We start from the raw sequence: 57,588 nt of genomic DNA on the forward strand, positions 1-57,588 counted from the left end.
TGGCATGTTTTGTAAATTGTTGAATGCTGAAATTACCATGGAATCTTAATACATATGGTCATGGCAAAGTCTTTGTCTTGTAAGGCAGAAGTTGACACTGTGATTTTCTACTTGGTGCTAAAAAGAATTCTACCTGAAAATGATAAGATTTTAGCAGCAGAGATGTAATTCACAGCAGAATAGACATGATGGTTTCCACAGGCTAATCTGCTACATGAGAACGTTCAAGGAAATAATACATTTTAATGTAAGGACGCGGGAGCCTGAGGATCGGAGCTGCTGCAGCACACTCCTGATGCAGAACCACTGAAACTCCTGAATTTGTGTCATGCAGTTAGTTGCAGTCAGCTGGACAGGGCCTTTCTGAGATTTTATACTGTCAGTTGGTGAACTGGTCTATTGTCATTTTTCTTTGTGGTCCTTATGAACTACTCAAGTGCTTATTCATGTACCAACTTCTCAGTCACTGAGTATTTTTCATTCCTTCATTTCAATCTTGTTAGCTCTAATGAGTCAAAGCAGGAAGGAATGGTGACGTTTTTTGCACTATCAATGTTCTTGTTTCTTCATTTGTAAGCCTTAATACAAGCTGTGTTTGAGACAGCTCTTCATCACATAAGCGTAAACAAATTGGTCAGGGCACAGCCACAGGTTCAGCCACACAGCTGAAGCTAAGACACAAGCCTTTGGTTACTGCCAGTCCTGCTCTACTACTCTAGGTTTTCTTAAAGCTTTTTACAATACAAGTAAGCTAGTAACCAAAAGAGAAATAAACCTACCTAAAGTAACTCTCGGAGGAAAATGCATTGCACTAGTGAATTATGAGAATTAGCTATAGATGAAAACCATCACAGTAGAAAAGGCACCATGTAGCACACAGTATTGTTTTTTTTTTCAACGCATAGTTTAGAAACTCAGAAGTGGCTGTGAACATGCCTGAGAAGGACTCTTCTGGAGTACCTGTGGATGAGATACCCAGTAGAGAGGGAGTGCATTGCCATCAACAACTAATCAGTCTCTGGGCAAATATAATTTAACTTAAAAAAATACACCCTTATTATTAGAACTACAACACAGTCCGAAGTTTCTTAATTGCCGGACCAGGCTCTGCTTATTGTGCACCATTGGAGCCATCAAATCCTGCAAACTCTCTTGACCTCTTCTGTAGACTAAGACAAGTTATTCTTCAGGTGTAGTTAGTACATATCTTATGAAGGGCAAAGCAAATGGCTCAGGAGGCAACTTTCCTGTTTCAGACATCTTCCTCCATGTCAACTGAAGAGACAAGGAGACAAACAATGTGAACAGTAAGAAAATGGTTGTGGATCCCAGGGGTTCCATTACACATGAAACAGGGATGTGGGATCAAAGGTGGGCTTGATGCTGCATCCTGGAAGTCTCACTTTGTGAATGCTATGGTCAAAAAAAAAAAAAAAAGTGAAAGGCAATCAATAGCTCTTGCTTCCTCTGGATTAAACATAACTGGTTAGATAAAATCAGATAAAATCACTATCTTCTGGCAAACTTGGATGAACTGCTTTTTTTTAAAATTTTTTGTGACTTCTGTCAAGGTTCCTCTTTATTCTACTGTAATATCAGAAAGCAGGTATAAACGTCAATCATTAACAAATCTCTCATTAACAAAACTTATTATACTTTCATAGAATGTTTGCTCTCTACTTACCGCTTTTTTTTCTTGTATGTTTGCCCTCAGGTACAACACTGCACATATAATATATTTAGTTACAGGCCAATATTGGATAACTTTTGTCCAGTTGGATAACATTTAACATCTCCATTGAACACAGAGTTCAAGGTTAAAAAGTATACTCTAATATAAAGGAGCTATTTGTTAGCTCTTGAACATGTAGTTTCCACTAATGATTTAAGACTCCATCCTGAATTTTTTTTGACATCTACACAAAGTATTATTCTGACAGTTGAATCCAACTTCTGAAGAACCTGTTAGAGCAGCTGGGCAGAAATGCCTTGAGGGTACTGGGGAACAAATCCTCCTCTGGATCTGACCTCTTCTATTTCAACTTAAAGAGCTATATTTGCTGTATTTGCTCGGCTAAGTTTTATCTCCTGGTTTGCAGTTACAGTTCAACTTGACAAGAACTGCTTCAGCTTCAAAGCAGTTGCACAGATCACTTTAATGAAATACTTTGTCCCTTGACTCTCATCTGTCAGCCCTCTTTCCTCTGTGATCTTCCATGTTCTTCCTTCAAGCATCTACTACTTTCTTGATACTTTTTGCGCCAGGAAATGCCACAGAAGAGAAGAGAGAAAGTTTTATTATCTCCCTGGGCCTCCTCTGGGATGTCTCATGGACTTTCCAGGCAAAATGCTTGAGTAGCAACCTTTTGGACTACACATTTTGCTAGCAATATGCTGTTCACAGGAATTTCATCATGTTCTCTTCTGTGCGGCTGCTTTTCAAAGACCTGCCAAACCTGCCATGATTTGGATTCCACCAGTCACGCAGGAGCCCTCAGACAGAGAGGAGAATGGTTACTTAAAGACAAAACTGAGAACACAGTTGCCAGCACCTGGAATAACTGGAATGCCACCATCACATAATCATTCAGGTACTCATTCTCTAAAATTTTCTCCCAGTAAAGAGTCACTTGTGAGGCATCTCCAGTCTCTGCCTCCTGCAGGTGCAATACTCAGGAGTTTGTGGAGCAGTTTATTATGTCTTAACTCTTTTACCTGAAAACACTAAGCGCAATGCATGGCTAGATGGGTTCCCATCTTCAGAGTTCCTGGAGTTTTTTGCCTTTGTAATTTTAGAACAGCACAGCCTTTTCTTCAAGTAGAAAAGCAATAGTTTCTACACAATACTGGTCCTTACTTTTCCTTAACAGCTTAATCTTACGGAAGTTTTGTCTGCTGAAACATTACCCTCTTGTGGTGATCTTGTGAATCTGTCAAAAAAGACGGGAAGCAGAGAAACGCTGTATTATTTTTCTTTGAAATTTTAATTGATCATATAGATCCCCAGACTCTCCAATGGCATGTCAGTTTGTACGTAGTAAGAGGATCTCACATCAACCACCAAATGCATCTATGAGTAAAACAAGACGTGGCTAAGTCAGGAGTTCTAAAAAAACACATGCAAATACGACTGTCTCTGAAGTGTTTTTAAACCTATTCTTCAGCCTCACTATCAAGACAAACTAGATGCTGGGCCTTTAACTATAAAGAGGTGGCATGAGGAAGGCTAGGAATCTCCATGCAGTCTGAGCACTCTCCAGGGTGAGGTAAGTGTAGAGGTAATGAGATTTTACTTGCATGTGACCATATTTATCTGACCACTGTCACTCTGTCCCCTTGACTGCCTTGACCCTGAAAAGTGAGGAATACCTGCTAATACCAGCTGCATGGATGCTCTCTTAGAGGGGACTAATCCAGTTTTAGTTGTGACACTGACAGCATCCTCAGCTTTCAGACATATCTTCGGAGACGTGAGATGTGCTGCTTAGGGCTTACAGCTGGTACACGTGTACTCCAGAGTGGAGTTCTGCAGTCACAATCTGTTTCATCATAAATTTCCAGTTCTCTGCCAAGCAGAGGATAAACCTTAGCCTTTTTGCACCTGAGAACGTGCTTCTGCTTGGCTAGCAAGTCTACCTCCGTGCGCTCTAGGTGCAGCATCTTCTGCCCAAACAGGGCAGAATATATATCCAAATTCTGTATTAGGAAAAATTCCAACTTGGTTGCCATAATATTGCATGCTGCATGGTCTTAGGCAACCTGCTCCAGGTGACCATACTTGAGCAGGGGGTTAGAGCAGTTGGCTTCGAGATCCCTTCCAACCTCAACCATTCTGTGATTCTGTGACTGTGCATACAAGGGGAAGAGAGTCTGACACGGGGTGAGCTTTATACATCAAACAAAGATTAAGGGTGATACACCTGTCTTCTGTTTTGTTTTTCTTTTTTAAGCAAGACTAATAGCTCTGAAATATATTCTCAATTACATGCCTCCTCATGGCATCAAGATAAACAGCTGCCTCGCTGGGTCTAAGGCAGCCACAGTAGGAAGCATCAAAGGACATAAATAGAAAGCAGAGAGCAGTGCAGTTCTTCATGGTCTTTTCAGGTTACACAGCAAGGCTGCTATAGTGATCCCGGTGACAGAGGATTCTTACAACATTATGAGTTTCAGCATTTCAAATGCAATGCAGACAGTATGTATTAAGGACAATGGGATGGTGACTGCAACGCATCTACACTACAGCAGGGCTGACCTGTATTCAGTTTCGTACCCAACTTGGAACTGTGGAGACTGTCTCCACAGGGTCCAAGAACATGGTACACATCTGACAGGGAGCTAACTTGCACATAATTGCCAGCATGCTGCCATTACAGTATGGAGCCTGCCTGTGTCATGTTCCATTCTGTATCCAGTACTTGATTGGCAGGTTATCTGACGAAAGAAGAATTTATTTGACTTGCTGCCAAGCAATAGGACAAGTCACTGGCATTTAATGCTACATATTTGACTCATCACGTAGACAAGATGACAACACACAACTCAGCAGATAGCCAGCTTTACACTGTAACACTGGGATGCACATCTGCCACCCTTTCACATTGCCCCTGCATCTTGCCATAGCACAGGGCCAGCTGCTATTCTGCAGTGGAGGATAATCCCTGTATATTAGCACTCACTATGTACCTCTAGCACCACTTCCCAAGAAAGATCTGGGAATCAAAGAAACCACTCGGCTGGAAGATCTATGGTCTTGTTTCAATCCCAGATGAGCCTACCCTGCTAAGTCTTCCAATGGCTATTCAGCTCTAGATTCTGATGTTCATGTGTCCAGAACCACTTCCAACCTGATATGAACTATTGCATTTTCTGTTCTTAGAGATGGACGGGGTCAGGCAAGTGGACTTGCAGGGGATAGAGGATATGTTCCCACCCACACGTGGATGGAACATGTTGTAATGAAAATTCCAATTTGTTGCAGGACCAGAGGATCTGAGTAGCACCCTCAAGACAGATTTTATATCAGCATTGAAAGACCTGTGATTCTCCTCCATAATAGCAAAGAAAAGGGATGGTACTATCAACACTGGTGAGTCTGGCTGAATCATGCTTCTCTCTTGTACAATCAAAGGTGCATGAAACACTGGAGAAACAGGACTTGTAGACTCTTTGCCACACTGTCTTATTGCTGTTGATATATTACACTTCCGAGCATCAAAGATCACAAAGAAAACCACTGTAATTCAAATACCAGTTTCTAGGCATGAAGGTTTTAGATGTGTGTCACTACATCTTCCTGTCTACCAGAACCTTGAATGCACCATGAATCCTAAGATGATGATCTGTCAGATTTTAAAACAGGGTGCTGTTCTGCATGGTATGATTTTCTCAAACACAGAAATAGCGCTTCTGTTGGTACCTCTTTCTGTTGGGCTGGAGGATGCTGCTTTGGTAACAATATTAATGTTTAATTTGCTTACGCAGGTAGAAAACTCACCAGTGAACTAACTATGAACAAAAGCAGCATAGACACAGATGTATGGATATCTCTGGGATACTTAATCCTGTTAATATACAGATATTCATTCAAGAAAACATTTCTCAAAGTCTACATCAGGGTCATCCAGAGTAGTACTTTCCCTATTAAAACCCAGAATTTTTCAAGTGATGCTGAAGGCTCTCTAAGGACTTGCTTTACTGTTTTTAAATAGCACCAGGGAGAACTGTCAATCAACTATTTGCACAGTGTCTATACAATGACTGGCAGAATCATGATCTTTACCATACTGGCACTCGACTAATCATTCTTCCCAACAGCCAGTAGGAAGTTTGAACTTAATCGGTACTTGTACCGACCTCCACTGCAACCAAATCAAAAGCCACCTTCAACTAGTCTGAGTCATTAGGTACAAAAAAAAAAACCACTCAAATTTGGGTGTTTCTGTTCAGTAAAAAGGTTCCTGTTAAATTAGCAATGTGGAGCACTGTTCATCTGGTAGGGGAGTTTGCTGGGCAGGCCTCTTCAAAAATGAGTAGGATCAAAAACGTAGAAACTTCTTTTGAAAAGTAGAGAAAGGATGGACTAAGTTAACTAAGCATGTGTTAAAGCAACATTTATAATTTCAGAGGTCAGGATAGTCAAAGGATATAAGCGAAGGAATACTTGACACAAGAGTTTAAAGTACGTTTTCTTCTACGATCTCCAGTAACTGTAAAGAGTTTGTCTTTATTAATAGACCCTTTGAAAAATAAAAATACAACTTACATAATCTTTCCAACAGGAATTTGACATTCTGGAGAGACAAATGTAGCAAGTTGTTTTATTGTAAATTCATAATAACTAGTCTATTTTAAACATATAAAAATGCATACTAAACTTAAGTGCTTTCAGTATCATGCTCACAAATCCAAGGGCAGGAAATCTTCTCAGTACAGAGCTCAATGAAATAAAGAAGTAGGTTTATGTCCTCCTGCAACTAAGTGAAAACATCTTTATACGTTATGTAGGGCTTTTCCTAGGTAGAATGTTTCGTGTTGAACATAGGACCAACACAGGGATAGCCAATATCAAGATATGGGTTAGGGATAAGCTTCAACTTTCCACTGCAGAACTAAGGCAACAGAAACATTAGAGAAGGGGAAAATATCATTCAGCCTTAGGCCTGAATACAGCTAACTGTATTCAATAGATTAAAAAAAAAAATTACCAGTCTTATGTTAGCTGTTACCAAATCCTTGTCAACATACAAAACTGATGTTGTGCAACGCAAACAGAGATCAGTCTGACCCACAGCCCAACTCCAACTTAAAGACTGCTGCAACTTCATCGTTTCTCCAGTTTTTTGTACTTGGCTTCTGCAGAAGGAAAAAATAACAGTATGATAGGACTGGACAGGTAAAAGATTTGAATCTTATACTCTGCTATCCATCTTAAAATCCAAGTTAATTTAGATGAATCACTGGGGGCCATTTTCCCCTAAAGCATTTGGGCAAATCTAATTGAACAATGGGATTTTTAAGAATTTCAGGCAGACAATTCACATTAATGTAAGCTGAGGGGACTTGGGTGCCTGGTGGAACTTTATAAATCCTCTATTCACAGGATGAGATATCTGTCTTTAATATCTGTATTGGTCCACATTGCAAAACAGAAATCAAGACTCTTTAACAAGCTGTAGTTCAATAATACCTATATGAGCACATCTCCGTATAATTTCAAATATTTATCTTTTATCAACATTTGCTACTTCACATACACTTCTCATGTTCATTATTTTGAAAGTGGATCAATACTATGCTGCATGGGCAACTCTGTCACTCAGTCTCATTAAACAAAGCAGTTTACTTTGTTTTCTTAAATCTCCTTACAGGGGACTATGCTGCTAGGTAGCAATAGAAGAAGATAATAGTTACCAAGTTTTTTGGAATATGCATCCAATTTATAAGCTGCCTGTTCCAGAGCTGCAACCTGCTCCTCAATTAGGTTGATTTGTTCCAGATATGGCTGAAGAGCAGCATCTTTAAAGGTCAGAAAAACAACAGTTGTCAGTTCTTACTAATTCAATTCCAAGAAACAGTTCACACTTGAAACAATAACTCATTATGTTCCTCAGATAGAATACTTTAAAAGTTCCTTCCATCTCCCACTCCAAGATCAGGTGGTGATACTGATAGACATATTCCAGCAAAATATGAAATGTTTAAGAGTACTGTAAGACTCAACACAAGCAACAATACAATGAATACCAAAAGTAGTGTTATTTAATCCTTATCATTTCAAAATTTGGGGGTAAAACAGTACATAAGTTCTCTCAGTTTAGTCTATGCAGCCTATAGCTGTAACGAAATACAGAAGATTGGCATTCTCTAACACCATACAGCTCTCAGCGAGCTTTCTCTCCTTCAGAGCCCACTGGAATGTAAACTACCAACATCTTAGATACTTCAGATCCCAAACAAGTGCGCAGTTAATTATTCTCCTCCCTTATTTGGTTTACTTACATTTTTGATTTAAATCCTTCAGATTTCTACTGATGTTTATAGCAATATCTTTCATTTCTAGGTACTTCAAGCTAGTCAACTTGTTCATGTTTTCCAAGAGTTTGTAGTCTTCACTGGTGGCTTAAAAACAACAGAGTTTATTTTAATTAAATGCTGGTGCAGTCTGAACCGGGCACAGACTTTTCTAGAAGACAAAATTTCAAAACAACAGCCAAATATAATGAGACTAGCTTAGAGGGCACAACAGGTATTAGCATAATACTGTATATTTTATACAAAGAGATGACATTTTGTGAACTGTAAAAATAAGTTGGACTGATGAATACATACTTTCAATTCTTCTCAGACAAAAAAAACCAACCAAACAAAAGCAATCCAAGAGAAACTCCAGAAAGGAGACTTGTCACTTTTGAAGACAAGCTCCAATTCAGCTGAACATAAAAAGGAAGGATGCTGCAAATATTAGAATGGTAGATTGAGCTTTGGGCAATCACAGTACTTGCTCAGCCTCACAGACACCCTTGCCTATCTCAGCAAAGTCACTCTGATCCAAAATCTCAAGACAGAATCCAGCGATATTCAGAAGACAAATTTCAAGGTTTCTGGTTCCCTATTCATATAACAGGGATAAAAGATCTTCTACCACGCACAGTAATTTGGAAGGATAATCATATTAGAAATAGCAGCAGTCTTATGAAGTATCTCAGCTAGACGGGTATACGCTTAAGTGTTAACTGTTAAGTCTTTCTTGCTTTAAGCAGGAACTTGGATAGATGATCTGCAGGGGTACCTTCCAACCTATATTATTTTGTCATCGCCTGATACAGAACCAAAGCAGTTGGACAAGACTCTGATCTTTAAAAATAAGCAAACGAAGCACCCAAAGCAAACTGAATAGTTACCAAATGCTACTATTTGTCCTTGACTATTTTAACTGATAAGCAACTTAAAAAACTTTCAAAAGTTCCCACAGTGCAATGATCTAAAGCAGTATCAATCTCCAGAAACAGAAATTTCAGTTTACTTTCCACAGTTTATTCTAAAGCATGAATGCTGGAAAATGTATGTACGACCTGTGCTCTCACTCAGATTTGAAACAGCTACAAATGTTCCACTCCCAGTTCTGCTTCTCTCCCGGTCCTTCTTCACCTACACTTCCCCCACACTATGTACAAGCTTCTGCAGAACAGAAAAATAACTTGTTCTGGTTGCTGTTACACTGAATTTTCGGAAAAATATCTCTACTAATCTGGGACTTCATTAAATCACTAATTCACTAATGTCAGTGTTGTTAGCAGTCTAGCAACATGTAAGTCTTGAACTGCCAGTTTTGCCAGATCTTATAAAACAGATATAGTTTATACAAACAACACAGAGTTCTTTAAGAGAAAATGAAAAGAAACAGAAGTTTCAAGTTGCAAGTCAGTACTGCAATGCCTTACCTGTCAGTTCACCTGTTAAGTAAGTGGCCATTTTGCTGAACATATCTTGACAGAGCTCATTGATGTCTGCTTCTGCTGGTTCCTTAGCTTCCTCTGCTGTTTCAACAGCAGGATCCTCTGATCAGGGTACAGACATTACAGGGTCAGGGGAAAGTCAGCAGGTACAGACACACTATAAAAGTTGAACAGACCCAGTGTTTGGGGCTAAATTTTTTTTTTTTTTAATGTTGACTACACCTACTTTCTGTACAAACTGTCTCCTTTACACTAAAGGACAACAAACCGTGGCTGTTTCCAAAAAGGGGTATGGAGATTATTTTAAAATACTTTAGGAGGTGTGTAAGGGGCAGGCAGCCGGCCTGACTGCACTTACACAGCTCAGCCCCCTCCCAAAGGGCGCTGAGGAGGGCTTTTTGAGACGTGGCCTCTAAGGACTTTGCACACAGTGCTGCTGATCTTTATTTCTAGTCGCTGATTTAAAATTCGAGAGCTGCCCCAGGCCAGCTTCACAGAGGATTAAACCAGATTTCCAGCCACAGAAAACGATAACCGCTGTTTTTCTCACAGAAACACGCTCCTCCACAACGGGCCCCACTTCTCGCAGAAGCGGCGCAGCGCCTCTCCCGCAGCCCCGCAGCTGGCTCTCGCTATCGCGGCTGCTTCTGCTTTGCCTTTCTGCCTGAAAGCAAAGGCTCCCGGTTTCCGCCGGCCCGGAAGCGGCCCGGAGGGGGGACTGCAATCTCGCGTCCAGCCAGCACACAGACGTCCCCGCCCGCAGCCAGCCGCCAGCCCAACCTGCCTGCCCCTCCCTAGGCCGGGAGGAGATCGCGGCCTGACAGCCTGCCAGCGGCCACGGAGCAAACTCGGCCCCAGACCCCGGCCCCTTACGCTTGGGGGGCTGCGCGCCGGCCTCGGGCAGCCCCTCCGCTGCGGTCGCCATGGCGACAAGCCCCCTCCCGCGGCGCCCGCTTCCGCCGTCGCCCTCGCGCAAGGCCGCGGTCCCGCCCCCTCGCCGTCACGGCGCATGCGCGAGGCGAGAGAGCCGAATTACGCCAGCGGCTTCGAACAGCGCCGGGTCTCGACCACTGGGGGGCGCCGTCGCGGTGTCGCGTACTGCTGGGCCGCAGCGGCAGCGGGAGGAAGCAGCGCTGCAGCGTACAACGGGGCACGATTTAACTTACAGCTGACAAAAAGTAAGTGATGCCGCTCAGAAAGCGCTCCAACAAGTCCATGTCTCTCCTGTATTGAGGAGTCCACATCTGGACGCAGTACTCAGGCTGGGTCTCACCAAAGCAGAGCACGGGGCAGGATCGCCTCCCTCGCCCTGCTGGCCCCGCTGCTTTTGTCATTAATGAAGATGTTAAAGAGTGCCAGCCCCTGAGGGACACCACTTGTTACCGGTCTCCATCTGGACACTGAGCCACTGACCGCCACTCCAGGTTCAGTCTCACAATCATTTCCTCATCCATTGAGCCGTCCACCCACCAAATCCCTATCTTTCCAAACAAGAGAGAAGGATGTTATGGAGGACTGTGTTTACACTCTGGCCTTGCTCTTGGTGCTTGCAGATGAAGGTCTCCATGCAACTCATAAGCTGATCTCCTTGCTGAAGCTGCTGACAGCCAACAGGCTGTGCTGACTGTGGTAAGCTCCACCGCAGCTACCACAGCTGAGCTATGTCTTTCTCAGTGCAGCCTTAAGTCCTACTATACAGAGATGGTGCTGCTATAGAGGAAGTCTGATAAAAAGATTTGCTACACATACACTTTTTTTTTTGTTTTAAAAAAAACCCAACAACTTCATAAGAAGTAAAAGGTTATTTTTTACATTACAAGAGTATTATACTTCTCATTCTTAGGTGCTATGGCTTATACCACTGCTGTTTAGATCTCATCAACGTTCCAACCCTGCTGTGGGCAGGGCTGCCACCTCCCAGATCAAGCTGCCCAGAACTCCATCCAACCTGGCCTTAAATGCCTCCAGGGATAGGGTAACCACAGATTCCCTGGGCAGCCTGTGCAGTGCCTCACCACCATCTAAGTAAAACATTTCTTCCTCATACTCCACTGACATACATTCCATGGAGTAACTATGAGAAGCATAACCGCTCTTGCCTGGCACTAAGACCTCATTCTCCTTACAGACTTCAAACTTGAATGCATCTCCAACACACTGTGATTGGTCTCTGGCTCTCCTCAGGCGTGACGGGCACTCACAAGGGGCAACATATCAAAGCATGAATGCCTTATTACCTTATACCATTTGTAATGGAGAAACTTGCACTTTCAAAGGAAAATGTTTCCTTGTGCCTATTTCCTTTAGGAATCAGCCACAGCAGCTCTACAATATATAATAAGTACCTAAGGAATTGAGAAATATATGCTCTTACCAGGAAAAAAAAATCACTTACAGAATCTTACAGTAATACATTTCTTCTTAACAAACAAAATCATACAATCATATGGAGATCATGCTCCAGAAACAATGGGGCAGGATTCCCATCTTAAGTCCAGTAAAGTCAGTTGAAATCTTTGGCAACATCCAGTAGGCTTCAATAAGCTTTGTAGTTTCAAGACCTGAGAAGCTGTAAAGCAAGGCAATGTGGGAATTTATGTGAACTTTCTCATAAACCGGAGTTTGAGATACGCGATGAGAAGGAAGATAACAGTCATGCATAGAAGAGCCACTACGTTTTCCCACATTGCCATGTTAGTAGGTGCAATTCCTTGGCTGATCAGGTAATCTTCACCAGAGCACCTACAGAAAAGCATGGGGTAGAATTTGGTATTACTATGTTGTGCAAGATACCATAAGTCTTCAAGCAGTTACTTTTATTTTCCTGTTGTACAAAGATTCTTCTACCCATAACTAGAAAACAGACATGACAGAAACAGACTAACTTAACTTATCATGGAAAAAAAGCTTAAGGGACAAATCTGTTTCCCTGGTTCTCATAATTCTTCAGCTGATCCCATAACGTGCTGTTACTTACAGATAGCTAGCAGTTTCATTAAGTTGAGTAAGCCTCAGAAACCACATCAAACTGTGATATGTACAAAAGTATTTAGTTTCACATAGCAACCACTGGAGGCCCATAGTAGGGGCATGAGGTCCAAAAGCTGTAGAAACAGTCTTCTAGTACTCTTCCTTCCAGTAACATCAATTTACCAGTTCTCTAACACATGTCATGAAATACTGGCATTGCTACAACTCAACATACCAGTAGACAAGAGTATTTCCAATAACAGAAGTGTCTCTCCGCTGTATCTGCTGCTAGGTTAGTATTTACAAACAAGCTCTGAAGGACAGGCATGTTTCTGATCACTAGCCTGTTTCCTGCTGCTACTGTGGTTGTATACACATTGCATTTCCACTCATAAGTGACTCTGGTAGTTGCTTAAGAAAACTGATAACCCAGGACCAAGTTATCAAAAACAAAATTTAATTTAGCTAATCTGCCTATTTTTAGGAAAAGTTTCATCCCTACTTTACTCTGGGGTACATGGCTACATAATCCTAAAACACATTATTTTTTGACAAATTCTTGAAGAGACTGGCTTGTGAATAGTTATCCTTGTGAGTAATATAAAGTTTTGAAATGATCTGGCTAGTCCTTAAGCAAGCCATTACAATTCAGACTCAAGGACCTTCATGAGGTAGACTCACCTTACTCCTGAAGTAACTGGTGGACAAGTGCTTGCATTTCCCACAGACACTGTAACATTAGGTTTGTCACCACAGAAGTAGAGATCTCTAAACTCATTCACTTGAAGAGCCTAGGGGAAAAGTGTCAGATATTTAAAAAGGGATAGTGATTTGGTGTGCTAAAGCTGAAACAACTCAAAGGAAACTGATAAATAGAAGACATGTATCACCAGTCTTGGAATCATATGTACTTTGAAGGTTTGAACTGAGTGGCTCAAAAAAAAAAAAGTTCCCAGCCCTTATTTTGAAGTTCTTAACCTTTCTGAGGATCTGCTCCAAGTTTGACATGCAGGATGTTTTGGTGTCTGAATTGGTGGTTTCAGAGTTTCATTTCAGTGATTTAGCAATGGATTTCTGTCTTGCCAGTTACATGTCTCCATTTATCCACTTTTATCTGAGTCTATCTGCACTCCCAGAAAACATGGCTGCATGCAGACAACCCAGCACCAGCACACTGAAGCAGGCAGGACAGTCAGCCAAGGTATGAAGCAAACGGCTCCCTTGTGCTGGTGCCCTGGGCTAACTGAATCTTAAGGAGCACTTCCATATTCAGCAACTGATAAAATACCTCAGTGATGCCCAAACTTCCCTAAGATGCTGCACTGTGATTACTTTACCCACAGGAGACCAGTGCTACATTCTACTCACAGTAAGACCATATCGAGGGATGCTGAAGTACTTGAGCCAATTCAACCAGCCCATTACAGAAGGGAGGTTTACAAGGAGGCCTGAAAAGATCTGAAAGAAAACGAAAGAGACTAATGAGTCATAACTCAGTTTACTACAAACAACGCCATTCCTGCACAAATATTACAGCTGTCCAGTAAAGGTGCACTGTGATAAATGGACCTCTTACTGCTATTATACCTATGATTACAAGTTGGCAGAGATAAATCTCTGACTACAGCAACAAGAAAACTGCAGGCACAAAGCTGATGAGCTACTGGACTATGGATGGCTCAGTAGAGAAGACAGTCCTCTCAGTATGGCTCCTAAAGCCATTTGTGCTTTGAAAGCTGTTTCCTCATCTCCACCAGAGCAGCACACACCCTTACAACTTGTACTTACAAGCATCAGGACAAAACAGATAGTGATGAGTAGATTGGCCACAGCCACCACTTCCATCCCAGCACTGATAGCCAGAGACATGGCTGTAGCAGTGTAGGACACCATTAACAGGGCAAGCATGAAGAAGAAAAATCTGCCTGCTACAGCTTGGTATCCTGTCAAGAAGCAGAAAGAAAAATGTCCAGTAAACAGCAATATCACAAATCCCAGAGAGGTACCCCTGGACTCCCACACAAGACATGGAAAGCAAGAAGAAACGCTGAGTCTGGAGTTGGCAGCAGCTGTGAATGCTCTGAAGGTCCCAAAGAACATTACTGAAAGATATGGACAAGCAGGTCCCTGTCTTAAGATTGCTGGTGCCTCTGCCCCAGACTCCTCAGAAGTTATGATGCCAAACATTTAAATCAATTGAAGGTTTAGTCAGTTTCAATTTATAGATAGAGGAGTTAAACTCTGGCTAAGTCAGAAATCAAATATATTGAAAGATGGCAGGTTCAGTGAAAGCATCAATACATTACCAATCATCCAGTAAGTGATGCATGAGAATATGATGGCTGGAGCGGTTCTCATGGGCAGTAGATCTCCTAACATCAAGGCCAGGAAGTAGGCAGACACACGATAATATCCACTGGTGTACTGATGGCTGTGAGGACAGGAAGGAGGGGAGTTGCACAGGTTTAGAGCTTATCTGGAAGCAAGCTCAGTATGTGTGTCTGATTTAACCTGATTCAGTTTCTGTTCTTCCTACCACTGACTCCTCTATATGCAAAGTTGATTATTTTCTCTGTGCTATCACTTCCCACTCTAAAGCAAAGGCTGATCCAACTCACAGGCCATGTAGTGATACCGGGAGCACTGTGAGGGAAATAAATGGAAAGCTATGTGACTGCTAAACAACATATGGCAAAAAAGCTCCCAACACTTTAAGAAGAACAATCCTGAACACAAGAGCAGGGAAAGTACTAGATTAACTGGAGAAACAGTTCATTCACAGCTAACTCATACAACTGTTTCCAAGAAAGAATGGCAGCCAAGAATGGGAAACACCTTTAGGACATCAACTCATCTCCAGTTCACAGAGCCATTAAACATCACTATGATTGCTTTGCTGCATAATGGAGCTCATGAAAAGATTCATTAAGTGGTAAGGCTTCAAAATCCCCACTGACACAGCCGATAAGCAGAACAAGCAATATCAGTATGGGTGACATTCATTCCTGAGCAGCTGTTAGGAAAAATGCCAAGCATGAGCAAGCTAGGGGCGGATGTACACACATCTAAACTAGCACCTCACAGAAACACAACACTCATTTTCCAGGCATAGCTCTCAGATTTCCTCTTTACTGCACAGGATATGTCTCTTGCTCTTTCATCCCATGAGCTGTAGGCTATTCCAAACTACATTTTTGACATACGTGTATACATACACATTTATTTATACATGCTTATTTACATATACACACTTATATAAAAGTGTATTTAATATGTGTGTATATGTATATATATTATAGATGCAATTGATTTTTTAGGAGCTCTTATAAGCCAACCAGCAGCCCTCTTCTTATTATCATCCTTTGTGAAGATTTTCCAAGAACTGTCCCATCATCTTTGCAGAGTCTTACCACTCTGGAACCATTGCAAAACACTGTTTCAGCCCTGCCAGCAAAAGGACAGGCAGGGTTCACAGTCTGCAGGATTCTCATGCAGACTTCAAAAACAGCTGTTACCAAAAATGGAAAAGACACTTTTCAGTAAACTGTGACACAGCAAGCAAAAAAAAAAAAAGTAAAAGCAAGCAAGTAAAAGCATTTTACTTTCCCCTTCTTCCATCACCTCTTAGCATTTCAGCAACTTGTTTTTACAGACTCATTTAGCATTACAATTAAATTGGACTCCATTGGAGTGGAGAAATCAAATCTCAAGTTCTGTCAGGCAGAAATCTTTTTTGGTTAGGCAGTAAGATATCTCCCCCTCCCCTCACTGCAGGGCAGGAGAGGGCCTAAGAGCATCACTACTTACACAAATAGTTTTTTATCTCTGATGAACAGCTCAATTGCAGAGACACTGGAAAAACACTGGTTTGTGGTGACAAAGAACAAGGATCCAACCCTAGAAAGCAAAATAGTGGTCAAGAAGTGAGGAAACAGCCAAGACCAAGTCAGCACTTCTCTGTATCTACCCTCAGAATGGAGATATTTAATTGTGCAAGTGTAGATCTTATCTGCAAAGCCAGGTTTATTCCTTTGTCATTCCCTGCACATCTCCTTCATACATATATGCAAGCTCGATGGAACTGTGGTTCCTTCAGGACCTCTGGCAATACCATTCTGTAGTGCATTTGAGCCGGTGAACCCAACCCTCCTCTGTGGTCCAGACAGAACCCAAAGCCTTCCCCGTGGCCAAAACCTGTCTCTTAGAGACAAGGAAATAAGATGTGTTTCCCAACTTACCGATTCTGAATGCCACTTTCATCCAGTTTGACACCGAAGAAAATGGCCCCCACAACCAACGCTAGAACTACGGTCACTGCAATCTAGAAGTGAAAATAAGACGGGGGGGGGTATGGGGGGGAGGCAGAAGAGTCCTTTAGATGGATAAATATGGACAAATCAATAGATAGTCATTAATGTATACACAGGGTTTAAAGATTCACACCCATGAAAAAAACTGTTCTCTACAACACAGTCACTCTTAGAAACCTTACGCAAAGTTTTCCTAGTTTATTCTTTTCCCTTTTTTCCTTCCTCTGATATTCTCTGGCTAGTAAAGGCTATCAGCAGCACACTAAGAACAACCCAGCTTGAAATGTTCCTTTTGTGAGTCACTTGACATCACTCTGGTAGCTCCCCATGTGAGCCAGATAATGGAGCATTTTCCCCACTCCCTAATATTCAGTGTAGTAGTCCTTCTGCTGAACTAGAATGGAGATTCTCTTTCAAAGGCAACAACCTGAGTGGTAGCAGCACATGACTTTCTTGTTCCCCTGGCTGACTTTGAAAACAGAATTCTGTTCTACAAACTGCAGACTGTGGGACTGAGAGCAGAGGAAATTGGAGAATTCTGGTAATTGTTACCAACCTGTGCAATCGAGGCTTGTGGGTTCCTAATGAGGTTTTTCAGGGAACGCTTGGACACCCAATACAGCTGTGTGAAGAATCCATTTGCATAGGTAATCTCATGCCCCTTCTTGGATACTTTCTTCTTTCCCTGTCCAAGCTCCACTTTCCCCAGTGCTTCCTTTGTGCTCTGATACAGGCTGGAGTTGAGATACTTCTGGTGTAGTGTATCTACCACACTGACAGACACATTCTCTTCTACTCCTCCATTTTCATTGCTCACTTCTAAGTAAAAAAGACAAGGTATGTGATACCCCACGAACACTTACCTTCAGACATGACCCCATCAACAAAGGTCTACTCCAAAGGCTGGATGAAAATACATTTGGGAATGGCTACAGAATTTTAATCATTCAAGTCTTAGGTCTGAGCTTAAGAAGCTAGTTGGAATGAGAAGGTTTCCCTACAGTTTCAATTCAATCTAGCTCATCTGCTTGTTCTTTGTGGCACAGTTATGGCCAGTCTTAGAAAAAGCCATTAGAAATCTTCACTAAATTTTACAGAAATCAATGATTTACTTTGTTCCATTTCCCCATCCCTGAAAGGAACCATTACAAACACTTTATGCTCCCTTAAAATCCTTCAGTCACCGAAAACTGAAAGCACTCCCAGAAAATATTTCCCAACATTTCAGTCACTGTATTGCTAGAGAGTTTATTCTCATATCTAGTTCTAGTATTTCTTGCTGACACAAAAATCCATTACTCCTATGCCTATCTGCCCTCTTCTCCGCAGCAGTTCCTTACATGACTGAAACATATCTTCACTCAGCTGTCTCTTGGGAATAAGCAATTCTAGTTTTTCTGTCTTTCCTACATGTTTTACAGACTACTAATATTTATCATTGTTCTCCTATATTATTGAAGGAAGAAAAAAATCCCTTTAAAAATTGTTCTGAGATACTTAAAGAAGCCCAAAGCAAACTAAATGTTAGAGAAAAGAATAAAAAGACAGTAAAGTGTCCTTAGATTGGAGCAAACCCAGAAAATAAAACTTTGCCATCACTGTATGTAGTTTTCCTTCTACAAAAGCCAATGGTGAGTTTTTCCTTGACAGTTTACCTCTTCCTGTGTCTGCAGGTTTGTGATCTTCCTTGCTTGCTGCCACAGCAGTTGAATCACCATTTATGATATCAAGGAAGAAGTCAGCTGGGTTGTTAAATGGTTCACATTCATATCCTTGAAAAAAAAGGAAAAATAAATTTTAAAAACCCACACAACATTCTTGTACTGCACAGCTTCTGTGTGCATCTAGACTAGACTGGAAATTCACTCCACATTCCTTTTATTATTCCCCCCCCCCCCGCCCCATTCTAACCTAACACTGTTCAGATCATTTATGTACAACCACTAGTATCATAGTGATTAAATAGCACAAGAGCTTTATCCAACACTGGGATGAGAACCCAGCCACAGTTCAAACTCTATAGCTGGTTACCTTTCCTCATAGCACAGAAGACTTACCAATAGAACTAAAATACTCCAGGGCCTGTTTTGCAGGACCATGGTACAGCACTTTTCCCAAAGCTAGTAATGTCAGACTGTCAAACAGCTTGAATATGGAATAGCGGGGCTGATGGATGGAAAATATGATGGTTCGGCCTCTTCTAGAGAGCCTGAAATAGGAAAACAAATTCTCTCAAATACACCACACTTTGCATTTCAGAGAAGTCATACTAGCTGAAGCAAAAAGTAAGTATCCAAATCCAAGTAAAGCCCAATAAAGCTCTAGTTCCCTCTTCTCCCTCGCTGTGTCAGATGCTGCCTGCAAGTCTTTCAAGCATCATTTCAAGAGACTGTTGCTGTAGTTCAGATAGAGTATGTTCTTCTCTGTAGCTAGGAAAGGTTAAGCCCACAGTTATGTTTAAATTGTCCTTAAAATTTTTCTGTAGCAAATTTCAGCTTGACTAACAGAAGAGATCCTTCTGCACTCAATGGCATTGCCAGGCTTTACACAGCAGGCTAGGGAAGTCTGGACAGTTGCAACTTCTCTTAACTCTTCTGCTGAGGACTTACTCTCTACAAAAGTCAAAGCCAGTTTTCCTTCAGGTCTGTCAGATGCTCTTCCAAGTGCTTTAGCACTGATGCTCAAGAAGTAACCCTGCTGATTAAGGCCCTCTATCCACAAGCAGCAGAGTAAAACATTCCCTCAGGAAAATCAAACATGCCACAAACCTAGGAGTGTTAGGAATTCATTCTCATTATGTGAGATTACAATTAGAATGTTTGACCTGACAATCCACCCCTCCTTGTGGCAAAAGGAAGTTGTCCAAGCTACATCTGCTTTTTGGGCTTCAATCCAATGCCTGCTGTCAGAAGATTCCCATCAACTTCAGAAAGCTTTGGACAAGACCCAGATAAAGAGTCTACTACCACTTACAAGTCTAGTAGTCTAACTATTTAAAAAAATTTGTAACTACTCAGTCAAAACAGCATTTGTTTTTTATATAATAAACACAGAAATTCCAGCAGAGCCCTGAAGAACCAACTCTTACTTCTTCAAGAGGATGAGGACAGCATTGGCTGTACTGGCATCAAGGCCTGTTGTTGGCTCATCTAGAAAAAGCACTGGTGGCTCTGTGATGAGCTCCATCCCAATGTTGGTTCTCTTCCGTTCCCCTCCAGACACTCCACGGATCAGTTCAGTTCCTACCTACAAACAGAAGTAGTCAGGCATTTGCAACGATTTGCAAATGGTTCAGGGCACCTATGAAAACCAGCCCTTCAACAGAGCCTATAGCAGATGATGGGGCTGACTCAAAGAGCACTGTGAGGGACTGTGGAGCAGTAACCAGACAGCTTCAGTTTCAGAGGTGCTTTTAGAGGTGCTTACTTTGACATTAGGAAACAAGGATGACAGTGACAAGTATCATAACAAGGCAAGAGCAGAGGTAACTTTGGTATCCAGGGATGACTTTCATGGGTAGCTCACCTGCTGCCCAAGTGAGGCAAGTGAAGTAAGAGCAGAAATGGAGCTAGGAGGAATGAGGTCTGCTCAGAAGTTCTCCATCACAGCCCAGCTTCCCATCCCCCACAGCTGTCAGTGCTGTAAAAACAATTCCCTTGTCTTGTCCCACAAAGCCAGGAAGTCATCAAGTAGCTTTCCAAAGTGCTTGGATTAGGCAACTGTTTCCCCTCTGCTTATAAAACACATTGGACATGGTCCCAAATCTTCCTCTTTTAACAACAAATACGCATACCTCTGGACTCATTTCATGTGTGCAGTATGGTCTTGTCTGGATCCTGCTTAGCTGAGTGCAGCTGCACTACATACTCCATGCTGCACAGAGCCAAGCAACTTAGTTTCCAGAAATAATATGATTTCTAAGGTGGGCATTCTCATCGCTCACCTTAGCATCAGCCACTTTGCTTAATCCCAGCTCGCCGATTATCTGTGTGACTCGTTCTTCCTTCTCTTGAAAGCTGATGGAGCTTGGGAGCCGCAGGGCAGCAGAGAAGTGCAGGTTCTCCCTCACGGTCATTGTGCCCATGACAACATCATCCTGAAAGCAATACCAACAGATAGGCAAAAGCCTTGTTCTCAGCTACCTGACTGGGCACCAGCTGCCAACAAGTTCTTCCCAGCTTCCTACCCGGTCCTCAGAGAATCAAGACTATTGCTCCAAGATGCCCTGCATTTTTTCCATGTTTCAAATATCCATACCTCTTAAGCATAACATTCCACAGTTCAACAAAGCTTCAGCAGTCATGTGCATTTTGACTATGAAATACATCTATTCAGCTGACAAACACGTGCCTACACCAGCCTGGAACAACTATCAACAGAACCGATGCCAGTTCCATCGAGAGCTCCATGCCTCTCCATCACCTCTGCTTTGGCATTTGAGTCAATTCTTCATCCCACCGTATGGTGGTAGAAGGGATGCAGCACTGGACAGCTGCTGAGAAACATGCCTGTTAATCAGGTACCTTTCAAATCTGTGGAATTACATCCTCATTTGCAAGGCAGGAGTGGAGAGATCATCAACAGTTTTGTAACACATGATTTAGCAGGACTATATGCTCACCTGCATAAAATGGATGTATGCATTTATGCCTTCAGTTGTATTTTGACACTTTGGGTCATCTTTATCAAGGGAATCATTGTTATCTAGGGAATAGTACACATGGGTGGGAGGGGAGAGCAGACATTTAATGTCTTGCCTAGTTGCCTATCATTTCAAGGTTCGGTTTGTTTGCTTTTGACAATGGAGAGATAGACGCCTTGAACTGGAGCCATTAGCAAGAAACTTCCTGGCCATTCATGAAACACTGAGAATTCTGGGATCTTTGACCTGCAGGATCAAGACTCACCATCAGTCTTATGCATCCTCTCAAAAGCCCTCAGCTGGCAGCTTTCAGAAAGGTGGCCTATTTCCTATCTACCCACAGCCAGAAGTCTGAATGGTTTTCACATTTGGCAGTTCATACAGTTGCCAAGAATCCCATCCTCAGCTCCTCCAGGGCTTTGAGGGTCTATTATTAGTCCAGGCCCCCACCCACTTCCACAGATTCAGCTGGCTTTTCCTGCCCAAGTGGAACAAAGCTCTGCCCCAGCCAGCCAGAATCAGAGGAAGAACAGCAAGGATCTACTTACTTCCTAGAATTATTGTCTAAGAGCTTGAAGTCGCTTCTGCCAACTAGAACTCCTTCAGAGTTTTACAAGAGATTTCAGGTGTTGAGAGGTTCCTACCACCCAACCTCTTTTTTAAAAACTTGATTTTTTTTTTTAATATCTTTGCTGCAACTTCAGGGCAGAGTCCCAGGAAACAAGCACAGTGGCTTGAGCACCCATTTGGCTTTGGGAGGACCAACACCTCCATGCTTTACTTGGCTGCAGTAAACGGTTTGATCCTCTGCCTTCCAAAACACCAGAAAACACTAATATCTGTTACCAAATTAGAGTCTGTAGGGACCAATAAATATTACCTCAACTAATAACTCATGCTTTGCTCATCTTATGTGACAGATCCCTGCCTTTCTTCTTGAGAAGTTGTTCCTGTCCCACCACAGCCCTACTTGTTCACCAGAGAAGACAACATCTCTCACTCATGAAGCAGTGGTGAGCTCCCTCCAGTGAATCCCGCCTCTCTTCTCATGGAGGACATTTTTCAAAGCCTTTCCACCAAAGCCTACACTACGCTAACCCTCCCAAGGGCTCCCCGCCTCCACTGAAGGCAGTTACTCACCTGTACAACATATCCTGAGATGCATTTGAAGTTTGGAGGTTGTGGGATGCCATCTATGAGCACGTCTCCTGACAGCCCTGCTGGGTCCTTTCTGGCAGCCAGCACATCTAGCAGACTTCAGACAAACACCAGGCATTAGATTTTGCTATGACAACTGCTTTACCTCAACTGAGCAAGGACCACAAGTCAGCACTGCAGTTTCAGCTGCTGCAGTCTAAACACAGCACACACAAAGGCACATCCTCTGCTCTGGGAGCTTCTGCAGGATTCTCATGTGCCAGGTACACCACAGCAGTATTGAAGTACACAGACCCTCACAGCTGCCAACCCCCTGCAGACATTAGCTTGGGCTCCATATTAACAGCTAACCTCAGACACACACACACACACAGAAAAGCACCCTGCCAAGCAGCTGCAGTCTGCTCTCCAGCCAGTGAAGCACAGAAGAAATTACTTTGATCTCACAGAAATTAATCCAAATGGGTATAAACAAGACTGGAGTTAAGATTAATTTTATAAAGTTGTTTTGTTTTAACGTATGTCTAGATTCTCCCTACTGCAAATTAGAGGCCGACTGTATGCTAGCTCAGGGGACACCGCCCTGACAGAGTCTAGCTCTTGGAAACATTCAGGCAGCCTCCTAGAGGGGAAGATCAAGGATCACAACAAAGACACACCTGTGTGAACCCTAGCCATACTCCCCTGCCCCTGACCTTCTCAAAGGAAGAGTGACGCAGCACTTTTTTATTATGGTTATATAAGAGAGGAAAAAAGCATCAGTACTGTCTGGAAATAGCCTGCAAAGTATTCTCTGTGCTTTCATCCAAAGATTCCAAGCACATGTATTCCCACCACCAGGCCACATCCAGGCTAGGTGATGGATGATCTACAGCAGGTATCCTACAGACCAACGTTACACCCTACTCCTGGCAGCCATCAGAGGGGTCTGCATCTCTGAGGGAGTCCTGCTACAGCAGCTTCACAGGTGACAACTTCCCTCCTGCCCCTGAGGGAGCTTGCCCCCACCCACACCCCATGACAGGTCTGGAACAGAGCCTGGACCTGAGCTTAAGTCACTCCAGTTCCCCTCTGTATCTTAACTCAGGCCACCACCAAAGGTGACTGCAGTAACACAGACCACAGATTGGAGTCGTGTGACATGACTACAGGACAAGGACTCCAGCAAAGCTGACATCAGAGGGACAGGATGTGAGATCAAACTGCATCACCAGATTTCTCACAGGCACACAAAAGTCTGAGCCTGAGGATCCCTCAGGATCCTCTCCCAACCCTAACAGTCCCATATCCCCTTTGAACAGCTGACTGGCCATTTGAAGAGCAAAAGAAAGTACTCACGAAGATTTGCCACTCCCTGTTGGCCCCAGGATAGCATTCAAGCCTGGCTTCATAATGCCACTGGAAGAAGGAAAGAGTTATTTCCAAATGGAAGACTGTTTGCATGTGGCTCATAGTAGAAGTAAGGTGCGAACAAAATGCTGTTGAAAGGAAAACTTCGAGATTATCAAAATCTTCTTAAATATGGAATCAGAAAGTATTTTTCCTTTCTTGTCCCAAACAGCCAGTCAAAACAGAATTAGAGCTGTTCATAAAAAGTTATCTACAAAATACAGAATAGGTGTCTTCCTGCTGAGTTGGGGCTGGAAAAGAAGAAACAATTGCTCTCTGTTACTCACTTCCACCCACCACAGCCCAGACCATAGTTAAGGAAACCCTCAGATCCTCCAGCAAAAGTGTTCGCACAAGTTTGGTCCTAATTTTCTTACGTCAATGACTGACACCGCTCCGGTTAGATCCCAGCTTTTATGCCTAAAGCATGTTAGCAAGTGCTCACATGAACTGAAGACTGGCAGGAGGGCAGTCATTTCTCTACTAACGCAGCTAGATCTGCAAGGTGACACTGAAATCATCAACTCACAGGAGCAGACTAATTCCCACTCCCCAGTATTTTGGTTAAGCAAGAACTTACTAAACATTATGAAGGATCTTCTTTTCCACAGTCTTCCGTTTACATAGGAATCCACTGGACTGCTTAACGGAGTACTGGATGTTATGGAAACTCACAACGGAGCCCCGAGGGGATCGGAGGGAATCTCGTGTTGGAAGAGATCGTTGGAAACTGTCTGCTCCTTCCTCTTCTCCAACAGAAATGACACTGTGATCAAGTGTGTCTGCCATCATGTCCTTGTTACACAGGTCAAATTCCACTGCATGAGGGTTTTTGAGGTGGCTGTTGTTTCGAGCAGTTCCCATCTACTGAAACAAAGAACACAAAAACACGCAGGGAAGAAGACAAGTGAGCAAAGAGATCTACAGAAGGTGTCCTGGAAAAGTTCATTCACACCATTCCAATCCTTACATGGGCCAAGTTTCCAAAGGGATGGACAGCCGTGCTGGAAGACATCCAGCAGTCCCCCAAGGCACAGAAACATTTAGAACAATACACGTGATCTTTAGGAACAAGGCATGGATGCTCTTGAAGAAGAGACACTAGCTCAAAGAACATCCAGTAAGAAAAGAAAAAGCCCATCTGTGATGGTCACCGTCCTGCTTGACACAGTGGGGTCTAAAAATGCACATGGCTACTCTTAAGCTAGAGAGACTGAAGCTCCCTTCCGTCATTTAGAACATACTTACTCCCCTTCATACCTCCCACAGTGAAGAAAAGCAAAGTACAAATGTATACTGCAGAGAATTAAATACAGTGTTTGTTTGCAATCACAAGGAAATGTACAAACCATTCTGATTCAGGCAGATAAACTGCTTCTGTAGCTCGGGATGGAGCACATGCAAACAGCAAAGGGAAGGAGCTGTTCTCCCTGCCTGAGCATCAGCCCCTACATAAAAAGATGTGTACTGATACTGGTATAACCATTAACAGGCACTTAGCAATGACTCTACTAGTAGCGTCCTAGCAACACAGCTCTTTTGTCAAGGGGCTGCTTCCTTTTCTGCTGCTGTAACTGACTGAGACCAATCACAGAATCGCAGGGGTTGGAAGGGACCTCAAGAAATGGAGCCCCACCCCCCTGCTAAAGCAGGTACACTACAATAGGTCACACAGGTAAGCGTCCAGATGGGTCTTGAATATCTCCATAGAAGGAGACTCCACAACCTCCCTGAGTAACCTGTTCCAGTGCTCCGTCACCCTCACTGTAAAGAAATTCTTCCACATGTTAATGAGGAACATCCTACGTTCAAGTTTTAGGCCACTACTCCTTGTCCTATCACTGTGCACCACTGAAAAGATCCTGGCCTTATCCATTTGGCTCCCACCTCCCTTCAGATATTTATAAACATTAATCAGATCCCTTCTCAGTCTTCTATTCCCCAGGCCGAACAGGTCCAGGTTACTCAACCTTTCCTCTCATACAGGAGATGCTCCACGGCCTTTTTCATCTTTGTGGCCCTGCACTAGACTCCTTCTAGGAGATCCCTGTCTTTTTTGAACTGGGGAGCACAGAACTGGACACAGTATTCTAAATGCAGCTTCATGAGAGCAGAGTAGAAGGGGAGGATGGCCTTCCTCAACCTGCTGACCACATTCTTTTTAATGCAACCCTGGATACCATCGGCCTTCTTGGCCACAAGGGCACACTGCTGGCTCATGGCCAACCTGTTCTCCACCAGGATCCCCAGGTCCTTCTCTGCAGAGACCAAGTTTGAGACCCTTCACTTGTTTACAAAAGTTTAAACTTCTTGCCTTGACATTGCACGAGAAGAACTTGGAAACTCTTCAGCCCCCAAGCTCTGTAGCTCGCACCCTGCCTTTAAGCTAGGTGTCTTCTTAGTCAAAAACCTTTCTGTCCCCTTTCCAGACAGCTGTAGCAAGGAAGAGGCAACGCTACACACCCTTTCCAGAAATTGAGCACAACAGGTTACGCTACCACAGAGCAGACTAATCATTTACTTCTCCTTTAGCTGCCAGCACAAAGGTGTTTCTGGGAATACTTACACAGTTAATGATTTTGTGGAAAGCCAAGGCTGTCACCTGGCTAAAGAAGAGCAAGGAAAAAAAAACTAACATTGCACAAAGACACCCACTGCTGATTAGCTGGGCTTTGTGAGAAGGCAGCTGTATTCCACAAGCAATATTTTCCCTTCCAACTGCACCCACAGATGACCCTTTTTCCATTGTCTGCACTTCTTTCCTCCAAGGAATGAGAGGGTGACAACCAGTAGGATCAATCAATGCAGAAGTGGAGCATTTCTCAGAAAGTTAGATCGTCATCTCCATAAGAAACCAAAGTTCCAAAATCCAGATTTGAAAAACAAACAGAAAGAAAGAAAGACCCCAAACTGCCTTTTCCTATCACTTTAAGCCATTTGGACGTGGTCCTGAGCATCAGGTGGCCCTGCCTGAGCAGGGAGGGCTGGACCAGACAGCCTCCTGCCATCCTCAGCCATTCTGTGAAAGCTCAAGAAGTTGCAGAGGTTTTTATTTCTGTTTAAGTAAATTAAAAGCAGCAGGGAAGCAAAGGGGGAAAAAAGAGATGGAATGGTTGTTTAACTTGGATGCAATCCCAAACTTAGAGGCTGGTCATTCCTGGGAAAGCCATGCTTGTGGAAAGCACAAAGGAGCTGCTGGTTACATCAGCACAAGGCAGCTTGTATATGAGAAAGGTTGCACAACACATTGGGAAAAAGAGACATGACCATGACACCAAGGGCAAAGACCCAGATAGACCTTTGAACATCTGACTGTCTCATAAACCTCACATCTGCTCCAGATAGCCAGGTTTTCTGTTTACAACGCCATAAACCCTTTTGCATGTGCTTTTTCAAAGTTACTGATAAGCACTGACAAGCTAAACCACTGAGCAGCAACATGCAAGGATAAAAGAAGGCTGAAAGAAAGGTGGAAAAGGCCCAGGATTGGCTACAGGTAGGCTCTAGCAGCCGCACCTCACCCACAGCCAACCCATTCCCCAGGACCACCCCGCGATTCGGTGCCGGTACCGCCCCGCTTGGAGCCCCGTTCAGCACAGAGCCCCAGTAGGGCAGCCCACGCCGTTACCTTCAGACCGCGCGCCGCTCCGGGCGGCAGACACGAGGCTGCGACTACGGTACTGCCTCGGAGGCGTTTTATAAGTGGGCGCGGGCGGCAGGGTTATATAAAGCGGCGGCGGCAGAGCACGCCTGCCGCTGTCACGCAACCCCGCCGGGACGCGGGAGCTCCGAGCTCCGCCCGGCCCCATCTGATCTGCCGCGGCTGCGCGACCCCCGGGGCGGTGCCGCCGGGCCAGGCCGCCCCCCGCTACGGGGGCCGGGAGTGGGGGGGAGTTGGCGCGGGAGCGCGACGGAGTTTCCGAGCGTGGGGATGCTGCGGGCTGCGCCGGGTGGTACCGCACCTTCGGGGGGGGGGAGAGGAGACGGAGGGGTGGAAGTAGGGTAAACGCTTCACTTTCTGCGGCAGCCACTAAAAGGCCGTCGAGGGCATCTCATCGGCAGCCCCGCTCTTCCCCCTGCCCTCCCTGACCCCTCCTGTAAGGTGCCGCCCCGTCAGCTGGGGCGGGGGCCGGCCTGGCGGTGCCATCTTCCGAGACTGCCTCACCTCTCCGGGACTGTGTGCTTCTCGGCGGTCCCGCAGCCCCCCCCGGGTCACCGCTGTCCGTCGGCCGCCTCTGGTGTTCGTGCTCCGTCTGAAAGCGGGACGATCGGATTTCCGCTGGTTTGCTGTCACGGTTTCTCAGCAGCCGCCTGTTCCCAAGCACTATTGTCTCATTATAAACGAGCTCGCCTGCCCCAGCCTCTGTGTTCGTGTGAGTGCAGGAAAGGCCCTGCTTTTATGGTTTATAAAGATAACTTATATCAGTGCTGTCAAGTCACTGTGTTAATTACCTCCGACCTGCCTGCACTCTGCAGCTCTTGTACAGCGTTGCATTTTCCTAACTACTCTTGCTAGATGAGTCCAAAGCTCAAATAAGCAGAAGCGTGCCTATGGCTACCCAATAAATACCAGCAATAAAAGCTCCAAAGGTTCGCCTGTCCCTGTCCTGATACCTGCTTGCCCTCAGACGTGCTGATGCAGTGGGCGGAACAGATGCCTGTAACTCGTCCAGCTGCTGACAGGAGTCAAGAGCCAGGAGGGTTTGTGAGGGTACTGAAAGAGGTGTGGCAAAGGGTACTAAAAGAGGTGTGACAAGGGCTGTGGGTGCACTCACAATGCAGGCATGCTGAATAAGGATGTTATTTTCAGTCACTCTGCGGGGCAGAAGCGGACTTGAGTTTGTTTTCTTTGCATTTTAACTTCCTCCTTCAAGGAAAATCTGCCTACATGGAAGACTTTTGCCCTATTACTTCACCAACCACACATCTCTCTGTGTCCAAGTGTATTTTCAGTCCTAAACTCCATGGAGCCCAGGCTGTGCTGCACTGGCAGCCCCTCATCACATGCCTGAGACAGTGAAAAAACAGTGTTCTTGGGAGCAGAGGTGAGTTGCTCTGATCAGGAACTTGCTGCTCCACTTGGTGTCTGTACATACTCTGACAGCATAGAAATGGAGAGCCAAGGGATGGGAAGGAACCAGATCTGACAACTTAAGCATCCAGATGGAGGCCCTGGCTTTCCCCCATCCCATTCCTGAAGCAACAATCTTTTGGACTTCGTCTGGGCGTCTTCTGGGCTTTTGATCCTTGGACTTCAACTCCTTCCCAGCTGGTAAGTCTGGGGAGAAGGGCCAATGCTCTCCCTTTGTTCTGGGCACATGACGTGCCACCACTGCCCTCTTACTTCTGACCGCAACAGGGAAATTGCAAATGAAGCTAGCAGCAGCAAAGAAATAGGAAGGAGGAGAGTGTTTTCCAACTGTATCATTGTACTGACCTAGTTGATTTAAATCATACTGTTGCTGAGTCAGATTTCTGCCCATACAGGAGAAAAAACCAGTGGCCAGGGCTGTGGCGTGGGACACTCATGGCATGCCAAAGGAGAGCCCCATGTCAAACACCACATTCTTCTGTCAGACCTGTACCAGGCCCTCAACATCCTCTGAGTAAAGAGTTTCTTCCGAAGATCTAACCTATTATCTCCCCTCTTCTAGTTTAAAGCCATTCCCCCTTGTCCTATCACTATTAAACCATGTAAAAAATCTATCTCTCTCCTGCTTGTAAGCTCCCTTCAAGTACTGGAAGGGTCTCCCTGGAGCCTTTTCTTCTCCAAGCTAAACAAGCCCAGTTCCGTCAACCTTTCTTCATATGAGAGGTGCTCCAGCCCTCTGATCATCTTGGTGGCCCTCCTCTGGACCCACTCCAAATCATTCTCAATTGAGGCTGATTTGAACACTGCTCCTTTCTTACAGGATCTGGTCACACTAGACATCTTGCATGTCCCGCAGCACACAGAGTGGAGAAGTTACTAAGTACTATGAGTTCCTCTATCTTCTGAAGCTTCTGGCCTCTTCTCTCCTTTTCGCAACCTGAGTCACAGGATTGCAAAAATATCAGTTTGCAGGGGGTGCTGGGGGTTCCCTGTAGTACAGCTTTCTACTTGGGCCAGGGCTTGCCACCACACAATCAACACAGACATGGCTTTGTCTAGCTGAATCACCAGTCAGAATTTTTTCAGCTCTGTTTCTCCATTACTTTCCTTAGGATGCTGTTTTCCTTGCCCCGAGGATCCAGGTTGTTTTAATCTTGCCTAATGCCAAATTTCATAAAGCTCATAAAACATTTCAGGGACCTGAGCCAGCGAGAGTGGATGAGAAACACGTGCGAGAGGAACTGCATGCTCATTACTATTTTGTTCTCTACTGAATTAAGCAAGAAGTAGATCCTAAAGCTCACCATGCAAAAGCAGCTTTGAGAACAATGGAGACAGCAACATCAGTCATTGTGCATGTGAGTGTACAGGAGGTAAGCTAGGAATACTTCCTAGCTCTTCTTTTCCAAAAAGCGATGCCAATAAACTATTCTAAAAGACACACTCTGTACAGATGCATACAGATGTGCTGAATTGGCTGGATCTTCAAATCCGTCACCTTAGGCACAGAAAGACATCTCAGCTTGTCTTTTCCTCCCTGAGAGTTCATCGTGTCAAAGCTGGTGCTGGCTGGCCTCCCCTAATTAGATAAAGTGCTGCTTGCCTTGGGGAAGTTGGCTTTTGAAAGACTTGAAGATCGCGTAGAAGAAATCTGACTTTGTCAAGTTTTGTTAATCATTTAGTCCATTATCTGAATACATAGTAGCACTAAATCCTTAGCTGGTTGAAGATAAGAGAGGATTCAAGCAAATCTAGGAGGAAAGGAAATTAATACTTAACTAGTGTGCTACATTCAAATATGATGACTGACAGACAGAAGGATTGGCTAAACAGTAGGATCAGTGGAACTGTGTGTAGGTGTTATTTGCATAAAGCAGATAGAAAGAGATAAAATATCTGTAAGTCTGCAAGTATCTAGAGGATCTAAATAACCATTCCACTCCTTTAGAAGTTAAAAAGTTAACATTGTAGGTGTGCTCAGATATTTTCAGCACCAACCCTCTGCTGTTAGCAAGGCTATAGAGAGCAAAGGGCTAGTATAAGATGCACATTGCAAATATAGAGAGGCAGTTCTTTCCCTTCCTCTCTAGAAAAATGAAGAGAGGGATATAAGACAGGTAGAGAGAGCAGAAATGGTAAGGCCTCATGAGAAGGGTGGAAATAGCAACTTAGACCAGGGATACCTCTTAGATATGCTGCATAGCAGCTATTAGGTTGGTAAGCTTTGGGAGCCTGCTGAGAGTGGAAGCCCCATGTCCTCACTAAAGAAGCAAACATGGAGAGATGCCACTTACGACTGCCCCATGCTCTTACACTTTGAGGACAAGGCCTGGGACTGCAGCCTGCAATCGGGAGGCAAAGTGGCACTGAGCTAAGCAGAGGTGCACACTTATCCGAAATTTGGCATGACTCCTGAGGCAGGATTCCCTCAAGCTCAGTTCCCATTACCACTTGCAGGTCAGACATGGCCTCCTGGTAGTTCTGCTTCCCATTTGAGTGTTTCAGAGCCCGCAGGAGGTTAACAGGATTACAGTGTGTTTTATCTGCCCAACCTCAGCTTTCCAGAGGTCAGCTTTGTCCCTAGGCATTAATGTTGACACATGCAATGTTATATAGGCGTTTCAACTCCTTCCTCAGGAGCGAAGTCCAGGCTACCCCACCACCCATTCCAAAAAAACTGCTTCACATTTAAAAACACACAGGGCCTGAGACATTAGCATTTGCTGTGGCAGCACTGAACAGATTCAGACTCTTTTTTCAGCAGGTGCCCTACACCCATAGGCATCATGTCCCCAGAAGGACATTACACAACAGCAGAATGTGATAACAGTGTGACAGTAAACAGCCTGTAAACTGGAGCAGGAGAGAGAAGAAACTAGCTCTGGTAGGTTCCTAATTTCCCCCTTGTTTTGCATTTTCCTAGATGTCCAAGTGTGCTGTATGACAGAGAACTACTGCATCACATCCTTCCAACACAGGATGCAGCACCACATTGGATGGCAGAGAAGGCAGAGTGCAAAAACTCAGAGATCACAGCTGGTCTGACTGTCGTGTCCTACTATGTCCCATATTAATGTCAATGCTTATTGCATTCAGTAGAGACACTGCTTGGTGTTTGTCTTTGCCAGAGCATCTCATGGTGTTTTTTTTTTTATTTTATTTTATTTTGATAGTGCTGTTCTGCTCCAGACCTGATTTTCTCTCCTACTTTGGAAACTGCTATGTAAGGGGGTTGACTAATGCATGCAAAAGGGGCAGAGGGAGCCTAGAGCTACCACTGGCAGCTGTGTGCTCAAGGGCAGGAGATGGTAATTTGAGAGAAGCAGGGAAAGTAAATAATCATAATAGGAAATTTAAGATCAGTCTGAATAGGGAGTAAATGAGAGTTTGGGTGTGGAACATGAGGAGGGGTCACGTGTTTATGGCACTGAATTTAACAGCTCATGAAGGACCAGTACAGGTTAGGGGATGACCTGCTGGAGAGGAGCTCTACAGAGAGGGACCTGGGGATCCTGGTGGACAGCAGGTTGGTCATGAGCCAGCAGTGTGCCCCTGTGGCCAAAAAGGCCAATGGTATCTGGGGGTACATTAAAAAGAATGTGGCCAGCAGGTCAAGGGAGGTGATCTTTCCCCTCTACTCTGCTCTGGTGAGGCCTCACCTGGAGTATTGTGTCCAGTTCTGGGCTCCCCAGTACAAAAAAGACAGGGATCTCCTGAAGAAAGTCCAGCGGAGGGCCACAAAGATGATAAAGGGCCTGGAGCACCTCTCTTAAGAGGAAAGGCTGGGTGACCTGGTTCTGTTCAGCCTTGAGAAAAGAAGACTGAGAGGGGATCTGATCAATGTCTATAAATATCTAAGGTGTGGGAGACAAAGGGATGAGGCCAGACTCTTTTCAGCGGTGCGTGGCGATAGGACAAGGGGAAATGGCCACAAACTGAAGCATAGGAAGTTCTGCAGAAATGTGCGTAAGAACTTCTTCACAGGTTGATGGAGCACTGGAACAGGCTGCCCAGAGAGGTTGTGGAGTCTCCTTCTCTGGAGACATTCAAGATCCCCCTGGACACCTACCTGTGCAACCCGGTCTAGGGAGCCTGCTTTGGCAGGGGGGTTGGACTCGATGATCTCTAGAGGTCCCTTCCAGCCCCTACAATTCTGTGATTCTGTGACATCCATACATCTAGGGGTAGCTTCTCTAGGCACTTAGACTGGGAGATAAACGACAATCAGTAAATCTTAGTGACTCACATAGAATCATAGAATCATAGAATATCCTGAGTTGGAAGGGACCCATACAGATCACTGAGTCCGCACAAAAATCAGAGCACATGACTGAGAGCAGTGTCCAGATACTGCTTGAACTTCAGCAAGCTCAGTGCCATGACTACTGCCCTGGAGAACCTGTTCCAGTGCCCAAGAATTCTCTCAGTGAAGAACCTTTTCCTAACACCCACCTGACCCTCCCCTGACCCAGCTCCATGCTGTCTCCTCAGGTCCCGTTGCTGTCACCAGAGAGTGGAGATCCCCTCCACGCCCTTCATGAGGAGCTGCAGCTGCCATGAGGGCTCCCCTCAGCTCCTCTGCTCTGAGGTGAACAGACCAAGGGACCTCAGTCTCTCCTCACACACCTTGCCCTCCACACCCTTCACCATCTTCGCAGCCATCCTTTGGACATTCTCTAATAGTTTTATGTCCTTCTCATGTTGTGGCACCCAGACATGCACCCTGTGCTGGAGGTGAGGCCACACAGCACAGAGCAGAGCGGGATAACTCCTTCCCTCACCCAGTGGCAGTGCTGGGCCTGGCACACCCCAGGGTACAAGTGGCCCTTTTGACTGCCAGGACACACTGGTGGTTTATGTTCAACTTGCTGTCGACCAGAACCCCCACATCCCTTTCAGTGGGGCTGCTCTCCAGTGTCTCATCCCCCAGTCTGTATGTATAGCCAGGGTTGCAGAACCCAGCACTTTCTCTTGTTAATGTGGTTGGTGACTGCCAAATCTCTAATTTCTCTAGATGTCTCTGCAAGTCAGCAGGTCCTCCAAGTTTAGTATAGTCAGCAAACAGAGGAGGAACGGGATGAGAAACTGAACACCGTCATCTCTTAAAGGGTTTGAAAAGACATGCGCAAAAACAACCCTTGGTCACTTATTTATGAAGTCAGGCGATATGATGATTCAATTCCCTCATCAGCAAGGAGCCCTGACCACACCACCTGAGCACAGATCTTGGTGCCCAAATGCTGAACAGTCTGTTTGGACAAACATAACAAGGCTGGCAAACTGGAGCTGGGAAGGCCTTTAACAAGGCATGTCCAGCAGATAGAGGAGATGGTTAAGATGCTTTTTCAGTGTTGTACTACGCGCTTCCCCTCCACCTTTAATGCTCATGATAAGTCTAGAGGTAGGTTGGAAGCCATGAGCACTGTTTACCTTTTCTAAAGGCAAACTCCCCATCACACATCTCGATATGATGTACTGAGCAGTTGAGACCCTGATGCTCTGTGACTTCAGCTGGTTGCTGTCTTTGTCTCCATATTGCTATGGTGGAGAACACTGGTTGGTGGAATGGCCTCTTCTGGGCCTGTACAGTGCAACTCCTTTTGTGGCTTTTTGATAAAACCTTTGTATACTTGCAAGGATTCAGAAAGAATGCAAACTCCCATTTATGTAACACTTGTCTATTCCATAGGAAAGTAAGGAAAAGCTCTGCCCTTTTGTTTGTTCCAAAATCCTTTGTGCACAGTTCCGGATCTTGCTTTGTTTGATGAACCCTAGACACATCTGAACAACCTAATTGGCTTGACGCATTACAGCAATATATATTTGCATGCATGTGTAGTTTCTCTGTCTCTGAGAAAATCATTTGCTATTATTTCTGGTGCCTGTTACAAAAAGGGAGGCTGCAAATAATCACAGCCAGCAGAAATGATTGCTTGGGGTGGTTCTGAGCCCTTTCCTCAGGCAGCACAGGCCCAGTTCGACTCATGCTCCTCAGCCTTGCTGGTTGCTCTGCCAAGCTGTTCCTCAGGCTGCTGGGCCTCTTGGGCATGTAGAGGTGAGCACACCAGCTGAGTATGACTGGTGTCCTCAGGGGATGGCAGTGGTCAGGACACAGCACCAGGCAGAGCTGCTGGGGGACACCTTGTGCTGTAGGGCCCTGTAGTGATGCCAGGCACTCAGGCTCTCCTGGTGACTTTGCTGCAGCGTGTCCTCATGAAGGTGGGATCTGAAGCAGGAGCTGAGGTCAGAGGCTTGTCACTGAACACCACATTGTGTTATCAGTGTGACACTGGCATTGCTCCTTGAGAAGCAGGGTGCGGCCTGAGCTCACCACACCCATGGGCCGGCACCCTCCGACTGCCTGCTGCCACGCTCAGCACATACATGGCTGGCTAGTGGCTACACCTGGCATTTCCCACTTCTGAACCCAGGCCATGAGCCTGATCAGTTCCTAAGGCACTGAGTCCTGCAAAAATCCTCTCAAAAATCTGTCATGTTCTTTTTAATACACCCCTTGGTGTCTGAACTCAGGAAGACTGGGCCTTTGCACCCACTGAAATTCCTCCTCGGTGGGATGTTCTTCCAGCACTGGGCTTCTTGCTGTCATGTTTGGAGGAGTTTATCTGGGTTTGTTTATCAGCTGTGATAAACACAATGACAGTTTCTCACCTCCCTTTTCCCTAGTTTCTAATAAACTCTATGACTGAGTACCTACTGGTTTATCAACTCTTGCTACTACGTGCTTGTAGAAGAGGCAGAGCGTGCTCCCCAGCCACCTGCCTCTGCTGAAGGCTGAGAAGTCAGCACTACCTGGAGGCTGACACTAGATCTTATTAAGAATTTTTTCATTTGTGAAAAATATTTGTTACAAAAATGAGCAAAACCTGCATTAATCCTGTGTAAAAGTTGGAGAAGATAAACAAGCATAATGCGCCTGAGAAGGGCATAGTTTGTGACAAAATACGTGTGAGAAGATCTAGCATTGTAAAGTGTTGGAATCTTTGGGTTCTGCTTCTTTTTGCCATAGTGAAAGTATTTTTCTGAGTTTGTCCTCAGTAAAATAAACAGGTGCTTGCTACTGACCTTCTCTGAGAACAGCAGAGGACAGTTTTCAGGTATTAAGGGCTGGTTGTGGTTCTGACATCTGCCAGAACACTGAACATGTGTCATTAAGTGTCTCCAGAAGTTTGGCTGTATTTATCAGGTTTGGAGGATTTAAATGTGCCAGGTCAGACCCATCCACTGGTGAGGCACTCACAGCCTGAGACACGCTGAGAAGACACTGCAGGAGATTTCCATGCTCCCAGCCCATGCTGGATGGGGCTGCCTCTTGCAGGTGGCCTGAGCCCAGTTTCAGACACCTGTACCACGCCACTCCCAGTGCAAGGCTCTGAGTCTCCCCATGCCACGCAAGTGCTTTCGCACTACGGCTGTGACACTGCTTTCTCCCCCAGCTGTCTAGTGAGCTCTTTAACCACCCCAGAGCACAACAATTTTCTTCAAGGCAGGGGCTCCCTGTCAGAATTGCAGCCAGTGTCCAAATTGGAACAAAATAGAGCTCTGCTCCCACTGTCGAGGAAAAAGCACTTTACTTTCCCCATGAGACACATATTATCTAAGTAACACCAGTTGCTGCTAGGATGCCTTACAACATTCATCTGAAAATAGCACCTTGCATAAATTTACCGTTCAGTGTATTTATGTTGTTTCTCAACCAGCTTGAGCACACAATTGAGTATTATACATGAGCAATTGCTGGAGACAAATAATTGCCTTGCTAACTCTAGGGCACATTGTTTACATGACAGCATGTCACAGTACAGACAAGACAGTTGCATGTAGAAGTACAAGTAAGAGAGAAGACAATGCAGACATAGGCATTACTGGTGACAGAAGTTATTTTACACTCGGTGATACTGGCACAACTGAAATCACAGCATGTGGTATAGGGAGTGGTCTTTCTGACAAAACACTGGGTGAGAGGGGAAGGACCTCTCGCTGAGACCCAGGAGACCACTGCAGCCTGTGTTTCTTACTTGATCCCAGCCAGAGCTGAGCAAAAGCTTCTCAGCAGAGTGCGGAGACTCTATGCTCACCCTTTAGAGGGGAAAGATAGCCTGCCAGGGTTCAGGCATGAACAAACCCAGCCATGAAACGTGACCACTTTGCTCCTCCGGTAACCTACAGCCCTGAATAGCAGCCTGTGTTACCTATGACCTGCCTGTGGCTGATCGTCCCTACTGTGTGGTTCTGAGCACAGCTGCTGCACCACTGTCCTTTTGCCTCTCCTGCCTTCCCTCATGCAGGGGGTCTGTGCAGGAAGGATGGTAGGGCAGAGGCTGGCTCCTGGCATGCAGTGACAGCAGGGCTATATGCTGCTCTGCAGTGGTTACAGCATCCCTCCCTCAGTGGGTGAGGTGCAGGAGGGGAACAGGAACAGTGCGAACAAGGAGGGCTCACGCCACCTTTTCCACAGAGCAGAACAAAGCAATACTCTCCTTGTGTGAGATGTAAGGCTTTATAAAGCAAGGCCTCACCCTCCTGCTCCTGGCAGCACCTAGGTTCAGGATCCTGTTGGCCCCACAGCAGTTGTGGCCCCAGCCAGCAACACATCTTTCACCATCTCTCCCCTCTATAAAAAGGCTTGCAGTTTTGTTTTTGCAGTTAAGCCTCAGTAACCATGGTCTGCTGTTGAGCCAGGATCTCAGACAGGGCCTTTCCAAACAATTTTAACGAAGAACTTTCTTATGTACTTCTTGACATACAGAGCGTTAACCATTTCCATCTGCAGTCACTAACACATTTCAGTTCTCGCATTGGTAAGGGGCTGTGCATGCCATTCGAGTCTGCTAGAAGCACATAGTTCCTTTTCTGGATTATAATTTAGCACATGGATTTTTTATGAAAATTTTAATTAAGTTCTCAGGTCCCTGATATAAGCAGTTTTCTCCTGCATAAGATAATGGTTTCGATGCTGAGAGTAGAAGGAAATAAGCAACATCATTGTTCTGAGTTCAGCTGGAAAAGCTAAAGGCAAAGAGCTCGTGCTTAATTGAGCTCTTGCTCAATTCTGAATTCAATAAAACTGTGAGTCAAGAACCATGGTCTTGTCCCCAGCAGCAGAAGCAGCTGATGGAAAGAGCTGGGAGACCCTATAGATCCTAGCTGAAGTCCAAGTTCCCTGTGGTCTGTCTGACACAGTCTCACAGCTCCCACTGGGAATTTGCAGCTGAATAACCCTCTTTTTCAGTTTGTCAGCACTGTTATGTAGCTGTGACAGCTCTAGAGCCTGGCCTGTCTGGGGAAGGGCTGATCCTGAGGTCCCTCATACATTTCCAGGGAAGCTTTACCCATAGCATAACAACACATCCTTCTTGAAAGGGTGGCAATACAAAATGCCACTGTGCAACATCCCCACTAGGTCTTTCACAGAGCACACTAAACAGTGCAGCATCAATCTGAGTTGTTAGCAGTGGTCTGGTACAACTCACATTTCCATTGGCCTACAGAACCTACTTGTAGTTAACTATTACAGAATATCAGCAATTAAGATAGTTCAAATGCCTTTACAGTGGTCCTGCCCTGAAATTTTTCCACTAGTGACATTTTCAGTCCATAAGTAGTTGTCTTTCAGCAGTGAATAAAGTGATCTCTAAGACAAACTTTGCAGCAGCCCCAGGATGAAACTTACTATTCACAGAATCATAGAATGGCTTAGCTTGAAAGGGACCCCAGGATCATCAAGTTCCAACTCCCCTGTCACAGGCAGGGCCACCAACCTCCAGATCTGGTACATTAAAAAAAAAAAAGTGGAAAATAGGGCGAAGAAGAAGTAAATTTTCACCCCTGCTGATTTTACAAGATCTTTTGATAACATTCCTCAAAGATATTAATTATTTGTGCGCTTGTTAGGATTGCAATAAAATCATAGAATCACCAAGGTTGGAAAAGATCTCTAAGATCATCCAAATCCAACCAACCACTAACATAAACTATACAAAATTAAACTGCTGAGCTGGAGCACAGGACAACAAGCCAGCTTCCCCAGAGGTGTAAATCAGAACACGTTCATTAAATGCAGTGCTGACTTATATTAGCTGCAATCTGCCCAACTACAAGGAAATAGGAGTTTCAAAGTCAAAAACGCCTGTAAAAGATGTATCTTGCATGTGGTTGAGAAGCTGATGTTCACATCACATTTTTCACAATATTCCTAATCTGAAATGGTGTCAGCACCTACAACTGCAAGCAAAATTGTTTTCATGAAAGTTAGAAGTGCCATAATTTTGTAAATATGGTACTAGCTTTGTCCAGTATCATGAAACGCACCTTGAGTAGTGTGGAAATAGACAAAGATCTTTTTAACGTCAGCAGCAGTGTTAGAAACTCTGAAGTCTGTTCTCTGACATTCAGACCTCAGAATATCAGTAACAGCTGTTTCTTCAATTTCAGATCTCCTCCTAGTACACTGTGAGTAAACTCTCATTTTAATAATCTTGACTGAGGTTCCTATTTTTTCCCAACATCTGAATCTAAGGTAACCAACCAACACCTGAATCTTTGGTAACCAAAGAGGGTTACCAAAATGTTCTGGATACAAATTACAACAGAACAAAGTTGGTGGTAACCACGTAGACACAACTGTTTTCTCCTTTCTGTCTCATGCTAATGATTATATTCTACTTTATTTACATGATTACCTCAACTTTTCCTCACAACTGTGAGAGTAAGCATGTGTTTGTGGGGAAGAGCTTGCAATTTCCCTTTCTGGATCCAAGTGCTTCCAGAGCTCTGAGGTCTTTACATCTTGGGAAAATACAGAAAAAAAACCACTTTGAGTTGTCCTGTTCAGAGACAGAAACCTAATAAAATACCTGGTTCCAAATTTCTACCTAGTCCAGAGACACAGGGGCCAGAAGTTCTAGGCCTGGGACATCACACATCACTATGCTGGAAAAGAACATACCTAATTTTTCACATCACCAGTCTCTGGCAACAGTGGTGCCTGTGTTCAGCTGTTCTGTCTATTCTAACAGTGGGGAAAACAACTGACAGTGACTTAGTACTGCAGAAGCCAGACTGGGAACACTGGGCTGTTTGCTAGAAGCACTCAGACTGTGACTGGATGTTCTGGGGTGCCTGAGACCCTGGAACACTTGACCTGATCAAGACTGGGCAGGTCCCATTCTGAGAAGAGATGCAGCCTGGGTTATTTCCCTGTACACATTCCACTCCCCAAACTTCTGCTGCTTCTTTCTCCAGCTGGTCTAAGCTCTGGGAAGGCAGCTCTTCCAGTCTGGGTTCTTCTTCCTGTTAACCAGAAGAAAGAGCGACCTGCATTGTTAGAAACACAAGTCAAGCAACACTGCAGGAGAGAGAGAAGCTGTCCATGATACTTAAATAATATTTCCCACATTCTTCTAGAAACTAGTACAAGTCCATCTATCTGTTAGAGATGTAATACGCTGTTGCAATGCTTTGATGAATATAGATTCAAGCAATAAACAGATGAAAAGAATGCCATCCCTTTCTGCCCTTTACAAGAATGTTGACAGGAATCCTGTGCCACTGCTCTTGAGCAGAAAAGGTTTGACCATGCAAAATGATGACCCTGCCCTTTTTTTTTTTTTTTTTTTTTTTTTTTTTTTTTTGTCTTGCATCAATGGGGATTTGAAAAGAAAAGGTGGTAACAGGCCCATATACACAGCACGGTTGGTCACCAACCTTGAAGCTAGTTCAAATGTATGGTGGAAGGCTACCCACCTTCCTACCGTTATCCAGTGGATTGCCCATCAGATCCTTCCTTTTCAGCTTGTTTCTTTCCAGCACTTCTAGCTTGCTTACCACTGCATCAATCTTGGAGCCAATGCTGTGTATGGACTGTTCCAGATGCAGCACACGTTGCAGGAGACTGGGGAAGACAGAGAACATTTGCAACTTTTTTCTTGTTATGAACACTAGGATTTGCAAGAGTTATCTCATGGACAACAGGCCAGATCTCAAACAGGAATGAACACCCCACATTCAGAGATGTGGATTCATACTTAATGAACACAGAACTCCCTCTCACACTGGGTTCTCATCTTCAATCAGTGATTCTGCTGAGGATGGATCCCAACCAGTTTCAATCATAGTCGAGCCACAATATAATCCCATTATTAATACTGCATCTGTATCTCCTTTAATATGGCCCTTTGCATATTGCTCAATGTTACTCAGAAGAAGAATCAGGATCTCCTGATTCTCTGTGCTGGATTTATCCCATGCTCTTCCTGTGGAAGATACAGCCATGTGTTGTTCCCAGACCTGGAGGATGACAGGCAGTTAGCCTATAAACCAAGGATATTTATTCCCCAGAACCTTCTGTAAAGGTATCAACTTTCCCTAGCTATGTTTTCCAGGCTACCTTCTGACATGGAGCATGCCAACATATTGTCTGTGGCCATCCAACAGTTGCAGAAGTTATTCAAGAAGTAGAATGCAACATTTCTCAGCCTGATCTTTTGAAGAAACAAGCAGCAAAACGCATTACAAGAAATGACCTGATTCTTTCCTGACCTGCTCGTTCACATGTGCGAAAGATAAGGAGGTACCAGATCTTACTGAAACTGCTCAACACCAGTGCAAACAGTTACTTCAGGGAGAAAAGCAGCAGGGATCAGACCCATGTTTATAGAGAGATTAAACTACTCCTGCCAGCACCAACATACACTTGTAACTCTTCTTTGGAGACCCAGCTGGCCTTATTGGTATGGTTATTCCTTGCTTCCATGTAGGATAGATTCTCATCCAAGTTGCTGCCACCATAGGATTTCCCCAAATTTTCAATCTCTGTATTCAGAGCAACCTGGAAGATAAGTAAAGAAACTATTGAGAAGTTGAATATTAACTCTGTGTCAGCTTCAGTGTTAATATAACACACAGCTTCACAAGTAGGTCATGTACTCAGATGCTGTTCAGACAGAGTTGGAGCTGTATTGCCTGCTTGTTTTATACCACAAATCCAAAAACTCCTGAAGCCATTCTGGAGTGATCTCTACTAATCAGATTTTCATTCCTTGCCCTTTTTTACCCTTTTTGCCTCTAGGTCATGCTTCATCTGTTGTTGCTCCTCTTCATCAAGGATGAGGTTGCCATCTTTGTCAAACCTGGAGAAGGCTGCTGTGATCTCATGGTCTGCATGGCCCAGCCTGTGGAAGAACAGAAAGGGAAAGCTCAAGGCACCAAATTACAAAAGCCCTAACAGCTCAGGAGCACCTCTTGAAATTAGCGTACTGCTGCCTCCTGCCAGTGACAGACTTAAATATTCCTTCTGGGAAGGAGACAACAACACAACTCCATTTAGATCATGAGATTAAACATGTGAGAAAATATGATAACTATTTTTTTTTGTGCATCTTTTATTGCCCTAATCTGACTTAATTGCCCTCTAGGCCTTGAACATCACAAAGTTTAAGTTACAAGTGTGAGTGAGAGAAAGGGATAAACAGACATCCCCCAAGCTGACTCACTCACTTCTTCAAGCTGTTCTTGAAGTCCTCAAAGTCCAGTTCTTTCGTTCCATTCTGCAGTGCTTTCTGCACATCAGAAATCCGTTCCTTTTTCAGCTTCAACCTCATGAGTGTCCGGTTGTAGCTCTGTTAAGAAAGGTGTAAATGGATTTGGAATCACGTAGGCAGAAGAGTGAGAAATAAGAAAGAGTGGACAATGCAATATGGGTGAGCAGATGCTGATTAATACAGGATCTTAAGGTTTACAGAAACACAGATACAATGCTACCGATTGTGTCTCATTTCTAAACTAGGGTAACTTCTTTAAAGCAGCACCAACACAGTATCCAAAGTCTCCATGAAAAACCTCGCATCTGCTTTTCTCCTCCAAAGTCTCCCTTTACCTGAGCTCCATTAGCTGCTTAAGATATTTGAGACAATACCATTCTTCGCAGAATACTGGTCCTATAGCATAGACAGTAGTGAACTTTCAGGACCTTTTCTGGAATTTGCCCATGGGAAATCCAGATGTAATCCACCAGATTCACACCACTGTAAAATGCTCAGGTCAGCAAAAAAGAACCTGTCACTTCATTTGCTATTGATCAAAGTGCATCAAATAAAGGACTGAAGGAGCTTTCTGTATACATATTGTCCAGGGAAGAAAAGTCATTGAGAAGCATTACTGGCATGCTTAAGCAACAGGATTCCCTCAAGTCTTGCTTTCTCGTCTTCCCATTGCCAAAGAATCTGGGAACTTGATCTATCCTAGAAGGGAACTATGACTTCTGTTGCTATTGTGCATACCAGTAAGGTGGATCTGGAGCTTTTTCTGTAGTAAATTCAACACAGGTCAGGAACTCCAAGAAAATGTTTCAGGATTTGGCTAGAAAGTAGCATAGCTTTTGCTATTCATCACCTGCTTCAGGATGTCTGAGAGCTGCAGCTCATCCTTCTGGCTTGAAAGTTCCTCCTTGACTTCTGAGTAGGTGTCATTGATGATGGCCAGAAACATGTTCTAGGGAAAGGGGAAGAAAAGAGTTGAATTAGCCTGAACTGCCTTGCCTACTCTAGCAGGTGAAAAAGAAAGATACTAACATAGATTTGCAGGGCTCAGTTAAACAAGTAGCTGTTCTCACATGGGGCATACCTTGGACAAATTAAAGTGGGCAAAAGGAAGGACTGAGGAGAAAAGCTAATAGCTAAAGCAGTGGCCTAAGGTACATTTGTTCCCAGCTCAGACACCATCTCTAGTAGCCTCTCCTGCAATATCTTAAGCTACGTTCAGATTCCTGATAGTACTTAACGAACATCCCTCTGCATGCATTACCTAGGAAGTCACAGGAGGGGGGATTGAGGGGTCTCTCAAACATTGCTGTCAGCACAGAGGCAAGGAGGCCTTTCTTGCTTACCAGGAGCACAAAGAAAACAAAGAACACGTAGGTGACGAAATAAACAGGCCCAAGGACCCTGTTGGCATTGTCAATGGAATTGTAGTCAAAGTCACCAAGAATAATCCGAAATTGGGTGAAGCTGAAGGAGAGGAAGAGCACAAGGTCACACATAGGCACATAGATTTATCTTACCTCCTAAAGACAGTCCTGAGAAGAACCCTCAACCTGCCTGCAGCCTAGATGGTGACAAGCACAAGCCAAAGCAGGGTTCAAGTCCCTGAGAGAGGGACCACTTCTCATAGTCTCCCTGAAAGCAGAATCTGGATGCCAGAGGTCTATGGAGCACAGGCTGAAAACCACTGCTATACCACACATCTCCCACATATTGCCCTCGAATGCACAGGGGTTGAAGGACTGTCCAAGATTGGCAGTCTTAACTTGCTTCCTTGACAGTCTCTTCTGCGAGTGGTCATCTATCCACTGTTCATCCCCCATCTAAGGTGTCCTGACACAGTCTGTGAGGCTTCTCTGGAAACTGACCACTGAAACGACCCTGGTAAATAGACACAGGCAGACAGACATCCTGCAATTCGGAAGAAGAAATAGGGGGGGGAAAAAGGGAGAGGCATGCATGTCTCTTTCTTTCTGTAAGTGGTGTGCAGGGAAAAGAATCTTGAGATCCTGCAGCCTGTCGGAGAAGTCCAAAACTCCACTTCGGATTCCTTTGGTTTATTGAGAGAGTTGGGAATGTTTTTCAGGTCTAAGAAAGAGGAATATAGTATTGCTTCCTCTTCTTTGATTTAATTTGTTCCCATTCAGGGATGTTGAAATGTCTCCCTCTGATAATAAATATTTTTTATTTCTTTTGCTTTGAAAATTTCTACTTCATCTTCTTTAGACTACTATATGACTCAGGAAACATCATGCTGAATGTGTTAAAATTAGCATATTAGGACTACCAACTTTCAGAATGACCTGTTATTTTGAAGCAGATATGCCATGATATTAAAATCAGATATAAATATAAACTATATAAAATATTAAGAAAGTATTTTATGAGCAGTTAACAAATATCGATTACTCTATTATATTTAATATATAGAATATTTCTAACGTTATTTTTAATGTTTTATATCAAGCAAATTAATAAACAAACAGTTTAACTTTCTCCCTTTTCAGTGTTTAAAGCTATCATATTTACAAATACATTATTTCCAGTCTTTCCTTCTGAAGCCCTGAAGCAAGAAATAATATTCTTACTGAATCTTCCTTTATATTAAAATACACCATCTGAGAAAAAATGAAAAAGTTTTTAAACAGCTGTTGTGCAGACACTGAAATGATGAGATCAGTGGCTCTATTTGGAAGCCACAGAATTTCAAAGCACCAGAGCTTCTATCTGGACCTCTTCTTTATTAAAGAAATAACACTGGGCTTACCTCAAAACACCTATTTTGAGTTATTTAGTTCCTACCTCCAAAATTAAAGAGAAGTTGAACATAAGTAGACCAAAAGCCACCTGCTGCTGTATAAAACCAGAAATCTGCTAAGGTCTCAGCAGCAGTCAGACAGCACCATTATATTACCTCAGTGGACCCACAGGAGATGGGAAGATGGCAGAGTGACGAGGAGGGCAGTAACTACACTGTACATTATCAGCTGAGCTGTTATGATGCTTTTCTGCAGGATTATTGTAAGTTACTGTGCATGCCAAGTGCTCTTGCTGTACCTAATAACTCCACATCAAGTGAAAGCTGTTTTACAGACAAACAGAACTGCTCCCTAAGCTGTCAGTCTGAAAAAGCTGGAATTGCTATTGAATCAAAGGGCTGCAAAGAGTCTCAAAGCATCAACTGCTCACATCCCTGCTGATAAACACCAGATAATCAAAAATCTGTTATCTTGCATTTTCTTACTGTGTTTTTATCCATGAGGACATTACAGATGTGAGACTATGAGCAACTTTTTAGCCATTGTGGCTTTAGTACGAGAGATAACAGGTGTCCAACTGACATTCAAATTTGCAATTGGGGATAGGTTGGAAAGCAGTTGAAATTCTTTAGACAACAGCTGGTAATCATAAAAACTTAGTTATGACCAATACACTTACATGCATTTAACAAAGGTACTGAAGTTTTCCACTTGTGTCCCAAAAAGAAGGTAACCCAACTGGGCATAGGCAAAGAAGACAATAAAGAACATAATGGCAAAGCCCAGGATGTCCTTGGCACAACGTGCCAATGTGGAGGACAGCTGAGTCATTGTTTTGTTAAAGCTAATATACTTGAATATCTGCAAGAAAAAAAAATAGGGACAAAGTTAGGTCAAACCATCAGCTAGGTCAGTCTCTCTCCCCTTCATGTACATCCTTACTAAGACAAGAGGTTCTCTATGGTACTAAAGCACCGAGGAGACAGCTAGGCTGGGGGAATAGTGGCCTAGAGCTCAGGATGTTTGTCCCAGACGTGCTACCACTTTCCTATGGGGGTGATAAACATGATTTTCTTCCTCGTGTCAAAGGAAAATGTAAAGAGGGACTGCTATAAGGACGAACATCTTGATAGCGAGGATCTCTGAGTACAGAATGGCTTTCCATCACACCAGGATGCTTCAGTTGACATGCAAGATGCCTATCAACAGACAAGTCATTTCCAGTCATTGGGTAGCCATCGTGAAAATAGTACATGATGGGCAAAATTGTACTGTACTCAGCATGTAAAAAAATCTTTCACACAACTTTCAAGCTCATTTCCCTGTTTGTCTCCACATAACTGGACACAGAATGTAAGGTGAAAAGCTGTCTGGATTAACTACAAAATGGAGCTTATGTCATTTAGCGAAATAATTCCCTGTTTATAGCTGTTAGCCTCATTCACTCAGATAGATGAAAGAATTAATCTTCAGGAGGAAGAGGTCTGAGTCTGGAGCCCTGGCACTTCCCTTACAATACCTTGATCCAGGCAAAGAATAAGTTGACTGCATTCATGTTATTGTACTGAGTCTGCCAGAATGCTAGGAACTCAAAGTCCGCATAGGTTTCAGGATGTTTCAGCAGCTCCCCCAACAGTCTGTTCACCTCAATGGTACGGAAGATGTGAAACCCAATAGCAATGAGGGAGAGCTGTAAAAACAAAGGATTTGCAGTGACTGGAGAAGTTAAAGTGTCCACAGAATTCCTTAGTATCACAATTCATAACTGAAATCTACTAGTGGAGATGTAAACAAGACTGTAATGCACTAAATGATGCCCTTACTTCACAGCCTCTAAAGCATGACTAAGGAAAGCTTCTAATACCTGATAGAAGAACATTTGTCCATTTACTTTGCTGGTCCATTTTTCTATTAGAGCAAAAGATGTGCCAGCTCTTATCTAGATGAGTTTTCCCTTTCCTTCACTAATTGTGTCTCTTATACCTCTCAGCCAAAGAAAAAAAGTGTGCAAATGTCCTCACCAGAATAACAACCACATCCAAGATGTTCCATATGCTGGTAAAGTACTGAAGTTTGTGGATACGCAACTCCAAAATCTCCTCCACCACATAGTAGAAGATGAAGATACAGAAAACAATTTCACAGGCAACAATGAAGAAATCCCATGCACTGACGTATCGTATAAGCTTGACTGTCCGGATTTGCCAGGAGGGAATGGCACCACCAGTGGCTGGAAACTCAACCACTAACCTTCAAGGGGAAAAGAAAACACTGATAATCACAAAAGGGGAAATGGAGGTATCAAACTTGAGAATGAGATATCCACCACACCATAAGTGGAAGAGTTGTGCATGTGTCTATGCATTCTTTTTTTCTGATGCTTCACTACTCATGATAGGAAAGGATGGAAAGTCGAGTAGTGTGACTAGTAGTGTCAGGAAGACCAAGTCTAATCCACACAACATCTACTGATGCCATTCAGTCCTACAACCCATGGTGGGCCAGGTTATTTTTGCATTTTAAGACACTGCAGCATCAAGAAAAAAGCAAGAGGCAGTGAAACTTCCAGTGGGACTCACCCTACCTCAGAACACAGAATAGATTGATATTTGCATTATACACTGAGAAATCAATGAAGACAACTCGAGTTCCACGATCCAACCATAATTTCTCCTTCAAGACTTGCAGGGCTTCAGCACTCTCTTCTCTGGTCAACTTGAGGTCTACATAGTATCCTCCCCCACTGTAACTGGTTAGTCTTCCCCAGTGAGACGAGCCACCCAGCTCTTCCTCAGAATGGTACCTCCACCTGCAACAGACAAGCTATGAGCAAAGGCATCACTCACCATCCACAGCCTGGGATATGACCTTGCAGCCAGGAGAAATTAAACAATTTCTTCAAATTATAGAGCAGTTAATCAAAGAGTTAGCACTTAACTCCTATTCCAAATCTGAGCCTACATCAGTTCTTCACTGCTGATAGATTACTGACCTAATGACTTTCAGTAGTGACACAACACAACTTACTATATTATGGAGTGAAAATTCTGCAGGATCATTGACTATGCTACTTTGTTTGCTTGGAGGTTACTCACAGGATCTCCCCTATTGCCTTCTACCCTATGGCACACAGCCCTCTGCTTAGAGGACACCTGCACAACTTTATGAACAATAGCTTCTCTTTCACAGATAATAACTCAAGCTGCAAGCAAGGAGTTATTAAACCGCAGCTGCTTCACAGTATTATAGAGGAAAATCCACATTAAATTGCATGAATCACCAGGAAAAAAAAAAAACATGTAAGAGTGAGGGTGGTTTTATGTTCTACATTCCATTTCAGTGTAGAAATTAGGAGGGCTGGGTCTTAAGAAAATGATTCAGATATCTTAAAAAAAAAAAAAAAGGCTGGGAAAATCTTGCAAAAAGTTTTCAAGATGAAAGAGGTACACTCCCTTAAAAACAGACAAAATGTCTACCTAATTCTTTAACTGCAAGGGGAATTCAGCATCTCAGCAGATCCTATTTTAACTAGAAGGGAATAATTTCAGTCAATAAAAAAATAAAAATAGAAATCACAGACTTTTTAATTCTGAACAGCAGAATATGTACTTACGCTGTTCCATTGATGAGTCCAAAGGAGACTTTTTCCTCTTTGTCTTCTGAGTATACGTCATAGCAGCCTGAGATCTCCTCTTTGAAGTCATCATGGACCACACAGGAATTGTTCTTCACCTTCAGCTGTCGTATGCGTGGGACACCCAGCAACAAGTTCTCATAATAGATGTATGACTGAGTGCTGTGCACTGCTAGGGACTCATTGTTGTACCACTTTGTCCAGTAAAGATTATCCAGAAGAGGACCTTGTGCATACTGCATAAGAAGGAGAAGAGAGAGAGGAATTTTCTCGACCTGGACTTGAGATGATAAGACCTGACCCATGCTGCTCTAATCCCCAGAGTGGGAAGTAGTAGAACAAGTATCCAACTTGCATTGAATATATGCTAAGAAGGAGAGCACACATATAGGGCTGGGTGGAGCTGCAGGACAGAAGAGGGAAACTGAGCAGCAGGACGCTTTGTTGGCTCTTCACAGACCTGTAACATGCTTGCTGCACCTTGTGCTAATGAAGAGACAAGGGCTTTGCAAGTCTCTTTGTCTCCTCCTCTTCAGTGAACACAAGTTTTGAGGAATTGTGCTGGCCTAAGGTGTGAATTACAAAGACAGGGTGGGCCAGCTCCCTGGAAACACTGGGGGAAAGCAATAGTGCCACAGTTCATTGTCCTATTTTAATTCATCAGAGAAAGACAAAGATAGCTGACAATGAATTTCTGACTGACTGTCAGAGATAAGTGGCTGCAATATCTCAACAACGTTCACTGCGGTCCCATATCATTCCTTCTCCAGATCTTAGATAAAAACATGCTAGATCCCAAACATCTTTCTCCATCTTTATTTTCTTTCATAAAAGTCAGTGCAAATTTTAATTCAGCTTCTTCATAAAGAATCTACAGTTCAGACCAGCCCAGGCATAAATCACAGGCAGGTTAACTATGTTGTTCCCACAGTTACTCATGATAATGGAGATAAGATTATTACTAAGAGACAAACATGAAGACATCAGACTGTAGGATTCAAAGCCATTTCTGACACAAGAAAACCTGGAATAGATCACTTGGACTATCTGGGCCTGAACTCCCTACTTGTGCAAGAAGTACCACAGTGCAGCAATTTCTTTTTGACATGCACTGCTCCTTTAGCTGGTAAGTTCCTGGGGGAATAGACTCTTGTGGACACAAGCAATGCTCAGTCTAGCCAATATTCTGGCCACAGTGTTCAGAGGAATATAATATATTTCAAATCAGTGGATAGTTCACATGCATGTGATACTGTAAACTACTGCTAGTAATTAGCAAGCAGTAGAATACCTTGCTGAAAGCGTTACGTAGCACGTTCAGGGGGAAGTGAATATTCCAGCCTAGCTGAGATTTCCTTGGCTTACCATGCCAGGCCATGTGTACTCACCACCCAGAAGTCAGTCATGCTGCCGACGGACTGGAAGGAGATACGGTTGTCTGAAGAGGTCTGCAGGAATAGCTCAGACATCACTTTAGTGTAGTAATAGGCATTGGAGCTTGTCATACCATATGTCACTAGAAGAAGAGACAAGAGGAGGGCCCTCCTTTACACCTGAGTATTGGAGCCATATATATATACGCACAGATATATTCACTTTCTGTGCAGCTTATTCTATTGTAAGTAAGCTGAGCAAGATGCAAGTGATGGATCTTGGGAACTCTAATCACATTACTTCCTGCTTGCTTAAGGATTTACAACTTGATTTGCTGCATGCTCCAGAATTTAAACCATCAGACTGACAGATTTTAGGTGTTTAAAGGCCAGAAAAGACCATTGGATGATACAACTTAGCACTCTGGGTAACATTTTTTCTCTCCTCAGAAAAAAATTCTGAGAGAAATCTTTCTCAGAACATAGTTCTTGAGATGCACTTTGTTTTGATCTAAAGCTATGAAAGTATAGAGACTATCCATGACCCTGAGTGGAAAGCTCCAGGTAAGTTTTCATTTACTAAGAAACCTCAAACAAACTTCCCTGAACATACTTCAACTCCCCAGTTGGGGAGGTCCAAGGCTCCTCCTTGCAGAAGAGCATTCATCATGGCGATCACTAAGAACACGTCCAGCTATTGAAATGGTACCATAAAAATAAAGCAGCTGACGTTCAATGCTTCTAGATGAATCAGTGTGCGACTGCATGTACGTCTGCGTCCATGTCCTAGTTCTTTAGGAGGCACTATCTCCCTGGGTCAGTGTGATAGTAACTCAGATTGGCACTGCCTGTCTATCTCTCCTGCCATAAGGTCCATGAAATATAATCCTTTTCACTGTTCCACGCCACAGGTGCTAATTTGTGATAACGAATGAAGCTTCCCAAAAAAACAGACAGACATTGTTCTAACCACACAAAGACCATTAGCATTCAGTACAGGGCTGCGCTAAATCCACCCAAGAACAACATGAGCTGCCATCTGCATTATCACCTCAGCAACCCCGCCAGTCACAGACAGGAAAATCTCTCAGAACCCTGTGTCTCTGATCCGAAGAAGTTTCTAGAGCTGCTGTCTTAGGCTTGAACATTTGCTGTAAAACTAAGAAAAACCCTGCACCAATTCTTCCCAGACTGTGACATCAACAGCTGGAAATGATAACGCAGTTTGGGAAGCACTGCTTAAACCTAGCAGGTTTAACCAGTCCCGAGTAATTTTCAGCTTTTTCACTTGTGCGTACAGCATCTATTCTGTGGGTTAACAACACACTCACACACTGCAGGAGTGTACATACAATAAATTTAACACCTACAGAAGGATGAGGAAATCTAATAATAAAGCCTCACATTCTTCCCCATGTGTTGCACACCAATGAGATATGATAGTTACTTACGCAGACAGATGTCCACCAAGAACACAATGTAGACCAGGAGCTCTCGCAGAGTGGTCTTCACGTAAAGTTCTCTGTTTTCAGCTGTGTTCTCAGTTAGTGTGGTGCCCCACAGACCTGTAGGGTATAAGGAAAAAAATGGAGAGCTTTGATGGTTCATTCTCAAAGGCTACGTGAGGAGCCCTATTTCCAAAGAATGCTTTTCTGAGCTGCTGGATTTTTGTCGCTTTCCAAAAACAGAACAATGTTTCATCTCACAACTTGACTAAAACATGTTAAATATCGCCTAAAATGAAAAACTTTAGTGTGAAGAAAATATTTGAGGCAGGCCAAAGCTGACAATTGACTTTTTTTGTTTTGCTAAATCCCTCTTCGGTTTTATGCCTGAATTCAACATGGACTTATCTTTTCCTGCCTGTTTTTCAGCTTACTTTTTGCAGAAATTCAGTCTTTCTCATAAGTTCTCTAGGAACGTCGTAATTTCATCTCAGTCACGCATGTGCCAGCATCTTACCTCCTAGTAAAGACCATAAAGAATTGCATCTGAAGTTAGCTTTGCAGCTATTAGTTCTTTTTAGTGTACAACGAACTGCCAAGCTTGAAATATTTGTCCCTTGCATGCTCACAAACTTGCAGACTTCTGGTATGCCATAAGACTCAATCAAATAGCCTAACTCAATATTTTCAGCATAAAAATATAGAGCCAAATAGCCTTCAGGATGTCTATCAATGGAATTCTACTGACTTCAATAAAATGCGCCAATTTATACCAGCTAATGTTCTGATTTCTTCACATAGCTAAAGGAACTCATTAAGTGTCATTTGGAATGATCATAAAGACAGGAACACTTCCTTTTAAAGAAGCTTCAATATTTCGGTTTTGATGAACCGCCTAACGCCATTAATGTGTTTGCTTGTTCTTGCTGTAATGGCTTTTTGCTGTGATTTCAGAAACTTTCCTTTGCAGTTAAAAGGCAGAACTTCCACTTGAAAGCCTGGTGATAGAATCTGCATCAATAGTACCCACAGACTCTGTGATTTCAGCACCTCCTAGAGAGCTCAGCCCTGGTATTCATCCCCAGCGGTGCACAACAACCATCTTCCTGCAAGCCAGGATCAAAGGCCGCACATCTGAAGTCATCTCTGGCAGAGGAAGGAGTCAGGCTCTTTGCTTTGGAGCAAGCAGAAGTTCTATAGCGGCTTGTGAACATTCACCTCCATCCTGTTGATAGCTCTTTGGCATCTCAACAAAGTAGAGAGCTTTTTGCACTTTCAGATGCCATAATGACTGTCTCAGCACCCACACTCACTCTTGCACAAACTGCTCTGGCCATACCAAGACTCACAGTAGAAATGAGAGCCTACAGAAAATGTGGATTTATTCTACTGCAAGAGAGCAGCATGTGGTCTACGAGAACTTCCACAATGGAAAGAAAAATAAAACAAAACAAAACTGTGGGAAACAACAGGGCAGAGACATTACTGAAAGTGACAACAGTAAGACTGAGTCAGTATAAAGAAAAGACCAGCTACTCAGAGAAGGGCACAAGGTTCACTGTAGTCACTGGACTCCTGATGATTTCAATCTTATTCTCATTTTTTGTCTAAGAAGCAATGAAAGACAAGAAGATGTGAGCAGTGCAACCAAAGGTGTTTAGAGGGCCAGAACTTTGTCCTTGGCAACAAGCCCCTCACGCTCAATCTGTTCAGGTCACTTAAATGACACCCTTCATCTCTAGATACGACTATACCACAATATTTCGGGGTTTTTTCTTCTTCCCCCTCTCCCTCTCCCCGTCCCCCATGAGGCAGGACACCCATAGCATCTACATGTTGAGAAAAGAGATACCTCTGTGAGGCCCACTGAGTCTTTTCTGCTGTCTGTCCTGACCTTTGGAGCTCACCTGCCCAGCTCTGGTCTATCCCACAACCCTACTCTTTACCACTCTTGCTAGCAGGAAACACTGCTGCAACTGCCAAAAAAGAAGGGAATGCTGTAGTGAAAATACAGATCAGGACATTTGCACTCCCCATTTTCAAAAACTGAATTTTGCTGTTAAAGTATGGATTTATTTTTTCTTTTTCCTTTGCCCACCAACCCCAGCCAGCATTGCTCCTTGGCTAGTCAGAGATTTCTATAAGCCTCTGCTCTGGCTTCTTTGCCAATTAACAATGCTAGACTGTACGTGTAAGGACAACTAAGAAAACAAAGATCACAGAGGAGCCATGCAATTTAGGACCAGGCAGTACTGTTGTTCACTCACATGTGCTTTTAGAGGGAACAGCTCTGAGACAGGTCCTTACAAGACCAGGAAAGAGAGCTCCCAATGAGAACAAGTCAGGAAGAAAAGACACATTGGCAAGAAAATAATAATTTCCCTGAGAAATACATTTTATTGACTTGTCTGCCTTGTTTTTACAGCATTAGGACTGTCACCGCAAGCACATCACTAAATCTGTCCATACCTCCCGCCTTGCAGCAAAACTAACTGGACAGACACTGGAAGTACAGCAAGGTACTCACAATGAGGATGCTCCTTTCAGGTCTGCTAAAGATGATGTCCAGAGTAACACCAGTCTATACCAAGCATGCTCCTGCACTATACAGGTATTACACAGCTGCTACCTTCTGCAGCCCCACACTTCCCTCCCAAGTATTATTGCTTTTCCCAAGGGCTAGCAAATCCTATCTACTGAGATGTCAGAGCTTTACCTCGGATGCCTCTGAAGATGTAGAAGCAGCACTTGAGGAAAGGACTTGTCTTCCCCTCCATAGTTTTGTTCTGTTCCTCCTGGTAAGGCATTGGATCCCTCACCTCTTCAAAGCTCTCATACGAATTCTCCAGAATGGATTTGGGGTTGTAGATGGCTCGAATCTTTAAGGAGGTAGAGGGAGAACCATTGTAGACAGGATTATCCCAAGCTTTCTTCCCCATAGCCTCCAGCTCATGCTCCTCTGGGGATCGAAAGTGTCTCTCAGTTCTGTTGCTTAGGTGAGAAGAACTCATGGCTATTCACTGGAAGCAGAAGTGCTTACCAGCTGGAGCTGTGGAGGTAGCCTGCCCCAGCTGGAGCTGTGAGCTAGCAGAGAGGCAATCAGTCAATATCAAACAGCAGGTCTGCCTCAGCTGCCTGGGAGAGGGTGCATCACCAGCATCCACAGAGAGCGTGCACTGTTTTATACCAGCTCAGCTGGTGACACATATGGGAGGGTGGCACCAACCACCGTAAGAACCACCGTCAGCCCTACAGTGACACGGTCCTGCTCCTAACCGAGATGAGAGACCTCGCTGGGGCTGGGGTAATAGGAGGCTGCCAGGAGACAGCTCCAGAGCTGCAGGGAGGAGGAGGCGGCTGGGGTTCAATTGGACCCCTCAGGCCGCCTGCAGCACAGGCGGGCTCCGGCCGGGAACCGCAGCGGGTGCCCAAGCGAACGGCACCGGAGCGGGCACACGGTGGGCGCAGCCGGACGGAGCCTCTGCTCTGGGAACGGAGGGTGGTCTGGGCTTCCAGGGAAGCGTCGAAGGGCGGAAAGCTGTGCGGGATTGGGCTGAGGGTGCCACCAGGTGGCGCTGGCAGCCCTGTCTCGGGGGAGTTGCAGCTCTGGAACCCGTGCTCTCAGTGAGAGAGAGAGACTTAAAGCTCTTAAAGCGATCCCGGTCACGGCTTCCCCAGCTTCCTCCTTGCTAACTCATTATTAAAGGCAGGAGTAGAAAGCGGGAGTAAAGTTCTAGTGTTTGCTTTGGAAGCCAGGGGCCGAGCTCCTCAACTTGAACTCCCTAGAGCCCTGCAGTGCCTTCTTGTCCTGAGGCAAACCAGGACTGTCAGGCAAAACTGGACATAACAAGAGCAAGGGGTAACAATGTTCTGCCACCAGCTAGCAGCAAGTAGTCCCACATCTCATGGGTGCTGCAGTAAGATGGTGAAGGAATGTATTGTCTGACCCTGATCCCTCCTCAAGAATGAACGACTCACAGCAAGCACTTCTCCATGGAGAGAGATTATTCCTGACTACATGGATTTGCAGCTGTAGGGCCACGGGGCTCAAAGGTACAAACAGGTGTATTTTCCCTGGGCTATCATGTTATAGGTGACATTGCCAGGCCAGCTGGATGCAGACATCCCCTTTGCCCACCTACTAGATGATGGTGTCTAGCACCTTTCTGCCCTTATCTCATCTGTATTCCTTTATTCACCGACCATCCATTCTTGTGAAAGCCAGCAAACAGAATTTCTCTTCTGCAGTCCTTTTCTGTGATGAAGTCCATTTCTCAGTGGGCCTAGAAGAAACATTCCAGAAGTACACAGGCAAGTATATTTCTAAACACATAAACCATCATCACAGTGGGATTCGGCATGATAGGGTAAGACAAAAATCACAGCCCCATAACTTTTTTTGTCAATAAATTCCTTAAGATACAAGACAGGTCAGACTGCTTCCTGAATTCAGCACTCACTCACTGTGCACAGGGGTTCCCTAAGCAGGGAGACTGTCAGCAGAACTGCTCACAGCCAGCTACAGCCACCGAAGAGGTCCATATGGATTCACTGCACTTAACTGCAGAGGAAATCTCCTCCCCCTCATCATTCTGCAAGAAGAGCATTGCTTCGAGAGAGCTTGAAAAGGTTTTGATTTATCTGCATAGTGTGAAACAGTGATGGGCTGTTATTTTCTGATGTCTGACATAAAGCCAGCCGGTGCCATCTGAACTGTCAGGCAGGCCCCACAGCAGCCTTTCTTGCTAGAGATGACAGAATTTGGCCAAGCCACCCAATTCCTGCAATCCATGGGCTTGTTGCATCAAGCATGTTCACTGCCTTGTTTCTAAGAGCCAGTTCTCCTACTGTGAGGGGAGCCTGGAAACTTGTCAGGGGGCAGAAACAGGGACCAGGAAACAGGGTGGCAACAGCGCTTGACAGTTTAATATGAATTTATGAAAGCATTGAAGAAAACAGGCTGTAGTTTCCTTCAAATTCTCACTATGAAGTTCTGTCAGGATCGATATATTAACTGCTTTATAAGAGAAGTATAAGCCACAGCTAATTTTGTCATCTATTTGTAGTGCAACAATCACATCCTGTGGCAAATACACAACAGTGAACTCAGGTAGAAGGCTTCATAAAGGAATACCTCATTTCCTGCACAGTGCCAAAATTAAAATCCTTTACAAACAATCTAAATGAAAAGCAGAGAAAAGAGGACTAATTATGTATAATAGCACAATTAAATGGTTCCTTGGTTTTGTGGCACGCTCATTCTGTAAAACCAAAACAACTGCTATGTAGCAGATATCCTAGATAGCAACAAGTTATTCAATAAGAATGTTTTCTAGTATTTAAATACCAGCATGGGCATGATGCGTCTCTATAGCTGCAAGACCTTTATACCTGTTTTTGGGAGCGGAGTTGGAGGCTGAAGTGCAGCCCTGCTTTTGTGCATCACTAGGGACCAAGGTGCCTCCTTCTCAGCGTTGTCCCCTACTGGAACATAATTACGATAAGTAAGAGGAACCTTATTTGATTTCTCTCACTAGGCAAAGTGGACGGGAATCTTCTGAACTTAAATGCCTTGCTATATACAGTGCATTGGGAAGGAGTTAATCTCAGTGAAACACACTCAAAAGTAACAAGGTGGTCGGTCTGATTTCATTTTCACTATAACGTCTCCACGTTTGAATCATAGAATGGCTTGGGTTGAAAAGGACCTCAAAGATCATCAAGTCTCAACCCCCCTGCCAAGTGCAGGGTCGCCAACCACTAGACCAGGCTGCCCAGAGCCACGTCCAGTCTGGCCTTGAA

At 44.0% G+C, this 57,588-nt stretch overlaps 3 protein-coding genes and 1 long non-coding RNA gene across 11 annotated transcripts; 1 reads left to right on the forward strand and 3 right to left on the reverse strand.

Annotated features, from left to right (window-relative positions):
* On the reverse strand, nt 6,176-10,470 carry BLOC1S2 (biogenesis of lysosomal organelles complex 1 subunit 2). Of its 4 annotated transcripts, none has more exons than XM_021398195.1 (5): nt 10,239-10,450; nt 9,444-9,560; nt 8,002-8,121; nt 7,414-7,518; nt 6,176-6,855 (listed from the first exon to the last, which is right to left on the reverse strand). In XM_021398195.1, the coding sequence occupies exons 1-5, from the start codon at nt 10,381-10,383 to the stop codon at nt 6,824-6,826; spliced, it is 519 nt and encodes a 172-aa protein (XP_021253870.1). In that variant the 5' UTR covers nt 10,384-10,450; the 3' UTR covers nt 6,176-6,823. The 4 variants fall into 4 exon arrangements, with proteins under 4 accessions (XP_021253870.1, XP_021253873.1, XP_021253871.1 ...); XM_021398198.1 differs by lacking the exon at nt 10,239-10,450 and adding an exon at nt 10,009-10,231; XM_021398196.1 differs by having other exon boundaries at nt 6,183-6,855; nt 10,332-10,470.
* Nucleotides 11,246-28,594, reverse strand: ABCG2 (ATP binding cassette subfamily G member 2 (Junior blood group)). Of its 5 annotated transcripts, none has more exons than XM_021398189.1 (16): nt 28,093-28,594; nt 24,508-24,794; nt 23,877-23,936; nt 22,521-22,635; nt 20,682-20,834; nt 19,827-19,984; nt 18,796-18,947; nt 18,394-18,510; nt 17,295-17,557; nt 16,667-16,749; nt 16,236-16,325; nt 14,735-14,859; nt 14,217-14,371; nt 13,797-13,886; nt 13,110-13,219; nt 11,246-12,200 (listed from the first exon to the last, which is right to left on the reverse strand). In XM_021398189.1, exons 2-16 carry the CDS (start codon nt 24,789-24,791, stop codon nt 12,053-12,055), a joined length of 2,103 nt encoding a protein of 700 aa, XP_021253864.1. In that variant the 5' UTR covers nt 24,792-24,794; nt 28,093-28,594; the 3' UTR covers nt 11,246-12,052. The 5 variants fall into 5 exon arrangements, with proteins under 5 accessions (XP_021253864.1, XP_021253866.1, XP_021253867.1 ...); XM_021398191.1 differs by having other exon boundaries at nt 24,508-24,791; nt 28,093-28,455; XM_021398192.1 differs by lacking the exon at nt 28,093-28,594 and adding an exon at nt 27,556-27,732 and having other exon boundaries at nt 24,508-24,791.
* On the forward strand, nt 28,751-32,530 carry LOC110399470. The gene is made up of 3 exons (XR_002439221.1): nt 28,751-29,199; nt 30,216-30,377; nt 31,943-32,530. It is a non-coding gene; the product is annotated as an uncharacterized LOC110399470 (long non-coding RNA).
* On the reverse strand, nt 36,592-56,065 carry PKD2L1 (polycystin 2 like 1, transient receptor potential cation channel). Its single transcript, XM_021400253.1, has 15 exons — nt 54,503-56,065; nt 51,793-51,906; nt 50,357-50,484; nt 48,948-49,204; nt 47,919-48,143; nt 47,356-47,584; nt 46,854-47,024; nt 46,014-46,195; nt 43,922-44,042; nt 43,429-43,527; nt 42,535-42,656; nt 42,092-42,209; nt 41,730-41,866; nt 40,783-40,930; nt 36,592-40,329 (listed from the first exon to the last, which is right to left on the reverse strand). The coding sequence occupies exons 1-15, from the start codon at nt 54,795-54,797 to the stop codon at nt 40,120-40,122; spliced, it is 2,556 nt and encodes an 851-aa protein (XP_021255928.1). The 5' UTR covers nt 54,798-56,065; the 3' UTR covers nt 36,592-40,119.

The sequence above is a fragment of the Numida meleagris genome, chromosome 5, assembly GCF_002078875.1.
Source record: "Numida meleagris isolate 19003 breed g44 Domestic line chromosome 5, NumMel1.0, whole genome shotgun sequence".
In the NCBI taxonomy this organism is placed as follows: Eukaryota; Metazoa; Chordata; class Aves; order Galliformes; family Numididae; genus Numida; species Numida meleagris.

What these genes read in the sequence shown, in the direction of transcription:
- ABCG2 (XM_021398189.1), bottom strand. Translation starts at nt 24,791, where the DNA reads ATGGGAACTGCTCGAAACAACAGCCACCTCAAAAACCCTCATGCAGTG. An exon ending in GCAAAGTGGCTGATGCTAAG is followed by an intron (nt 19,985 to 20,681) that starts GTGAGCGATGAG and finishes TTCTGTTTGTAG; the next exon opens with GTAGGAACTGAACTGATCCG. An exon ending in CCAGTTACTTCAGGAGTAAG is followed by an intron (nt 12,201 to 13,109) that starts GTGAGTCTACCT and finishes GCTTTTCTGTAG; the next exon opens with GTGCTCTGGTGAAGATTACC.
- PKD2L1 (XM_021400253.1), bottom strand. Translation starts at nt 54,797, where the DNA reads ATGAGTTCTTCTCACCTAAGCAACAGAACTGAGAGACACTTTCGATCC. An exon ending in GCATGACTGACTTCTGGGTG is followed by an intron (nt 49,205 to 50,356) that starts GTGAGTACACAT and finishes CTTCTTATGCAG; the next exon opens with TATGCACAAGGTCCTCTTCT. An exon ending in TTCAAGAACAGCTTGAAGAA is followed by an intron (nt 42,210 to 42,534) that starts GTGAGTGAGTCA and finishes GTTCTTCCACAG; the next exon opens with GCTGGGCCATGCAGACCATG.
- BLOC1S2 (XM_021398195.1), bottom strand. Translation starts at nt 10,383, where the DNA reads ATGGCGACCGCAGCGGAGGGGCTGCCCGAGGCCGGCGCGCAGCCCCCC. An exon ending in GCCTAGGGAGGGGCAGGCAG is followed by an intron (nt 9,561 to 10,238) that starts GTTGGGCTGGCG and finishes TACCCTGATCAG; the next exon opens with AGGATCCTGCTGTTGAAACA. An exon ending in CTTAACAGGTGAACTGACAG is followed by an intron (nt 8,122 to 9,443) that starts GTAAGGCATTGC and finishes GTTGTTTTTAAG; the next exon opens with CCACCAGTGAAGACTACAAA.